General features: G+C 33.2%; 6 protein-coding genes and 1 long non-coding RNA gene across 11 annotated transcripts; 4 read left to right on the top strand and 3 right to left on the bottom strand.

The window, feature by feature from the left end:
• Positions 1-1493: 1493 nt before the first annotated feature.
• On the top strand, positions 1494-7974 carry LOC18587095 (uncharacterized). Its single transcript, XM_007010773.3, has 5 exons — positions 1494-1616; positions 1725-1809; positions 5351-5943; positions 6760-6935; positions 7075-7974. Exons 2-5 carry the CDS (start codon positions 1788-1790, stop codon positions 7526-7528), a joined length of 1245 nt encoding a protein of 414 aa, XP_007010835.2. The 5' UTR covers positions 1494-1616; positions 1725-1787; the 3' UTR covers positions 7529-7974.
• A 454-nt stretch (positions 7975-8428) lies between these two features.
• Positions 8429-15519, bottom strand: RBR1 (retinoblastoma-related 1). 3 transcript variants are annotated; one of them, XM_018129220.2, is made up of 19 exons: positions 15216-15519; positions 14720-14843; positions 14509-14610; positions 14277-14419; positions 14090-14186; positions 13944-13990; positions 12888-13086; positions 12543-12609; positions 12176-12355; positions 11898-12091; positions 10926-11796; positions 10559-10709; positions 10395-10467; positions 9974-10150; positions 9764-9889; positions 9542-9686; positions 9312-9424; positions 8880-8995; positions 8429-8803 (listed from the first exon to the last, which is right to left on the bottom strand). In XM_018129220.2, the coding sequence occupies exons 2-19, from the start codon at positions 14801-14803 to the stop codon at positions 8653-8655; spliced, it is 3036 nt and encodes a 1011-aa protein (XP_017984709.2). In that variant the 5' UTR covers positions 14804-14843; positions 15216-15519; the 3' UTR covers positions 8429-8652. The 3 variants fall into 3 exon arrangements, with proteins under 3 accessions (XP_017984709.2, XP_017984708.2, XP_007010834.3); XM_018129219.2 differs by having other exon boundaries at positions 14720-14839; XM_007010772.3 differs by having other exon boundaries at positions 14720-14820.
• A 782-nt stretch (positions 15520-16301) lies between these two features.
• ABCI17 (non-intrinsic ABC protein 3) lies at positions 16302-17871 on the bottom strand. The gene is made up of 3 exons (XM_018128635.2): positions 17406-17871; positions 16770-16957; positions 16302-16675 (listed from the first exon to the last, which is right to left on the bottom strand). Exons 1-3 carry the CDS (start codon positions 17746-17748, stop codon positions 16421-16423), a joined length of 786 nt encoding a protein of 261 aa, XP_017984124.2. The 5' UTR covers positions 17749-17871; the 3' UTR covers positions 16302-16420.
• Positions 17872-20627: 2756 nt separating this feature from the next.
• On the bottom strand, positions 20628-33339 carry THO1 (nuclear matrix protein-like protein). Its single transcript, XM_018129646.2, has 22 exons — positions 33207-33339; positions 33044-33101; positions 32824-32907; positions 32084-32158; positions 30914-31007; positions 29433-29578; positions 29198-29269; positions 28028-28100; positions 27879-27944; positions 27727-27773; positions 27207-27278; positions 26931-27056; positions 26787-26852; positions 26648-26686; positions 25180-25296; positions 25002-25084; positions 23906-23972; positions 22590-22661; positions 22387-22437; positions 21516-21575; positions 21290-21439; positions 20628-21006 (listed from the first exon to the last, which is right to left on the bottom strand). Exons 2-22 carry the CDS (start codon positions 33047-33049, stop codon positions 20764-20766), a joined length of 1809 nt encoding a protein of 602 aa, XP_017985135.2. The 5' UTR covers positions 33050-33101; positions 33207-33339; the 3' UTR covers positions 20628-20763.
• Positions 33340-35631: 2292 nt separating this feature from the next.
• On the top strand, positions 35632-38229 carry LOC18587091 (uncharacterized). Its single transcript, XR_001929672.2, has 3 exons — positions 35632-36458; positions 36551-36639; positions 38051-38229. It is a non-coding gene; the product is annotated as an uncharacterized LOC18587091 (long non-coding RNA).
• Positions 38230-42124: 3895 nt separating this feature from the next.
• LOC18587090 (RNA polymerase II C-terminal domain phosphatase-like 4) lies at positions 42125-43331 on the top strand. Its single transcript, XM_018128873.2, has one exon. It carries the CDS (start codon positions 42133-42135, stop codon positions 43318-43320), a length of 1188 nt encoding a protein of 395 aa, XP_017984362.2. The 5' UTR covers positions 42125-42132; the 3' UTR covers positions 43321-43331.
• Positions 43332-46173: 2842 nt separating this feature from the next.
• On the top strand, positions 46174-51843 carry LOC18587089 (protein LNK3). 3 transcript variants are annotated; one of them, XM_007010763.3, is made up of 6 exons: positions 46192-46478; positions 47405-47787; positions 48246-48519; positions 50448-50564; positions 50655-50803; positions 51254-51843. In XM_007010763.3, exons 2-6 carry the CDS (start codon positions 47420-47422, stop codon positions 51531-51533), a joined length of 1188 nt encoding a protein of 395 aa, XP_007010825.3. In that variant the 5' UTR covers positions 46192-46478; positions 47405-47419; the 3' UTR covers positions 51534-51843. The 3 variants fall into 3 exon arrangements, with proteins under 3 accessions (XP_017984906.2, XP_007010825.3, XP_017984908.2); XM_018129419.2 differs by having other exon boundaries at positions 46193-46478; positions 48246-48354; XM_018129417.2 differs by lacking the exons at positions 50448-50564; positions 50655-50803; positions 51254-51843 and adding an exon at positions 49268-50441 and having other exon boundaries at positions 46174-46478; positions 48246-48548.
• Positions 51844-52970: the final 1127 nt, after the last annotated feature.

Genomic DNA, 52970 nt, shown 5'->3' with positions numbered 1-52970 from the left:
TGTAACATATGAACTTGTCATTACTATGATAATAATCTATAGTAATCATATGCTTGAAAGGTGAATCTTGAATGATTATAAGCAACATATTGTAAAAGTATCTCTTTTTTTATTTGAGAACGAAGAGCTGCGTAAAATGATAAGTTCATAAATTTAACCATTGTCTTATTGAATTGAAAATCATCACCAAAATAAATTTTGAAAAGTAAATAAAAAAATATGAGAAATTAAACCTACCTTCTCTCTCTCTTACTCCAATTCATCAAAACCACAATGATGATCGTGTCCCGGTCAATAAGGTTATAAGTAATATAATAAATACGATTTACATAACAATTTTTTTTTATGGATATTCTTTTAATGTTAAAATTTTTTACATATAATTTATCATTATGTTATGAATTTTAAAATTTATAAACGAAATTAAAATATTATCACATATTCTTTTATTTTTTTAATTAAACTATTAAATTTCTATGGAGACTATGCCAAATTATTGTCTTCCAAAATATCTATCTTAGGCTCGCAAATACAAAAAAAACTCATAAAATAAAAAAAGCACGAGAAAGATCGACCAATGAAAGTCAACCAAATAAACGGTCAAGATTCTTCCAAACACGATTTTTTTTGTCCAAGGTAACAACAAAAAAATCTGAAACCCCGCGGTCCCCAGTACGTCACTGCCCCTCCATGAGCCACCCCATGCTCAACACGTGTCCTTTTCAACCGTCAAGGGCATTTAGTAAAAACCTTTGTTTCGTAAACTTGGCTATGTGGGACCCACGTTGCCCCAATCCTTTGCTTTCTGTGAACTGACTGAGGAAATGGACACAGACTTTTCTCTTGTTTGTATTTTGGTCCCCAAATAGAAAATGAGTTAATTACACTTACATCCTTCTAATTCTTAGTTTTTTTCCATTTACACCTTATGTTCTTTTTGACACTTAATCCGATAATGTTCTGACAGATTAAATCAAATTTAACCCGATTCGATTAAATAAGATTAATATATCTTTAGTCGAGTTTGAATAGGATTTGAATATTGAAAATGTTATCCATTTGAGCAGTGATTTTAGAATACTCTCTACAGTATCTCATTTTAAATAATAATATTAAATCTTAATTTATTATATTGAATATTATTTATTATTTATACATTAAAAATTTAATAATTTTTTAAAATATGATTTTAAAAATTTATTTTCAATCACTAATATACAAAAATTTATTTTAATTTTATTTTTGATTGAAATTCAAATCTAGTTTTATGACAAGTATGATATTAAATATAATTAAAACTCGAGATTTTTTTTGTAAATATGAATAATCGAGTTTAGGTAGAATATCAAGCATTAGATATGCATGTGCTTTCCAGAGGTTTGCCGGTTCAGTGCGGAGGAAAAAAAGGGTGCATAATCTACAAAAATGTGAAACTATTGGGGTGAAAATAGAATTTTTCCAAAGGATTAAATACAGCGTTTTAAATAAATAAAAACACAAAAATTAGGGAAAAAGCAAAAAAAAAAAAAAAAAAAAGGGAAAAAACAACTTCCCATCTCATTATACATAACTTCCCTTTGTCATTCTCTCTCTTGCTCTCTCTAGCATCACACCAGGTCATTCTCTTCTCTGCACTTTTTGTTTCTCTCTTTTTTATTTTAAATCTCTCTCTATATCCTTTTAGTTTTTTTGGGTTATTTTATTTATTTTACCTTTTTTTGCAGGTGAGGGAAAAAAGGAGGAGGATCTGATGTACTTGCCGGTGGATCTTAATTATAGAAAAGATCATGATGGCCCTTGAAAAAAAAGGTTGGTTTTTTTTTTTTAATTTTTTTGAAGTTTTTTTGGGTGTAAAGTTTTGAACTTTGATGTTCTTTGAGTTATGGGTTTCAGTTTATTTGAGTGATTTTTGTGGTGTTTGGATTGATGGGGTTTTTAAGAATGTGATGTTTTTGCGATTTTCCTCTGATGGGTTTTTGATGATTTTCTTAAAAATGTGTTCTTTTTATTGCTTTATTTTTCCAGTGTTGAGATCACTTTGTTTTAAGATCTTCATCTGGGTTGCTTCAATTGTGAGTGTTGCTTTTTTTTGAATAATTTAATTCGAATTTAGGATCCAGTTGTGGCTGCCTGGTACGGTTTCTATTGCACTCGTTTGAGATATGGTATCTTAAATTTGAGGCCTTTTCAAAAATTCTGATGTGCCATTGAATAGCTAGCTAATGCTATGAAATTTCAAAGTTTATATTAGTATGTAATTTGTATTTTAGAGTACTTCGTATTGGATAAATGAAGAACTATTGATCAGCTTACTTGAGAAAATATGTTACTAAGTTGGATTATTTGATCCAAAGACGGATGTATGAATTGAACCTCTTGTTTATTGGAATGATTGGAAGAGAAGTACGTAAATGTTGTTTTTCATATTTAGTTCTAAGCTGTCTGTTATCAAAACCACATATACTTTATTTAGTTTTAAGCAAGCAGTAACTATGTGGAGAAGCTTTAGGTAGCTTTTTGGATTATTTCTGGAGATTTTGAAATATTTTTAGGCTTTTTGACTTTTTGGTGGTACCTTGTTTTATTGAATGGTCTCATTTTCATGCGCATCTATGACAGTGAACTCACTGTATTTCTGTATCGCAATGAGCTGCCTCTAGGGTTTAGATTCCCAAAAATCCGTTGGAAACTGTTGCTGTCTGGAATAGTCATTGACTTTGGTCTTATTGTTCCTAGTCTCAGCTTAGTTTCAATAGCACTTTGGTGTAAATTTGGGTTTGGATTAACCAGCAGGTAGCTATAGCTTGGTATATGCCCTAGATTCACCTAAGTAATATTTAGTTAAATAATTATCATATATAATTTTATATAATCATGAAAATGTGCCTGTCCGGTAAAATTATTGCATGTTAGCTACAAGATTTAGGGTTGGACAGGCTTCACCCCAAAATTTAAAAATAAAGATATATATAAAATGGATGTTATATTAAACTCGTTTCAGGGAAGTTTGAAAATCATTCTATCTAAACAAGTAGAACTGGATCTATTTGTTTATTAGGCTTATCTCAATATTGTTAGGTCTTCAATCAGCATGGCTAAATGAGGTTGTTAGGGTTTGTGAATGAGATGATAGTCTAGTTTTTTTTTTTGAGCCAGAGAGTTTATGGTCTAGTTGATGTTCTAAAATTTGAGTATTTGTAATGTGCTTACATTACCTCATAGCATCAATTTTAGTAATTTTTTTTAATTGCATATTGGTCCATTTTCTAGCTTTGTATTAACTCCCAGCAAAGGAAAGGTCAAATGTAAGTTTTAAAGATGAGCTAAACGAAAAGTTAGAGAAATAAAGCCTTGGCATCATTCTAGGTGTTTGAGGCTTCATGCATAGAAAAATGCAATACCCGTATTGTGATTCCTTCAGATTGGTAATGATGTTCAGAAATTAGTGGCATATGCTTTAAGTTACTTTGGGGCATAAGTTTATTACACCAGGAGCACAAGAATAACTGAAACGTTCACAAATCTGGCTCAATAAATCTGTAAAATCTAAAAAAGTGAGGTAAAGACACGCTCTGTTATGGCTCTCATTTGTTTGTTTTCATAGGCATGCATGACTCCTTTGATGAAATTCTTTATCTATATGATGATTATACCTAGTTTGGTGAAATGATTGCAGTTTGGAGATTGTCTTCCTTTGTTACCAATGTAAAATTTAGTCTTGTGTAAATATTTGTTATGCTATCATTATCATTTATTTCAAGTAAACTTCATTAGTTTGTGCTCAGTTGATTCATCATTTGGATTCCATTGAAACTTGTCCCCTTTTCACGTCCCTTTGTCCCAACCCTTCCCCTATTTTCTCCTCATTTTCACTTTTCCCTGTTGTGGAAGGTTGAGGAACCATTTACTATAAAAGAGTTAGGAAAATATTTATTGAAGGACCGGTCCTGTTTCACCATCACTATGAGAAGTTGAACAGCTTGAGTACACACTTAGTTGAATTCAGAAGTCTTGCTTGCTTTTGAAGAAACTTTGTTTGAAATTTTTACATTAAAATTACAGATCAATTACCAGTATTCTCCACTACTGTGAAGAATTATGACTTGTGGAGGATTTCTTTGCAACCTATAAAAATAAAAGTTAACAATACACAACAGCAAGTGGTTTCGAGGGTTATTAGTGGCTGATTTGAATTCATGTGTGTTGCTTGCTTTTGAAGAAACTTTGTTTCAAATTTTATGTCAAAATTACAGATCAATTTCGGATATTCTCCACTAATGCGAAGAATTATTGCATGCAGAGGCTTTCTTTGCAATCTATAAACATCAGTACTTTTATTAAATGTTAAAAATACACAACAGCAAGTGGTTTGGAGGCTTATTAGAGGCTGATTTGAACAGAATACTTTCTTGATTATTTTTCATTATCTTTTTGACTAGAATAGCTTGATAATTTGGTCTTCTATCGGCATTTAAGAAGGCAATTTAATTGATGACCTTGAAGAAGAAATGGCAAGTTGAATTTCAGCCTCATTTAGCATTGAAGAAGGCACTTTAATTGATGCATTTTGTAAACAATTGGCAACTTGAATTTCAGCTTTTGGAGATGGATGGAGGGTGTTATAGAGATATTGACTTCGCCCTTTTTAGCTGTGTCTTGCACCTTCAAATTAGAAGTTTGATGGAGGAATATATTGCAAGACTGTGGTATCTTTTATCTTTGAGGATCCTGATTTTAGGGTTTCATATTCTCTCACCCTATTTAGCCCACCAACTATTTTCTTGCTCATGCCTAAAGATAGCTGTTTGAGGCTCCACTACAGAAGTGAAAGGTGAAGGGGCGTAGCTGAAGGCAGTGAGGCATGCTATGCCTATGATCTGATCAAATATATGGTATTCTTTTGTGAAGTATGCTGGTGAGTTAAAGCCTTTTAAGACATGCTACAAGCTCCTCCCTGTTCTTACTGATTTGTCTGTGACTGGTTTGCCCCCCTGCCACCATTGGTTATTGCTTGTTGTTACTATTTCTGAAAGGAACCATAAACATAGATATTTCTTTCTTATGCTTGAGGGTGCCATCAAATGTGTGAGTACCCATTTAATTTTGGGAAGCATTTTTTGGATGTCTGACATTGTTATATTGGACTTGCATTGCAAGTTATCTTGAACTTTCTGTTTATTCAGTATTACATTTTTTTCTTTGTTTTGTGAATTTGCACTTTGTCTTTGTGTGAACAGTTGGCACTAGGTTGTTTTTCTTTGTTTCAGAGGAATTTGTATGGGTCATATTGGGATGCATATATCAAATTTGATATTATACTGATATGATTTTGCTTATTTATTTTATGTAGAAACTATGCAGAACTGCGAGGCAGCCTTAAAATGCCTCCAGACCAAGGGGTTCCCGTACAACCTGCAATGTATGGGGAATTCAATTGAAGGCCTTCCAGAGCTTAAAGATGGAATTGGTGTTCACCCAGGTGGGGATGTTGTAGAACCAGTTTGCTCATTGAGTGGGGAGTTTATGGAACTTCCAAGCGAGTTTTACCACAAACCTACCCTCCAGCATGAGTATGGCTCATGGCCGACCTTCTATCCTGACTCTCATAAGTTGCAGCCATACCCAATGAATGCTTTTGGGAGCCAATTTTACCACTTTCCTGTGGATAACCGATTTCATTATTCCCCATTCAATGTGATCACTCATGGATATCCTTATGAATTCCAGCTCCAAGATTTTCAATACTTTGTGGTCATAGACTTTGAGGCTACCTGTGACAAGGAGAAAAATCCCCATCCACAGGAGATAATTGAGTTTCCATCTGTCATTGTGAGTAGTGTTACTGGCCAGCTGGAAGCATGCTTTCAGACATATGTACGACCAACTTGCAATCAACTCCTGAGTGATTTCTGCAAGGATCTGACTGGCATCCAGCAAATTCAGGTCAGTTCAGAATTCGTTGTCTTTGCCAAGATTTAGAAACTTAACATTCTAGTTGGACAGCATGACTTTGGGCACTATGTAAATGATGTTGCGATGGTGGTAACACAATCACATGCTTATATTTATTGCGAGTTTTTTAGTTCATCATTGGAACTAGGTATATTTATAGTTTAAGACATGGTGGTAAGTTCCTCTGGTATAGTATTTCTCCTGCTAGGCTTTATATAGAAAGATCCTTCTTAGACAAAGTGTATAAATATGTTTGGATGTGGATGTAGTAAGAACTAAGCTAACTTTTCTGTCCCGACTATGTGACATATATGTTGCTGATAAACATGTTTCTTGCAATCTATTCTCCTGGGTTAATTGAAGAAAGGATTGCCAAATATGTTTGTGCCTGGACAGGCTTAAATTTGCTGTAATTGGTTTCTAATTTTTGGTACATATATTGATATGCTTGATAGCCGCTGTACTCTATTTTTGTTCTTTTTTGCTAAAGGATGCAGTAGTAGAAAAATTATGAGAATTATGAGTTAGGAAGCACAACGTTAGTGTTTATATTTTTTTCACTGACTTGGCAATAGCATCAATTGGATTTTATTTGGGGTGGTATGACGGAGTCTGGGTGGTCTTCCTATTTAGGCTTGGTGGTAAATAACGGTTCAAGACTGGGGATTGATCTGTGGCGGGACAACTAAGATTGTGATTATTATCTCTACTGTGTTTGACTTATTGGTTTCTTGCTCTCTTTTCTCTGTAACTTTTTCCACTCTGACTTCTGAGCCTATATTCTTAATATGCTTTTATGTGTTCTAGGTGGATAGAGGTGTTACTCTGAGTGAGGCTCTCCTTAGGCATGATAAATGGCTTGAGAAGAAGGGCATAAAGAACACCAACTTTGCTGTGGTGACATGGTCAAATTGGGATTGTCGCGTAATGCTGGAATCTGAGTGCAGATTCAAGAAGATCCGGAAGCCTCCTTACTTTAACCGGTAAATAATTTTGATATGTGCTTGTTTGCTTATTATTTTTTCATAGTTTACATATTTATTTATAAAAATGATAATAGTGTTGACACCTTTTAAGAAAGCCATTTATATTAAGTTTTTCTTATTATTTTCCATATGGCAGGTGGATCAACTTAAAAGTTCCTTTCAGTGAGGTTTTCGGTGGCGTGAGGTGCAACTTGAAGGAGGCTGTTGAGATGGCAGGCCTGGCATGGCAGGGGCGTGCCCATTGTGGCCTCGATGACGCCAAAAACACGGCACGCTTACTTGCCCTCTTGATGCACAAGGGTTTTAAATTCTCTATCACAAACTCACTGATGTGGCAGACTAGTGATGGTCCATTGACATGGAACCCGATCCCGGAGAACATGGCCTTCTCTCCACATCATCCCCACAAGCCTAAGGATCAGCAAATGCCCCTATTCCAGTACCACCCATACTGTTTCTGTGGGGTGAAAAGTAGCAAAGGAATGGTTCGGAAGCCTGGGCCGAAGCAAGGGAGCGTGTTCTTTGGCTGTGGAAACTGGACTGTCGCCAGAGGTGCCCGCTGCCACTACTTTGAGTGGGCGTCTCCCTGACTTGAATTTGCAAGGGCTTGTCCATCTTTCATGATGGCATCTTAAACCCTTCTTAGATGTCTTGTAAAAAGGAAAAAAAAAAAAAAAAGAGGCTAAAAAGGAGAATGCTAGTGGGTTGTCTCCTTGTTGAAGCATATACACCTTAAGTTGCTTAACTGCTAGGTGAGGCTTCTGCGTGTTAGGAAACACATATTAGCACTTGGCACGGTAGCTCAGGAGCGTGCACAGGTGCAGAAAAACAACGGTCTTCCAAGTAATGGGAGCTTCAACCTGTAAAGCTGACTTGTTGACAGGAGAACAAATCGGGAATGTGAGGATTGGCTAGTTAGGATGATGCATTTACATGCTTAAACATGCTAAGTTATCGTAATAATCTTTATGAGATAGGGACACCGTGGTTTCCTATGCGTTTCTAATGGGAATGAGCACTGTTGCTTTGCACCTTATTTCTTTGTTTTCCTTATCCGTCTGACCAGCAACCACTCCAAACTTACACAAAGGCAAAACCAAACGTAATGCCGAAGTACTTGTAACCATCTGTTCCAGAGATCCAAAACATTTGGAACTACCCAGCAGTTTCCATATTGATATTCCAACTTGTCTGGGAAGGATCAGTATGCAAGTAACTTGGTAATACTAATACTAGGATGATTCTTGACACTCAATGTGACAGTGTCTTACTTAAAGGATTCGTGATTAGTGATATCAAGATTTATTCAAAATTTTACTAATGTGAGTTCCCCACAAGATATTAGAGACAAATACATGTAAACAAAATAAACACAAATCAAGGTAGATCCCTCCCTTGTATAAGTGACTAATCATTGACGGTCAAAATATCACTCGCATGACATGTTACATCATGTGGACTAAAAATAAGTATCATTTTGCTACCAAAGAGGCAAAAAAAAAAGGAGGGGGCACGTTTTATTAAATTTGCTAGGCCAAAAGCTTTGAAGTAGTAGTGTATCGAACATTGGTAAAGCACTTAGGGCAGGTGGCGGCTATCCTACAATAACTCACCGCTCATACAATACCCCATGTGATAAAAGCCTTACATCACGTAGAATAGAAGAAAAATGGGCAAGAGGCAGAATTTACAAGGGAAATACATGGTGCTGAAACTAAGACTCAGGTTGCTCAGATTTTAAAGGTGCCCCTGATGAGGATGCACAGCTCCCATTCTGAAGGTGAAGGCTGCTTGCAACCATAGAATCACTAACCAAGCCAACATCCACATCATCAAAGTTGAGAGCGCCTCTGATCTTCCGGTTACTGAAACCAAAACGGTTCATTTAGCACATCACACAAGAATTTCTATTACCCTGAAGAGAGAAGAAGAGAAGAATACCCATTCAAGTGATTGTTGATGGCAGTTAGGTCCTTTGAAGGGCTCTGAAACGCACGGGTACTCTCTCCAACACAAGCATAATAGCTTCTTGAGCTATGCGAGATTAGAGCATCCATCTGTAGATGAAACAAGGCGCACACTTCTTAACCATGTAGCAACCATAGATTCCAATAAGATACCAAAAAAAGGCCAAAAAGAGGAATAAGGAAAATTTTCCAATACTTCTGTAAATCAAGAAACAAAACCCAGGATTCAACTGTTTCACAAGATTATGAGACTTATATATTGCATTGCAAATTAAAGATTCTTCGTTTTTCTTTTCTGGCCTTTCTTAGGGTGCTGCATTTTTAATTTACGAATCTGGTTTACTAGTAAATGGAAAACTAATCACTCACGTCAACTCAATGGAGAAAAGAGAAAAAGATTAGGTACCTTGGATGTTCGCAATGGAGACACATATACGTTGTGTGTTGCAGATACTTTCTTTGGGGACATATCGGGAAGACTCGGAAAAGGAGCAACTTTAGGTGATCCAGGGCATGGACCTAATTAGCAATGAAGCAAGAAGAAGAAAATTAGAATGGCTTGCAGAGGCAGCAAGGACAGAATATAACATCAAAATCTCCCACATAATAATGGGAAAAAAAAAATGAAAGGTTTACCATGATTACTATTGTTGGCTTCAGGAACCTGGCTTGTACTTATATTTGCTCCAGTAAGACCAACTTCTACCAGCAAAGGCTTTATGGCAGGAATAAATATTTTATTGTAAAATGTAATAATATCAACATGGTCCTGCCCGGTTACCTGTTTTAGGATCATTAAAATTGTTAAAATTCCCTAGAAAAGCAGGCAGCATAGAAAATAGAGATGAGATATCATACCCCATTCCGTTGGGCTGCTAACCGATCAACAAATACGCTGCAGAAAACTTGGGGTTTACATTGTGGTTGCTTCTTATAGTTGCGAATAATTTCTCCAAAAGTAAGAGAACTCTGCAACTGAGAAATCTGCACGCCATTCATTCACAAAGTAAGAGGAAGCAGTGCAGATAAATTGAACAGCAGCTCAAAGATCTCATTAGAAGAGCAGACCTTTGCAACTACATAGAAACAACAAAGGATGATCTGGTCAATATGACGGTTAAAGAACAGAGATGTCCGCTGGCTAAGTACTTGTTGAAAAAGACAATATACACTCTCCCTAATCTGTTGAGACAGTTGTAGCCTCTCAACCATACCATTAATCCTGACAGCAGCCAACTTATTAATCTAGGCAGTGCAAAGCAAACAACATGTTAGACTCGGAGCAGACCTATAACTACAGAAACTGAATCAAATTCAAAACTCAGTGCATGTGAGCAATTTGCCACCAGTAAAATTATATCAAGGGCTATTTACAATGAGCACTAATAGGTTAAATTTTGTAACAATATAAGCATACATAAGGTCTACCATAATTACGTAAGAATTTAAGCAAATGGATGAAAATCTAATTTATCTCATATTTTGATACCTTGCTAAAAAATATATTTATTCCGGTTTCCGCACATGTTTCTCCTCCACCACCTGGGTTAGGACGTGTTGGACTAAAGAACAAATGGCCCAAAAGAAAATGAAGTTAGCCATTGCAAATAGTTCAGGTTTTCTACTTCCCCTAGAACATACACCATACGATACCTGGCAAATGCAGATTGCAAGGGAGCCTTCTTAAGGTTGCTAAATGCCAATAGACGATCCTTCACTGGTGATGTAAAAGAGTTCCGCTCAACCAAAACACTCCTGTAGTCTGTGCATAGTCTCTTTGGAGACCTGACATCCCCATTTTGACCTGAAAAAAGTAACATGACTATGTAAATTAGGTTCAGGATAGAATCAAATTTGACACTTTGAGAACAGATAACTGTAATTAAATCCTATAACACAAGCTACTACATTAAACAGGCAAATCAACATACTGGTGACAGTTTTTGATATCTAAAAAGATAACAAATGGTATGACTAAGCTACCACTGTTGCATTCCTAAGATTGAGCTGCTGACATTACCTGGTGAAGTTTCATGCTTCTGTGAAGAAGGCAATGGAGGCATGCCTCCAGAAAAGTTGATATGCATCGCAATTGCATCCAAAGACGGCATTGGTTCTGCCAATAAGCCAAGACGATCTATTTCAGCAGCCAGGGCAGGTCTTGCAACTATCAAAGAATTGTACATTGAGGAACCATTATCCCAAACCATACTCTCCAAAAGTCTCTCTTCAAGAGAATTCAGATGCCGCCTCAATTCTCTTGGTAGAGAATCCTCATGTCTAATGAAACTCTCTATCACCTTGCTAAGATCAAAGGCCGTAATACCAGTTCTGTCCAGAACTGTGGGAAACAGCATTGTGGCTGTCTTATGTGTTGCTAGCACTAGTTCGGCAGAACAAGCAAGCATACATCTGTGAAATCTCTCATTAGTTAATAAGGAAGTCAAATTAGTTGCATGCAATATTTGGGCCTCTGCAGTACACATAGCTTCCAAAACCCTATAGTATAGCTTAAGTGCTTCCAGTCTTCGATGTTCCATCCATATATCATCCATCAGGTTTGCACCTTGAAGGCTTCCAGTTACACTACGTTCATGATTACTTGGAAATATTGCCTCCAATATTATATGTGCCCTACGTATCACATCATTGGTAACATCTTTATCACAGGATGATAAAAACCGCTGCAACTCTGCAGAGGGTTTCGAAGGAAGTGGACAAATAACAGTACGAAGCCACTTTGCAGTTGTCATTGCAGTGCTGACGGGTGTAGCTGCCACCTTTGCATTTGGCGGTCCAAGGACACCATTTCCATGAGATGCAGGAGAACGATGAGGAGACAGTGGGCTTGAGATTGTCTTTGATGGTGAAGCTATTGAATCAAATTTCCTCTACTCAAAACAGAATAAAAAACATTCTTAGATAAAGTGACTGCTACATAAAGCATAAAGACCAACAAAATTGAATATGCTTTCTCAAATATGAAACACACCTTGATGCCAGTTACATTCCCAGCACCTCCAAACAAGCTACCTGAACCAAGAAAACTATCTTCCTCATTTATAAACACCCTCTCGTCCAATTCACCTTTATTACGAATTGCATCATCATAATCCTTTTCTAAAATATTTAAACTGGATGAAAGAGATTGTTCATCCATTAAACCTTCAAAATAGATCAAGCCATCTGCTTCAAAGAGAATCAGATAATTAGAAGCCGAAGCAAATGAAAGCATGCCCCCAAATTACATTCATGAATTTTATAACTTACCCGTATCAATATTTTCCAGTGTTTCAGTTTTGAACTCCGATGCTGAACAGGGCTTTTTTTTCAATATATCTTCTACTAACTTATTGGCCATCTCCATTGTTTTCCTCAAATCATCTTCTGAAGCATCATACATGTTGCAAAGTGATGCAAGCAAGTCAACACCTTTGCCACCTTTCTTAACTGAACAACCACATGTCAAAGAAATCAACAATGAGTAAAGCCAAAATTTTATCCCCGACAGGAAAAGCAAATAGAAAAAAGTAAAAGGGTAAGGACAAAACACTGGTTAAGAATCTCAAATGCATTCTCCTTATCAGAAAGAAGGATGGTTCTAAAAATTTGACTACCGCAAAGAGCAAATAATTACCAAAGCGTGGGGAGTCACTGATCTTGAAGTTTCTGAAGCGAACAGGAACATGTATAATCAGAATAGCCTGTTAAAAATTACATGCACCAGTAAATGTACAAGGATATATTGCATCTAAGACAACAGCATATTAGAGTTGAATCTTTTGAAGCACATTTAAATGTATCTATCAACTTTTATTTTCCATTTGTTTAATAAATACTTGTTATGTTAATCCATTATCTGTACTAATATAATCAGAACAACATGTTTCATTAGAACAAGATGACATGTTATTCCTTGTTGCAACCAAGTCAGCCTTCTCACAATCAACTATTAAGAAAGCCACAGAAAAGTGTAACTGACCAGAACAGAAACAAAACCATTAGCGCAAGTCACTAGGTCTTTAAAACGGCTGAAAGCATGCACACGGAGAGCCAAAAACAGTAACCACCCAAAACGATGGTACTCCGACACATAATCAGGAGCACTTGTAGCACTTTGCTCCTTGTCAATATTTGCATCACTTGTCAAGAAGAGTTCCCGAAATGCACGCTTGTATGACCTTTTGTACCATCAAATAGCAAGATGCAAATGTTATTTACTTTACAAAATGGAAAATTATATAAAGCAAGCAGAAAATTTGGTTTCAACGATGAAGTTGCTTGGTGAATGATAATAAAAATTCATCATACGGTACAAATTCTGTGAAATAATAACATTATATGATATATTATTGAAACAAAATTATACAATCTGCTAAATGAGAATGTCATAAATTTAATATTGTTATCCATCTGGACAAGATGACAGTCAAACATGCCACATGACTAGCTATTGGTATAATTAGGACACACACACACGCGCGCACATACATATATACATACATACATAAATACATATGTATGTAGGTTTTATTTTTCAAGATCTTTGATATGCAAATGTTGTACACCCTCCCTCTCTCTCTAAATATACATACATACATACATACATACATACATACATACATATATATACATATATATATATATATATGTATATAGACACATATACTTACGTATGTATGTATGGTTTTATTTTTCAACACCTTTGATACGCAAATGTTGTACACCCTCCCTCCCTTCTCTCTAATAGACACTTAATCCAAACACCAAAGTATGTGTGCTTTTGTAAATTTCAGACAAGGTTCAAGACAATATAAACAAGCTTGCTGCAGAATCTACATGCCATTATAGAGTATAAATTGATGAATGAAAAGCAGTATTCCTTATCACTACGGTGCTTTGCATTTAAGAGTAACCAATCAAATTTAGCAAATCATAGTCATACTAACAAATAGATTGAAAATGCTAGTGCTGTCACAAAGTTATGCGCACATAGCATCTTCTAACCTTGAAGAGGATATAAAAGAAGGGCACATACTTGCTTAGAAGGCTCAAGTGCACAAAATTGGCCTGCAACTCCTTCGCCTAATCAATTAAGTACCATAAGTCGAGAGTCAAACAGAAGTCAGACGACCATACAAATTTAGGAAAAAAGAAAGCAAGTTAAACAAAAAAATCTACTACCTCAAGTCTACTCTCCCAATCTTCACCATACATAATATTTAAAACAGGACCAGCTTTTACCACAAACTGAGGCAGCTCTTTAAAGAAATCCACAATACTGCAAGACATAAAAAAAAGCTCACTATCATTAAAACAGACTTCAATCTCAAATACTACCCATGTTTACACAAAATTAACAGCATCATACTTTAGCTTTGTAGCTCTCAATATCTGGCATATTGTAAACCCATTTTCATCAGACCCTTGCTTTACATTTTCTCCACTCTTTTCACTTAGCTGCTTCAGTGAATACAAAACAAACGAAAAGCAAAATCGCTCTGCTTCTTCCAGCTAATCCAGTATAAAGGCAACAAAGTTAGTTCACCTAAAAGCACCTACGTTTAGCGATTCCATATAAAAAGAAGTTCAAATATATCTACCGTCCCACTCCCAATCGAAACATTTGATGATAAAAGGTTTTTGGTTTCTTTGAATAGCTTCATAGCTTCCGTGCAAGTTTTCTCAGCCAAAGATAATTCATTCTGCAAATCATAACATTTAAAAAACCACGTCACTACCCAAAAAAGAAAAGCAAAATTTAAAATAATAATAATAATAAGAAGAAGAAGAAGAAGAAGAACACATCACTACCTTGCACAAGGCAGTGAACCTAGCTTCGATGGCATCACCATCACTGCTGTTGGAAGTTGTAACTGAAGGCTTCCTGTCTTCCATATTTCTTCCAAGTAACCCTAGCAGAAATTAAAGATTCTACCTTTCAAAAAAAGAAATTAAAGATTCTGATTCCCTCCAAAAGTTTTGATAAGAAGCTCATAATCAGCATATTCAAGATTAAGCTAGCTACTAGAGTCACTAATTTAAAAAAAATCACAAACTGTCAACAAAATTCAATTTAAAAAATAAAAAAATCCACAAATTAATCAAAGCAACTTAAATCCCCAAAATAAAAAATTTACACCGAAAATTATTTTTTTTAGCTATTACTAACAAAAGCAAAGTAAAAATTGGAAGAAACAAGCTTTTTTTTTTTTTGTGCTTCTGAACATGGCAAATTTACTTCAACAATGTCAGCCAAACTATTCAAAAATTACAATCAAAATTAAAACAGAATTAAAAGAAAACTTACAAATTTGAACTTGAAATTCGGTTCGGATCTCGGATCTACAGATCCAGTCAAGCAGAAAACCCTAGCTTCAAATCCTCACCCCCCAAAAAAAGAACACAGCGTTTTAACGGATCGAAAAGAAGAAAAATCAATGAGAAAGAAAAAGGATTTTCCTTTTTTATATATTCTAATTAAGAACAAGAAGAACCCTAAAATTTTCCCTCTCTTTTTTTTTCCTTATTTTCTCTCTCTCTCTAACTTTGGGCATCTTTTTGTGGAAACCCTATCAAGGAAGGATCTTTCTCTTAGCGCGGGAAAACTAACCAACATAACATCATGATGACCATGCACATGCGCATGACATGCATGGCTAGCCAATCACATTTTGCCACGTCATGATGTGGATTAGCATTTTACCGCCAAAATTGTTCAACGTCTCGGCCGTTACGAAGATTCCGCTTTGGAACGGTAGGTGAAAAGGGTTTGGTTTTCACCGTTACGGTGAGTTAACGGAGTGTGGCTAGGCTGGGCCGAGCCGTTCGGGCGGCGGGGGGGGATGATCTTCGAGTCTTGGAAATTGAAACGGTGTTTGCCAGGAGACTCGTGTGGGTGTGCGGGCCCACCGAAAAAGAAAGAAAAAGGATCGTCCTTCTTTTTCAGTGTCGTTTAGCGCGAGGAGTTGTGTCGTCTTGTGTGGAGTGGAAATGTTATTATGAGTGCGTCCTCACAAAACTTTTCTGTAGGACCTCCTAATTCTTACCCCATAAATTATTCAACACCATTACAATTAAAAAGAATTATTTTTAATAAAAATCATTTAATGCAATTAAAATTCTCATTTATAGGTTGTAGATTTAAATAAAGTGTACACATTTATTTTTATTTACTTTATTTGTGATATTTATGTTAATTTTTTGAGTTTTGACTAAAAATGAAAATTAAACCAATTACCATTTTAGTTTCATGAATTCGAACTTCATTTTTTGAGAAAAAGATACATACACGTAGTATTGAACTAAGAATTAGGTGCATTAAACCTTTGCAGTTTATGCAAATTCTATTATCAATATTAATGCAATGGGCTTGATTTTGGTCATATTCAGGGCATTAAGATATAAATCAAACATCAGCTTGCAATGTCAAATATTGTTTTACACCAAAGTTAACATCAAAACCCCAAACACAAAGAAAAAGAAAAGGTAATATACAAACACTGACAGAAGTATTTAGCTACTTAGTTGAAGAAACCTTTGTGCCATGGGATGCTTGGCTTCAGATAGCTCACCAGGCTTCAATACCTCAACAATTTCACCATTGACAAGAAGGCAAACTACATCTGCCACCCTTTGGATTTGCTTGATGCTGTGAGAAACCATTACAACAGTCATTCCCTTTTTCTTCTTAAGCTTCACTATCACATCCTCTATGTTCTGTGTCGAAATCGGATCCAATGCACTTGTTGGCTCATCCAGCAGCAAAACCTTTCCAGAGAGAAAAACCAACCAAGAAATTAGCCTGAACCAATGCAAAGTTTTGAATGCAACATATTAGCAGGTGGTATGGGGTATGGAGTACCTCTGGTTCATTTGCTAGTGTCCTAGCCAGTGCAACTCTCTGAGCTTGGCCCACAGATAATTCACCACCAGTCTTACTGAGAAAGGAGGAATCAAGGTCTGCAAGTGTTAGCAACTTGGAAACTTCCTCATCACTTAACTTCTTTCCTCTCAAACGTGGTCCATATCGAATGTTATCTGCCACAGTGCCTGAAAGTGACACTCTTCATTACTAAAAATTTTTCTTAAGAGTTTGGTTTGTCTATATACAAACAGTTGAAATCAAGACATCTATGAACTCGAGTTAGCTTTTCTCTTCACTAAAAATACCAACAAACCAACCAATCAAATAAACAAAATCAATACAAAATCAGCATAGAATTTGATTAAATCCACAAATCCATCCATAGTAGGACTTAAACTTGGAATCTAAAGATTTCTTCTTTACAATTGAGACAAGGTAAGGACTTGAAGTGAAGTAATAAGCTTGAAGCAATCATATTTGCATATGCTAAAATTGTTGCTGAACCTGTCAATGGGTACCTCAGTTTTACAGTACCTGCCATTGATAGACCTGAAAGGACCCATCATACTTCAAAATTTCCCCATTCTTTTTTCAACCGTAATTTACAACTCAATGGAATATCTATAGTCTCACCTTGAAAGAGAACAGGGAGCTGGAAGAGCATGCCCACTTTACGGCGAAGTCCAAGAACATCAAGATCAACAATATCATGACCGTCAAGGAACACCGTGTTCGACTGAGGCTCCCAAAGGCGATTGAGTGCTCGAAGCATCGTCGATTTCCCACTCCCGCTCGGTCCGATGATCCCGACGATCATCCCCTTGGGGATATCGACGCTGATCCCGTTAAGTATAGGAACGCCCGCTTCCGATACTTTCCTCAAACCACGAATCTCGAATTTCATCCCACGATCATGATGATTACTGTGTTGATGATCAGAGTCGTCAACGGTTAACAGCAAATGCTCTGCAGACATTTTCTCTTTGGCTGTTTGCTTTGTTAGTTTAATTTGTTAGTATTTAACGTGACAGGGGAAACGATGGCATTGGGCTGAATACGACCTTCCCCATTAAGCATTTCTTCTCTCTCTCTCTCTCTCTCTCTCTCTCTCTCTATATATATATATATATGTAACCTTCACCACTGGTTGTAATGGATCATCCACACCCACCATTGCCATTGATTAATAAAAAAAAATTTCAACTTGTTTTCCTATCAAATAGGTTAAGAAAAAAAAACATAAATAACCCAAAATAAATAAAAATAAAAAATATTAAAAAGAAAATAATTAATAAAAAATTAATTAAAGGGAAAAAATTAATAGAGACAAGAACAGAATTTTTATGAAAATTAATCATTTATATTTATATTCCCTGAATAAAAAGTTTTTACCATTGAGATATTTTTAAATTAATATTATAATAAATTTTAATTTAATAAATAATTGCTTTTATTTTTATTCATTTATAAATTAAAATTGTTAAATTGTTAAATATTTTTAACTTGATAATAAAAATTAATAGTTGAAAAATATTGATGTAAAGTAGTAAAAATAAACGTAAAAAATTAATTTTTTTTATTTGGAAAAGGGGATCCAAATTCTAGTTTTAAGTAGTAAGATCATATATTAATTAATAAGTCAAATACTGAAGTACAATATAATTAATTTTTAAACATAAAAAATTTTTAAATTTATCCATTTTATTTTAAATATTATTTAATTTTTATTTTTATGCTATATTTTATCTTAAAATATAAGAATATTATCCTTTTAAATATTAAAATTATATCTAACTAATTTAATTCAATTAAACTTGTTATTATAACTTGTTACTTTAAATCTCAAATATTTACATCAATATTTTGATAATATTTGATAATGTTTAGTTCTTACAAGTTTACATCAAAGTTTTTCAATTGCTAATTTTTACTATAATTATTTTTATCTTTTATCATTATTCATTTATTGATTAAAATTCTTAAACCATTAAATAGTTTAAACTTGAGAATATAAATTTAAATGTTTAATTTTTCAAAAAATTTATATTTATTTAACTTAATTAACTTATTAAGTTAAATCTCACACATTTACGTCAATATTTTGATAATACTTGTTCCACTTTTATAATTTTTTACGTTAATACTTTCAAGTTTATGTCAAAGTTTTTCAATTACTAATTTTCACTATAATTACTTTATTCTTACTATTATTCATTTATTGATTAAAATTTATAAATTGTTCAATATTTTAAATTTGAAAATATAAATTTAAATATTTAATTTAAAAAAATTATATTTATTTAACTTAATTGATTTGTTATGTTAAATCTCATACATTTATGTCAATATTTTGACAATACTTGTTTCACTTTTATAATTTTTTACATTAACTTTTATAGGTTTACATCAAAGTTTTTCAATTATTAATTTTTACTATAATTATTTTTATTCTTACCATTATTTATTTATTGATAAAATTCGTAAACTGCTAAATACATTAAATTTGAGAATATAAATTTATATGTTTAATTTTTTAAAAAATTATATTTATTTGACTTAATTGACTTTTAAATTAAATCTTACATATTTATATCAATATTTTGACAATACTTGTTTCATTTTTATAATTTTTTACGTTAAATCTTACAGATTTACGTTAAAATTTTTTAACTGCTAATTTTTATTATAATTATTTTTATTTTTATTCATTTATAGATTAAAATCTATAATCGTGAAATACTTTTAGCTTGATCTTTTCAAAAAAATACTTTTAGTTCAATAAAATAAATTTAAATATTTAATTTTCACAAAATTATATTTATTTTGATTTAATTGTCTTGTTAGGTTAAATCTCACATGTCTACGTTAATTAAGTCAAATAAATATGATTTTTGTCATTTTGTGAAAGTTAAACATTTAAATTTTTATTATCGAGCTAAATGTATTTAACTATTTACAAATTTTAATTTAAAAAGGAACAATAATAAGAAGAAAATTAATTATAATGAAAATTAGTAATTGAAAAATCTTGATGTAAACCTATAAGAAATAAGTTAAAAAAATTATAAATATATAACATGTATTGTTAAAATATTGACATAAATAAGTGAGATTTAACGTAATAAGTCAATTAAATTAAAATAAATATAATTTTTGTGAAAATTAAATATTTACTTTTTTATTATAGAGCTTAAAGTATTTAACGGTTTATAAATTTTAATTTATAGATAAATAATAGTAAAAATAAAAATAATTATAGTTAAAATAATTATTTACTAAACTGATTTTTATTATAATATTTATTTTCAAAATTTCTCAATGGTTAATATTTTTTACTCAAGAATATAAATATAAATGATTAATTTTAATAAAAATTTTGTTATTCTTTGTTAACTTTTCCTTTTAATTAATATTTTTTATTTTTATTTGTTAAGGTTTATTAAAGCTTTTTTCTTAACATGTTTGATAAATAAACAGGTTGTAATTTTTTTCATTGATCAACCTCTAAATCTAAAAACTCTTATTCAATGGCTATATCAATTTTATTGACCTTAATGTAAAATTTGGTTGAAAGGTGTATCTACAGGATTGTAATATTGTTTATTTAGTAATTATTTAATTTATTAATTTTTGTAAATATATTATAATAACAACACATACCAATCTTTCGCTATTAATTTATTAGGTTTATGAAAATTAATATATTAATTAATTATTAAATAAATATATGGCAACTATCTAATTACGCTTGTTAAGATTATTAAACCCCCTTTTTTTTTTATAAAAAGTTAACAAATTAATTAATTGTTAACAGGACGTGTAACAACCATTAATCTGGATTTTGAAATTTAAAAATTTCATCTCAATAAACAAAATAAAATAATAATAATAATAATAATAATAATACATTAATATTATTAGTGATTTTCCATGCTTAAAAATAAAAATTTAACACCTACAGCTGAGAACCATTTCAACCTACATGATCTGACTAAGCCTCTGGATCAGTCTCACCATCTATCCCTGCCTCCACTTCAGCATCTGCTTCTAATTGCCCAGCTTCTTGACCAACATCAGTATCAGGGCTTTGCTTTTGATGTTCATCTGGTGTTGGAGTGCCACCTTGGGAATTATTTCCAGTCCCAGCCGTGACATCGGCATCCATCAGTGCTGCAGACGCCTCCATATCGGCTCTCATTCCCTCGCCATCAACCTCGCTAGCAGGTGTTGCAATCTAGAAAATACCCAAATAAAGGAAAAATATTAGAAACCCGGAAAGACTTGAATAATCTAAGAATATGTTATTTTGGTGTTTCTATACCAGCTTCTCTGACAATGAATTGTAAGCCAAAGAAAAAAAAAAAAAAGATCGAAAGCCATCTTTTACATTCCATACATCTAATCTAATGCAGTTTCCTCTAGATGTACCACCAAGTTGTCAGGAATGCTATGTTAAACGCTGCAGATACCAGAGATGACAAATACAAGGAAAGCCGAAAGTTGCCAGAGAGAGATACCTGACTTTCTTCAACCTGATGCGAAGAGGTCTTCGTCTCCTCCTTTTTAGCACGTTTAGACCTGTCACTAGGTTTACCTTGGAACTTGGATCGCACATCAGGCGGGAGAAGTTCTAAAGGAACTACTCCTTCGATACCATGTTCAGTAAACTGCAACCACGACCATGTAAATTTCATTAGGCTACATGGTTATATGTAAAATATCTTGATATGTAATATAACATACTTTAGAAAACCCTTCCAAGTCTTGCCGCGCAGCAAAACGAAGGCCCTTCCAGCAATAAACCTGCATAAAAAATGGCCAGAATTTCAACATCCATAAATATATCTATATTGACCTCATATTTTTATAGAAAAACTATCAATAATAACATGTTCATGTCAGATTGATTATAGTATTTTCTTTTATCTAATTGTTATATCTACATACATCACAATATTCAGAGCGGTTTGTAAATACCAATAATACAATCATATGCAAGTACAATGCGTGCACATATGCATCTTGTTAATTATTTGATGGCCATTGATCCAATGAAACAACTATATGACAGGCACTGCACAGTTTATGTAAAAACATAAGATAGAGAAGCCCTAAAATTCATTGAAGTTCATAATGAGTTTTTTTTTTTTTTTGAAAATTAAGTTCATAATGAGTTAATGACGGCTTTTCCATAGTTCAATAACTTTCTTAAGCATGTCAAAAGAACTTCAGCATCATTAATAAAAACCAACCCAGCATACACACATGTATGCTTGTATGCATGTATATTAAGAGAAGACCTGTCCACGGACTGGGCCTTGGATAGGATTTGAAGGCCCTAGCCGACTTGGCCTGAGAACATATTATATAATAAATAACATTTTTAATTAAATTTTAATTCTAAAATATATTTAAAAATTATTAAGATATATATATGAAAATATTTTTTAATATTTTAATAATTATAAATAACTTAAATGAGTAGGCCTGGCCGAATCTTACGACGTTAACTGGGCCTAGACTGGCCCACAGACAACTCTAATTAAGAGTATATGCATACATATATGTGGGTGTGGGTCTGGATGTGCATTAAGTCCAAAACACCAAAACTCACCCTGTTATTTTTGTGGTGATATTCAGCTTCTATTCCTGCAGATTCATCCATCTGCAAATTTAAGAGATTAATTTATTTTAAAAGCTCACGTGCTGGAAACTATTACAGCAAAAGAGAGGAACGCTGAAAGATTCATAAAGACTCAAAAGACAGTTAAAAACAAAGTATCAGCATCAACTTTAAAGAACCACAAGGGTACTTACATCTTCAGCCAAGGGTTTCCAGTAATCTGTGATGGCAGGAGTTCGAACACGTTGAGGGTCAGTCAAAGCATTCTGGACATGTCAAAATAGATTTTACACATTTAGAAGTATATACAACTAATGCCCCCTGACATGAAATAACTCAAAAAGTTCAAAAATAAACTTAACATTATGGGGAATATAAGAAAAAAATGCCATTGATGCTCTTTTGACTCCAATCATACAGATCTAACCCTATTTTGTTAGTCAACTTGAAGAATCTCTGATACAAAGTTTGGTTAGATACTTTGATTTGGGGGTAGTGCAATGAAATGCTCAATGCCAATGCCATTTAAACCTTGTTAGTGCAGTAATGACATGCGAGACAGGTAAAGTAACAATAAGAAAATTTAAGCACCAAAAACTAGCAGGACAAAAAATTTTCCAAGAATAAGGTATAATAAATAATTTGGCTTCTAATTAAAAATGTAAGCACTCTTTGAAGAACCTATGACAGTTGGATGTTGTTAAGAATTAATGCATGACCACATCTCTTGTTCTCTTATCACTTTTGATAAAACCTCTTAAATTTTGATGCTATCGACACAGCAGACATATCTTTAATCTCTTGAGCATAGTCCAGCAAGTTTTCCAGAGCTGACTTGGTGGCTTAAAGAGTTTAAGATGTCATGATGGATCCTTGCCAATAGTTAATTATTTCACGAGGAACATGTTTTGCTCCTTTTGAATGGAAAGAAAGACACTATAACCCATAAAGATGACTCTAGATATTAATGGGACAAGTCCTATACACGTTTCATACTCTTAAACAATGACTATCATATCCATTTCTGTGAATTTCCATAGTATGATGATTCCCACACATTTCATACTGTTTTTAATCATCGATATCATATTGCATTAATAAAAAATATTGTTGCTGACAGCTTTTAAGCTTGCCAAGAACTAGTTGAGAAAAAGCTTTTGTGTATTAATAAAGCCCCCTCCCACCACACATCAATAATAGTAGTATATTAGCAGTAAGTAATAATAATACCAATAATAAAAGGGCAAGAATTATTAAAGCCATAAACTTTGTGAGTTACCAGGAATTTTCAGAAATATTTGAAGATAAACAAAAGAAACAACCAAAAAATAAAATTTCAAATCGTGCAACAAAGTCAACCTTGGATCTAAATTCAGTGCACAACATTGCTAAGAAAATTGTCTAACATACGGTTAACGTTGTCTCATTAAAAAGGTGCGGTATAAGAACTAGTTTATTCCACTCTTATTGTCTAAAAAAATTTCAAAGGAATGAGTTGATAAGCACACACCGGATTCTGATCTGCCCACTTCCACAACTGAGAGAGTTCTTTATTTCCCAATCTCCACCTTGGCCGACTGCAAGATTGGAAAACATATATATTTTGTAAGACAATGTAGATAGGGACAACAAACATCAAAACTAATGAGCAAAAATAGGATTAGCACCAAATGTAGAGAAGGAAAAAAGGAGGATACGACGCAGAAAAGTTGAGCATGAGGTGCCAGAGCATGATAGAGAGATGCATAAAGCAGTAGTACTGGACAAACAATACAGTATGAGCAAAGATTTCAAATCTGTTATTATTTAGCAAATTGTAAAAAAAAAAAGTGATAGCACTGTTGTTTGATTAACTGAAAAAATTGAAAATTGAAAATTGAAATATTAAGTACTGAATTTTTATTCTGAAAAAATTTACTGAATCTAAACTGTAAAAATCAATAGTAATTTAGTGAAAATTAAATACTAAATAGATGTTTTATTGATATTTTAAAGTATTTTACATTAATAAAAGTTAAATGGAAAACTAAATAATTAAAAAAGGAAGAATAAAAAGTTAATGTAATTAAATGACAAATTTTTCCTTAAATAAAAATGATTGAATACATTACGTAGCTTTTATCTACTTAAGATTTTCAACATGTTTCACTGAAAATCTTCCATGTAAGTGGTTTTTAAAATGAGTTATCAAATGCATTTAATATATTAAACTATTGAAATTTTCAATGGTTTATCAAACACAACTCCTAGTAAAAAAAGTGGAAAAAGTGAAGTGATAAACCGACATTTAAATAGGTAGAAGTATTACAGAGAAAATATTGATTTCTTTCTATAGAGGTTTATGAAAATATGGCTTTAAAAAGGGTGGGAACAAAGATTCATCTAGGAAACTAACTACTTATAATTTAGGTCTCAGTCATCATCAGTACATATTTAGTAATAAAAAACATGACAACCCCTTGCATTGACTGCCTGAGCATGGAAGTGGAATCTTAGAAAGGATGTATTTCTTCCCACCCTCTAGGCTTAAATACTCTTCCTCCAGACACATAAAAGTTTGAGGAAATTTAGTGTTGAGAAGTAAACTTCAAGATTAACTTGCATACCGTTTTTTAGCTCCATTTTGAACTGGTTTTTTCTCTATTGGTTGCTTTTCAAATGGTGGACAACCATCACGTTTCCACCAGACCTAGGAGCAAAAAGATTCAGAATAAGTAACTGAACTACCAACTACCCTCATGATGCCAAGAATATGAGAGAGAAACATAAAGAGCTCAGGCTTACCCAATTCTTTTCACGTTCCAAGATATGCTCAATACTACAAAGAAAATCTTTCCCCTTCGGAGGAGTCACTTCAAGTAGTTTCTTTACTCTATCTTCACAAGACTTAATTTCTTCTTTCTGGAATGTAAATTTAAGAAAAGAAAATTAGTGATTTTATATTCTTTATTACTGGTAAATGTACGCATTGCTCCATTTCTACATGAATATACATTTCTAATTTGCAACTAAGGTACAAAAATCTTAACAACTGTCACTGTTATGCTGTAAAAGTTCGCTGGTAATGAACTAAAGATATATTTTCTACTTTTCTTTGAACCAGAGGTGATGATTTTTTATGAAGAGACAAGGCAGTTGAAGATATCACAAAGGTCGAAAGGTCACAGAAACAATTAAGATATGATGGATTGCCAGCAAAATTAAGAATTTGGAACCCAACACTTATCCATACAAGATCCAAAAAAGAAAGCTACTACTGTGCAAGGATTTGTCCTATTTTAGGGAAATATCTAGAAAATTAGGATTGCAGGCTTCAATAGACATGGTGTTATGATTTTCCTTGGCACTTAGGCCCTAGTGTTACCAAGTTTAAGATATGCAGTAAAACAGTATAGGATGTCTATGTTGAACTCTACTTTGATCAGTACATGGTGAGATATAAGTAGGATTAGTCAGATTGCTACTTGCAGCCCTTGAACGCATACTGGTGTAGTGGTGTTTACTGGAGTCATTTTGATAGATACAAATGGAGGAAAAGAGATACTAATACTTACTTTAAGAAAGAGATAGATAAATATCAATAGTTTATCTTTTATTCTTGTACAAGAATATCATTACGAACAAATCTCCATTTCTAAGGTTCTTTAAGCTTAATTCTCCTTTCCTTTGATTTACTAGAGCATGTTTTAAGTTGCCAACTTTGACAACATGAGATGCAAATGCACCATGATCTGAGACATGCAATCTAGATTTTAGATCCATAAGGTGGTCACAAATTAGATGACGTCGATTCATTCATACCCCTTCAATATAAGCTTCTCTAAGTAAGCAACCTCAAACTTCTCACATTTTTCCAGCCATTTAGCCAATTTTAATCCAGTGTCAATAATAACTCAACAACCTCTAGTAGGAAATAGCAGGGATTTCTAGCCTGATTCATCCATGGAATCACCGACATTTGGATATTTCCAATGCCTAAACCAGCACATCTAGAGGAAACAAAAATAATACATGCATGGGGATTCAATACTTTTAATTTTCAGCTGAAAATACATCAGAATTTTGAAGACCAAGTGGTTTTTTAAATTTGGCCATCAGTTTTGACGTATTTCTGTATTTAGAAGGGACTAATTGCCCAAAGCAATAGAACCATTTTATAAAAGTTTTTTCTGTCTATTTACATTAAAAAAAAGAAAAGCAGAGGGAAATTAGCAGATTGCATTAAACACAACATAATAAATAAAGTACTAACCATGCTTTCAGATGAATCCTTATCATTCTTTCCTGGGGCCTAGCAGAAAAGAAGAATAATTTATCTATTATTACAACGGAAGGAAGAAAGAAAGACAAAACATTAAGTGCATAAACATTTTAAATATATCAGTTATTACCTTCAGATAATCAAATAATATGAGGCACTGCAAAAGAATGTGGCGCCGAAAACTTGGATCTTTTAACTGGTTCCAAAGGGGAAAAAGATTAAATAAATTACGTTCTCCATAAATAAATTCTCTTATCTTCTCAATGTCACTCACCTCTAAACCCATCAATTTACTGCTTGTAAGATATTTTATGTTGAAAGTGGTTGCCTCTTCCTCTAAATTGTTATCAGCTCCCTCTTCCTCACTCAAAGGTTGAGCTTCAAATGTATTCAACACAACCTGCACACCTCAAAATTAAGAAAAAGAAATGATGGCTAAGTTAAAATCATTATTTCTGGATAGCTGAACAAAATTAATGACTAACCAATAAGTGAAATTGAATTTCAAACAAAAAGAAAAAAACTTATTCACAGCTAATAAAGGGCATACCATCAAACTAGATGTAAATTTCTGCCACTTGACAGGAGCAGTGGAAAGGGAAGCAGGGTTACAAAAGTAATCCTGAAAAACCAATAAAAGTAAACTCATTAAGAAGTTCAGCTTAAGAATGAGGAAATCTTTATAATTGTGTTTTTGTTCACGATGCATGTTCGATGTCTGGTGTAATACCATTTTAGAACTGAGATTATTTCTATACACAAAAATCAAGGGAACTATAAAACCATGCATTGGGGGTGAATCAATTGAATATCCCACTCAAGTTACAAGTGTAACATGTACAGAAAGGCGCATATCTTCATACTCGTGTTAAAAATACAACAATTGGAATTTCACCTGCACCAGACAGGTACACTACCTAACGACAACATCACCTCCATCAGCGGCTCCAAAAATATTTTAAGTTATATCAGGGAGGAATAATCTTAAGCCTATTGCAACCAATAAATATTCTAGGAGACACAGAGAAATTGAACATCCACTTCCAAAAGTTCAAAGTGGCACAACTAACCTGTAAACTCCAGAAGGTTTTATAAAAGTTGAAATCAACAGAAATGCCTGAAAAAGCATGTAAATTAAATTGGTGCTGACCAGAAAAATACAAGCATTTCACAAGTAAATGCAAACCAGAAACGTAGGAAAATGGAGTTAACTAAAATTCACCTTCAGGTGGGTCTTTCTCATATTTTGTCTCATTTGATGTGTTAAAAACTCCCTTTATATTCACAGCTGCAAAGCATTATTTGAAATCAATAAGCAAGGGGAAACAATAACAATCAAAAAGCAGAGTGAGGCTGAATAGAAACAACTACCTGAACGTTCAGACAATGGAAAGAAATGTGCCAGAAACATTAGGATTCGCCCACAAAATACCACATCATTTGCCTATAGAGTCAAGTTCAATGAATTAGAAAAACAGATAAAATCTATATTTCAGGATAGGCATATCCAAATCAATTGAAATCCTGCATAATGCCAATAATTACATCAATAATTAGCATTAAAAAATATTTTCACGAATTATAGAAAAATTATGTAATTATCATAATTAATGCAATACCAAGAACAACAAATTTTCAAATTATACTTGTAAATCTTTATAAAACATCATTCAACCCCAAATGCTGACAACTGTTAGTATGGATTGCTTCTGCATACTTCTAGAAACAAAGAGATCAATATTATGCAGATACCAAGAGATAGAAAACCTTACAACATGAAAAAACAAAGGCATCAAGCAGTTTTTTTCCACCCCTAAATCCATCAAATGACTTCACATCTTTCTTCAACTATCAATGCCATTAGAAATCAATCCCAAAAAATTGGTTGAAGTAAAAGTAAGAAAGGATGGGGGATGTGGCATCTAATTAGCCCATTAAGATTTGATAATTTAAAGTGGTCAGAACGCAAAGGATGCCACTCTTTCGTCATCATTACCTCACTGCTTTAGTTTTTTTTCTTTCTTCAGATTTTCATTTTAACAACTGTGTATTTTTACACTTGACCAGGAACAAAGAAGGCTAGAGAAAAAGAGATCATTTTCCAGACAATCTAACACCTAAGAGACACCAACAAGGTTGGCAGAACTGATACAAATTCTGCTGAGCTGGGTGTCCGTACAAGTCTGCACATGTATGCTATAATAGATAAGGACTTCCTAAGATGATGGTGGTTTTAATTTATTAGTTAAATGAAAATTAGGTTAATCTGCCTACAAGAAATCAGCAAGCAAATAGTACCTAATACCACAAGATTTGAACAATATCTAAAAGCAATTTAAACAAGGGTGTTGAAAATAGATGCCACATTCCTTAAAAGAAAGGGATAGGGGAACAAGTTCTCCAAATTCTAATGTAGAAAGTGCATCACTACTAAGTCACAAGCATAACATACAGAAAAGAGAGCACTGATGATTAAGGAAGTTTTTATCACTACTAAAAATTTGTCAAAAGAACGCATGTAAGAGGAAAGAAATTAACTACCTTGGACAGTCGGCGCAGAAGTTGATTGCATGTTCTCAACATCACAAGTTTGCCACGAGCAAAAAGCTCTTGCTGTATAAAATGCAGCCATCAAGTTCTTGAAAGAATATTGACCATGGCATAATATGAACACATGCATCAGAGAGTCTAGTGAAACCATAGAGGAATACAGTCTTCCATAATTTAATTGACATACATATACAGCAAAAAACCTGAATCCATTTTAAGAACACACCTTCCCCAGGATGTCTTGCTTACTCTCTATATATCGAAAAATGTCTTTGCAATTTCTCATTGTAGACATCTCGTTCAAGTCCTCTAAAAGCTGAAATATCATACCACCTTCAACATGTTCTTTCTCACAAAGATAGAGCACAAAATCTAACCAAATGAAAAACGTAGATTGAGTAACTGAGTAAAGTCGTAATCAAGCAATCACAAGTTTATCATCAGCATATCAATTCAAAAAGTCAAGCTTTCTGTCTAACGACTAATGTGGATGTAAGTTGAGATGAAACTGCCCATCACTGAAACAATAGAACATGTTAGAAACAAGGAAAGGATGGAGAGAGAAACTGCGCTTTCAAGTATCTGCAACAGATTCTTTTCAATTCTAAATTATTCAAGAAAAAGTATCCGACCAAGATATCATAGCAACAGGAAGGAATTAAAAATGCATTCCAAATATACTCATTGCCAGTGTCCAGCATAACTTGTCAAAATTTTCAATTATTCAGAACACTTGGGCTCAACCTCAAAAGTCTCCAGAAGATAAAATTTATGTACGGAGTTACACTATATGTCCTATTTTCTTCTTTTCTTGTAACATGCTATTCCTTGGTTTTCTTGGAGCATTGAAATAAAGGAAAAGAAAAAAAAAATGGCAAGGACAATATGTAAAAGCAAGCAAGCATCCAAAGTGACAATGCACAACGATCAAGTTAGGTAGCCAATAAACATATATATATATATATATATATATATATCTATGTGTGGTATCTTAAATACAAGACACAAGTACTGTAAGATGTAGACTGAGTGCAACATAGAATACATCATACAATCACATTAAAGAAGTAAATGATATGAGATTTTATTGCATCATTGAGAAAAAAAAGGACAATTTCTTAAAATCTAGTACTTAATAATGAACCAAGTTGACAACCAAAATGAGATGTAGAACAAGTAGGGGGAAAGATAGAAAATAGACATCTAAAGAAAAATCAGTGATAGACAGAATCAATTAGGTAGAAGACAGGAAATAGGGAGGGAAATAAAAGAACTAGAGAAGAACACCAAAAAGAATTAGCAAAGGGAGAAAATCTCAAAGATTCATCATCCAAAATCTAATCAAAACTCAAATAGCTTAGTATTTATAAGCTATACTCCAAACCCTAATCAAGCAAATACCAAACACAACCCTGATTAACATAACCCTAATAAAATAAAAGCCTAAGTGATTCTCCATCAAAATGATAAATAAAGTACTAAGGTACTTTGCATTATGGTTGTCATTTCTGCAATCAACACTCTTACGTAACATGCAGTGAACAAAGAGTATTGGATTTTTATAAGGTAAAATGGAGGAAAATGCTTTCCATAGCATATAAACTAAAACTCACTTTAGTTGGATACCAAGCAATAGTTTCCACCAATGCTAGGGTGTAAATGAACCGAGTCATGACAAAACTTTATCAGGTAAATATATTCACAAACCTAGAAGTCGTGGAATTACACCCTGTGTATCGCTCTCATCATCAATTGACTTCCCATACTGCATTATCTCCTCCCCTGATGGTACTGAAGATGACTGCAAACGAGAGAAAGTAAGAACATCCAGGTTAGTGAACAAACAAACTCAAGCTAATTAACAGGAAAGCGAACTTCTATGCCAATTGAAAGTGGAATTTATCATCAAAGGTGGTGAACAAATGTATCTTAGTCAACTTCTTCTACTCGCAATGAGTAAATGTCATTTCCATCATCCCATATTTGATGCCTTAGGTACATTCCAAAATGGTATCCAGTTCCAATTGAGTAGATTCTTAGTATTTTTACATTAATCATTCCCTACTTTCCTAACTAAAATACTATAATCTATATTTAAATACTAATTTCTTTTGAATATTTATCAAGAAGAACTGCCACTGGTCATCTGATGTACTTTCTAAATTTTGAAAATGGAGATAAGGTAGATGGTGGCCCATAATTTTACATATTTTAGGATACAAATGGAAGAGAAAGATAAAGGAATGATTCTAGTTGTAACAAAAGGTTTGCATCATTTATAACTAAGACAAGGTATCTACTGCCGAAAAAGATATTTAAAAGTAACATAATTCATGTTCAAGTAGCACATGACCTAAAACGACAGCTCCAATTCCATGGAACCAACATGGAGTTACAAGTTTTAAGTTTCTGAACAAGCTACTGAAACACAGAAACAGCCTTCATGTCATATTTATTGGGAAAAGCAAGAAAATTGAAATAAAGATTTGGCATGGAAGAAAGTTAAAAAGAAAAGCTCAAGGAATAGCTCGTAAGGAGTTGCCCAATGCCCCAAGACAGCATAACGTAGAAATGTCACAGGAAACTAAAGCCCACACATCCATGTGTTATAATTGCTTACTGAAGCTTCTAGATTACAGCAGATGCTTATTTTTCTTACATACCATAATTTTTAGGAAAAGAAAGTAAACAAAGTGGATACCCAACCTAGAAGAAAGTCAAAAAGAATAGCTGAGAAATACTCCAATAGGAGTAGCATGTAAAACAGGATTCCATAATGTAGGCATGCTAAAGACCAAGACTATGTACACATAAAAAGAAAAAAAAAATTGAAAAAAAAAACACTGTTTACATGAAGTACCAGATATGGTCACATACCACCAATTCCTGAAGCAAGGTCCGAAGCATGTTCTCTAGCAATTGATTTTCATCCTGAGCTAATTTTGTTTGCTTCTGTCGAAAATAAAAAAAACCAATTCACCAACTAAGAAATGCCCAATAACCTAATTCCTGAAATTTAAGCATGCCAACCACAAAAGAGAAAAAAATAGAGACAAAAGAACAGCATCATCAGCAATATATGTACTTTATCTGCAATGTCACTGACTCCATGCCATCAGGACTCAGTCTGAGGATCAATTACAGGCAACATTCAAACCTTAATGAAACATCTAGACACCAAACCTCTCTAAAACTCACAGAATATTTGCCTACCACTGAACTTGGTTGTTGCATGCACGAGAAGATAACAATTTATAGATGTTAACAAACTGTGAAGCATATAATCACAAAGAGAATCCCGATAAGTCATGGGTCTAATATTTTTCCTGATTCATAGCTTCAAATCTCTTCCAAAAAGAAGATCCCAACTCACACCTCCTCTACCCACCACAAGATTTTCTTTCATAAATCATTATGTACAAATGTGAAATATAGTGTCAAACATAAGACACGCTAATGTACATATACAAATATGAAATTTTCCAAAGCCATAATAACAAATGCACAAACCACAGAATTGCAAGGAAGCTTCATACATAGCAATGGTGTTGAATAAGCAAAAGAACTTCATTAAATTCATCAAACTTCCGATATCAAAAGATAAGAATTCCAAATACCTGAGGTTTTATAACCTCTTGAACTATCTTGAGAGCAAAAGTTTCCGGCGGGCCAGGCTGCAATATGGCCCTCCTAAATGCTTCCTAATAATCATAATAATAACAATAACAACCATAAGAAACAAAGCTCATTTACCACATATAATTACAAAACTAGAAATCCAAGAGAAAAAATGAAGTGAACTATAAACTAAATCATGATACAAGAGGTACCACTTACCATCATATGGAAAACTCAGCAACAAATTCCTATTTCCTAGCAAGAGCAATCTGGAAATCTGAATATCATATATAATAATAAATAATAAGTATATAAAAGAATACCCATTTGTCGATTTTGTTGAGAAAATTTAAGCTCCGGGGTTGAGAGAAGAAAAGCTTACCTCGGGCGGTGGGGGCGCTTCGATGGTGGGCGACTGAGTGGGGACGTGAGAGTGTTTTTAAGGTTTTGAATCCGACCCGATACAACAACAAGAGTCGACCCAGTTATCAAGCAATCGACAACGATAGACCCGTTGTTTTGGAAATCGGAACAGTTCGAAGGATCAAGCCGGAGTCCAACCGGTTGAATTATCCATTGGATGAAGCCTGACCCAAGGTTTATGGATCAGGCCTTGCCCACGTCGTAATATGAAAAGCCTCACCCAATATGAAACTAGCCCTGCCCCTGCCATCGGCCCATGCCAAGACAGGAGCACCATCTGCTTGATCTTCAAAATGAGATTGGAACTGTTAGTTCATGGAGGTAAATTCTTCAATAAGATCATCATTTTTTACTTTATTGTAAGGTCAAATAATAAGAACCATTTAATTTATAAGATTAAATTGCAACCATAGATTTAAAGCCAATAATGAAACCTATTAACAGATTCAACCGGTTCATAAAAAGTAGAATTAAAAAATGTTTTTATTTAATGACTGAAATTTAATCGTATGAATAGAATTGTCATTATAATAAATCAAATGGTCAAAATTAAAAATGTATAATAACAAAAATAAAAACACATGTAATTTAGAGTTGTCATGGAAAAGCCTTAACTTAAAGTTGTTGAAAATTACTCATGAAAATCTTAACGTAAAGTTGTAAAAATTAACGTAAAAATTTATAATGATAGAACAAACAAATTTAAAATCTTAATATAAATATGTAAGAATTAACATAACAAGTCAACTAAAAATAATTAATTTTAATTAAAAAATTAATTAAATTTATATTTTTTAGCTAAAAGTATTTACCTATATCTAAATTTTAATTTTAAAATAAAAAATAATAAAGATAAAAATAATTATAATTAAAAGTTACCATTGAAAAACCTTGACGTAAAATTATAAGAGTTGATGTAAAAACTCATAAAAGTGAAGCAAATAAATTTAAAATCTTATGTGTGAGAAATAACGTAATAAGTCAATTAAGTCAGAAAATTCTAATTTTAATAAAATCAAATATTTAAATTTATATTCTTTAGCTAAAATTATTTAACAATATACAAATTTTAATTTTAAAAAAATAATAAGAAAAAAGGAAATATAGGTAAAAGTTATTATTAAAAAGTCTTGACGTAAAGTTGTAAGAATTGACGTAAAAATATATAAAAGTAGAACAAGCAAATTTAAAATCCTAACGTAAATATGTAAGAGTTATCATAACAAGTCAATTAAGTAAAAAAATACTGTTAATAAAAAACAAACACCTAAATTTATATTTTCATACTAAAAGTATTTAATGATATAAAAATTTTAATTTTAAAATAAAAATAATAGGAAAAAAAATAATTATAGTTCATGTAATTTAAAGTTGCCGTTGAAAAGCCTTAACCTAATATTTTTAAAAGTTACTATTGAAAAGTTTTGATGTAAAGTTGCAAAAATTGAAGTAAAAACTTATAAAAGTAGAATAAGCAATATTAAAATTTTAACGTAAATATATGAGAGTTAACACAACGGGTCAATTAAAGTAAAAAAATCTAATTTTAAAGAAAAAATATTTAAATTTATATTTTCAAATTAAAAGTATTTAATGATATATAAATTTTAATTTTAAATTAAAAAATAATAAAGATAAAAATAATTATGATTAAAAGTTACAATTGAAAAGTCTTCATATAAAACTATAAGAATTGACATAAAAACTTATAAAGGTCGAATAAACAAATTTAAAATCTTAACGTAAATATATGAGAATTAATGTAATAAATCAATTAAGTAAAAGAAATATAATTTTAATGAAAAATAAAAATTTAAATTTATATTCTCAAAGTTTAAGGTATTTAACGGATGATAAATTTTAATCTATAAATGAATAATAGTAAAAATAAAAATAATTATGATACAAATTTGCAATTGATAAATTTTAATGTAAACCTATAAGAATTAATATAAAAAATTATAAAGTTGGAACAATTATTGTCGAAATATTGATGTAAATATTTAAGATTTAAAATAACCAGTCATAATAATCTTAATTGAATTAAATTAGTTAAATAATGTTAATATTGAAATTTCAAAACAATATTCTTATATTTTAAGATAAAAATAAAAATAAAATTAAAATAAATAACATTTAAAATAAAATGGATAAATTTAAACATTACCTACATTGTTACCCTAAAATAAATAAGTTTAAAAATTATATATGTTTTTATACAAGTTTTTATTTTTTAAAAAATTAAATTAATTAACCTTACAGTAAGATTAAACTTACTGTAGCCGTGACCCTTCAGGGAAGGATGTCATGTAAGAAATTAGGTTTCCTGTTTTCCATTTTTCTTTTCATTACCCTCTTCGTTTTTGCATGGATATCTGCTAGTTGACATTGCCAAATCACTGTAAATAGGTTTACAAAGCATTATAAGACCAAAGATGTGTATTAATTATTCGAATGATACGATGTCCCTGATGAATTGGTTGAAAGCTCTTCTCAAGACCAGGAAGAAGCACCTAGGACAGGAGTCCTCCTAATGGTCAAGTAGAAGAAATTAAGCAAAGATAACAATATTAACACTAGCTCTATTGCTCAGCCTGTTTTTGGGTTATTGAATCTAAGAATTAATTGGTAGTTTTTTTTTCACTAGAGATGATGATTTTTATGCAAGACATATATAATCATCTCCAGGTTTGGTTTGTGATTGTATAGCAAGTCAATCAACTTGTTTATTAGATTTCAGATGGCATATGCATGCACCCTTAGTGGTTGTAATCTTATCTTACCTATATTGATTCCTACGTACAGAGTATTCTACATGCAACACCTATTCATAGTATTTTATCATATTTAGAGGGCATTTTGAACATTTCATTTCCTTTCTTCCCTTTCCCCTTCTGTGAATCTTTGTTACCTCTCCATCATCATCACCTCCCCAAGTCAACTCTTGCCGAAGACATTACGACCAAGATCATCAGCAAGTTCATCACCCTTTTTAACCTGGACTCAGATTTGCGATTCCTGCAACATGCTTTCTGGGCAGCAAAGGATTGCTGAAGCGACAACGAGATTTGGGTCAAGGGACGGGGTTTGGACCCGAGTCCAACCAAATCTATTTAAGGCCTTTCAGCGAGCGACGTTTCAAGTGTGGTTGATAAGAGAGATGAAGGGAAAGAATTCGGGCAACAAAATAAATTCCGAGCTCGATAAACCGGTGAGTAGATGCTGAGATCCTTTTTTTTTTTTTTTTGTTTTTAAATGTAGGACTGAAATCTAAGTTGTTCGTTTGTCATTGTGTTTTTTTAGAGTTAACTACACAGAAAAAGCGATTTACAATTTAGTTTGCTCCATTCCCACTACCGAAGCGAGAGGGCATTTGGGAGGTGCCCAGAAAGGTGAATCTTCTTTTTTTGGCAATTACTCCATTTTTCTAATCTTAAAAATGCTTTAATTTGAAAGTCTTATTCTTTGATTTCATATAGGTAAGATTACAAATGTCAAAACAATATTTAATATTTTCTCTAATTTTATAGTCAACGGATTATTTATTTTAAAGTTATTTAAAAATGTGATTTTTATTCTATTGTAAGTATCTCTTGGAACTAATTTCAATCATTTTCATTTGTTTAAATATTTCAAATTTCGGCTAGCAAATGATTTGAAACAAAACTTTTACGGTCTTAGGATGTTCTTTGGGGAATTGAAAAGCATACCTGAAATCCACAAATAGCTAAAGAGAATGAGTATTGTAATTGTGAGTGCTTCTTTTATTGTCTCTGTCTTGGCCTTTTTGTGCATGTCAATAATGTGATTGCTTTGATATTTCTCATAGGTTGTGAAATTTCAGAAATTGAAGTATATTTTCAGTGGATGTTCTGTTTCCATGTACTGAACTGAGAATTTGATTTACTTAAATTTGAATTTGAAACTCTCCAACACTCTTGATCTGTATCGAAGCTTAACTAATGGAGGGAAGCAAGTAATAGGACTAGATATACCCTTTTAAATTTGGCAATGGCTATTTTGTATGTTACTGCATGGCAATGTGCTCTCAGAATTTAATAAACTTTCGTTTTTGAGCTTTGGACTTGCGTAAAATCTGCGAAATTAGGCTTGCTTTTTCTGAAATTTGAATAGGATACAAATAATCCTCGATTTTCTAAATTGGTTTGAGAGTATCTGGAATTGCCATGGTTGCTTTGATTACCTGCATCATGTTCCTGTAGTGAGATTAACCCATTCCTATTTTTTCATATGAGTTGTACAGAACATCGTCAATCATACTTTCATCGCTGTAGTTATTCTTCTCTAGCTTGCCTTTTCTGTTGCTTGTGGGAACGTGAGAGGAATTATATAATGCAGTTAAAAGCTTAGCCCAAAAAGAATGTAATTTCCTTCATTCTTTTTTGCTTTACAGAGCAAAAAAAAAAAAAAAATTAAAAAGAAAGTTTATGTCTGCTGAATTTATTTTTTACCCTTGGCTTGCTTATTTATTTGTTTTAGGACTATAACTACATGCCAATATACTTAACTTATTAACTTACCCATCTATTCGCAAAAGGAAAAGTGAATAAATAGTTTACATATAAATTCTGCATCCACATTTTAAATCATCCCATTTATTCTTTTTTTATTTACTGTTGCCTTCACACGGGTTTTAGTAGAATGATAAAAATTTTAAATAACATCTTTTCGCTAATCATAAACTTATATACCTTTATTTCAATTTTCTTTGGCTGTAACTCACTAAATTATAGGATCATTTTTCTGCATACTCTAACGACAATTATTTAATATTTGTTCCAGTGCTGGATGAGGAGGAGACAAATGTCGTTGAAGATCTAAAATCACTGTTGTGAGACCACTTTTTGTTGTTTGATAACTATCATCTTGCTTCTGCAATGTTGTCCAAAAAATTGACAAAATTGAACTTTGTTCTGTTTTTTGGATAACATAGTGTCAGCTGTTCATTGCTGAACGTAAAATGACTTTTTGTACATTTTGTGATGAATTATCTTTGTACATGCAAAAAATATTAACTGCTAGGATGATATGCAATGACAGAAGTTTGCAGCAAAGTCTTACACAACATGTTACCTAGCTAGTTCATAATCAAAAGCTTTTATTTGCAGAAGACAACTTGGTTCTTTTCATCTTCTTCACTTTAATTATTTTTCTATTTCGATCAATTGACCTAAACTACTATTAAAATCCTGCGGATGATAGAAATATGTTTCGATATTATTTGTAGTTACTGTTATTTTTATCCATGCATTGTTGTTAACAAGTACTTTATTATTCAATTCATAGATGAAATATACTATCAGATTATTTAACTATTCAAAATGATTTCCAAACTATACGTCAATTAATAACTCCTGTAGTGTAGTGCTGGTCGGCAATTAGTATATTTCTAAGGAGAAGAGACAGGGGACTGAGGAGTCATAAAAGTGACAAACTGTATATTTTTGTGCAAAAACAGGTGGTTGTAAGTAAAAAAGATAACATGTTTGGTTGCTGCATGAGGCTTGCTTCATTGTCATTGCGTTACCACTTACACACAAATCTAAGCCTTGGCATGTCAAATGAATGTTATGCAGAGGGAGAAACCTTGCCAATTTTGGATCTTTGCATAGGATGAAGCAGGGATTCTGGCACTTGTATGGGTCTTTGTTGTGAGTTCCTGATGTATACCTATAGGTCTTTGATTTGGATTTTGTGCCATGAGTTTGGGAATTAACCTCTGTAGGCATTGATGTCAAATTCAAGAACTCTTTTTGTTTGAATTCTTATGGGTGCAGTTTTAATGAAATAGTACCTTTCAAAAAAAAATCCATGCTCAATGTGATGGAAGGAACATTATTTGTTAAGCTGCAACTTGCAGGCTCTTGCCCCTTCTCTTCCTTGTAATTTGTTCTTTAACTCTTTCTAGTTGTACAATATCTAATAAAAAAGCATGTGTTTCTAGGAACATGAAGACGGGACTTGAACTCCTTAACATTAAATTGCTCAGCCAGCCAATGACTGATGGCTGATGGCTTTATAACTCCTTAACATTAATCGTGATTACACACTAATTAACTTGAGTAACTATCAGCTGTGTTAGTCAATTCAAGTTGTCTGATGGCTTCGATAGTACCATAGATGCCATCCCATATTCCTTCCCTGATAGATGTCACCTGTAATATTGAAAAAGAAAGTTTTCTCATATCCTAGATCCCATAATAACTTGTCACAATAAACATGCTAGCAGATAGGAATCCATAAAACAAACTTTGAAAAGCCAATGCAGTCATTGGCACACTGAAGGTGCTAAAACCATTGTACCACCTCAACTACTCAACCACAAAAGCATGCTACAACTGTCTTCTTTTTCTGCAATGCATCAAGCAAAAACTACTGCTCACAGGGTTCAAGAACAATGCTTTCGTATTCAGAATAATTATCAGCTGTGTTGATCAATTCAAGTTGTCTGACAAACAACCAGAGGAATTCTGTGACTGTCACATTTGAATGTCTCAACCCAAGGAACATTTTTTCTGTATCAAGCTCTATTGATATATCACATTTGAATTCAGAGCTCTGCAAGTTGCAGCTCAACACATAAAGCGAGAGAACGAGCTGCTGTTTGCAGCGAGTGCGCTCCTTTATCAATGGGTTTACGATAATGTATGGAAAATTATTCAAATTTTACAAGTTTTTCTTTCTTTTGTTGTTTATTTTTACCCGCCATCGATTCTATAAGGAGTGCTTTAATGATTATATATAATCATGGGTTATGGCTTATTAATATATGTGGTTAATTAGTTTGTGTTCTTTCGTTGAATTGACAATAGTGTATAGAAAATGTTAGAAAAATAAGATTGTCATTATATTTCATAAGAAACAAGAAAAATAAATACTAACAGTCGCTTCTTAAAAATAAAAAAATAATTAAATAAAATTTAAAAGACAATATTTATACCAAAAGATAAAATTAACATTTATCCTCAAAAATCAAAGTTATCGAAATTTAAATTCAATTGATGGTTGGACCCAAATGTGAGGAGGAGGTAAATCCGTTTGCTGAGCTTTCCGTCGATAATATTTTTCCACTTTTCCATCTTTCATGTTGAAAACACCATTATCTCAAGGGCCAAGTGGCTAATAACCGGTAAAAATGAAATGATCATTTGTGAAATTTATAGAATTAGGTTGGCTTTCAGGAAAATCCAAAGCTGAAATAGCTCAAGTCTGATTATCACCCACAAACACTACATCTCCATCTATATTTTTGACCTTTTTTTCCTCTAACAATTTAGCACTTTGATCATCCAAAACCAACTTGAAAACCTTGAAACTCTTAGTAAAATAAGAGTAATCACGAGAGTCCTCAAATTCGATTTTCTTTTTAATAGAGAATAGATCTCCTTTAGATGATTCAACAAGATATGCTCAATGAACATAATCCTCTATCCTTTGATATGGCCACCTGATTGTCGTCACTTTTGGTGATTTCAAATTATAGTTAAGACTATCATTAACATAAAAAGATATTACCAAACTCTGAGTTCCAATGGCATATGTCAAATTTTTATAAAAAATAACATCAGTGAAAGTCGTCAAATTCTTATCTAGATATATCCAACTTTTTTGTGTGGGCTTGTAGAAGGCTAATCTGACTCTATTGCTGTAAATAACCACAACTACATAATTATCTAGATGCGATTAAGGATCGGTTGACAAGATAACCTTATGAACGTTAAATTGGTAACCTACTGATGTTCGATCTAATAGAAGTTTAATCTCAGGAAGATCAATTGTGATCCCATCCTTAAAAGGATTTATGAGGATTATAACCATATTGTTATCCACAGCCGCTAACCAACCATAAGAAGAACCACAAAATCTCTTAAAATGAGATTTTGATAATTCAATGTTGCAGAATTTTGTTTTGACTTGTAGGCTACATAATTGTCGAACTCTGTTGCTCATTCTTGTTGGAATCAACAACATGGGAACTAGATTAGGTGATGATTACCTTTTCAAGTCAACAAAATTATTGAAGGCTGAATGCCAATGCTTACAAACTGCACCAAATCGAACTAGATTGCTATTGGCATCTAATTTGTTAAGAACTAAAAAGAAACAGAGCGTGGGAAGATTTTCCCAATTTGCTTCAACTTTCTCCATGCTATTGCTAATGAAACAATTTGAAAAAGTAGAAAAATATTAAGGAAAACGTGAAGAAAAGAAATAGAAAAGAGTATTAGCTAACTTTATACTTGATATGTTTTACTTCTTTGTGAATTGCAAGTAATGGTAATTAAATATACAAAAATTAAGGTTTTATATTCTTGACATCCCGAATCCAATTTAAATTAGAAGTTAATTTCAAGTGTTATAATACAACTGAAAAATAAAAAGAATCAATCCAATTCAAATTAGGAATAGATATGAAGTTTTGTAATACAATAGGAAAATAAATAAATTTGAACAATTCAATTCCACCGTATTCATTGGCTGGATTAATTCAGGAGTTTGTTCAAATACCAATAATCCAGCAAATTTTATTGTACATTAATTGAAATACTGGGAAGCATATGCTGATTGAGACAAGGAAAGAACATCTTGCAGTATTCATTAGTTGGGGTTAATTCAGGACTTTTTGTTAATTCCTTATTTCTTCTAATTTTTATTTATACTTATAACTCCTATAGGAAAAAGGGTCCTTTTGTAAGGCAATAAAAAGAAATAAAAAAAAAAAATTGCCCTGGCTTGGTTTTTTTTCTTTCTCCAATTCTTGATAGGAAAACGAGACATCAACCGACTTACTCTTGTGTATACATAAAGCAAAGGTTTTGAGGACGTTAAACTCATACTAGTTATTCATGATGAAGGTTGATCCCATGACTGTTGAAGATGTCGCTGCCAATCTTGAGCCGGTTTTGAGCTTCAAAGAAGGAGGGGTCCGTGAACTCATCCAGCGACTGCAATGCTCCTCCAAACGTGGACATGGAGTCTTACCCGACAATACCCTAGTTTTGGAGAGATCATGCGAGCACCCCGCAGTTGTCAATGGAGTTTGTAATGATTGCTGTCAAACGATTGAAGAAGATGGTAATTACGGCCTGGATTTCAGCTACTTACACATGGGGTTGAGGCTTAGCCGTGGCGAAATCGATCGCTTGCGTTGCCTGGAGACTGAGAGATTGTTTTCTCAGAAAAAGCTTCACCTGGTTTTGGATATTGATAACACGTTGATTCATTCCTTTCGATCGGAAGCCTTTTCAAAACTTGGTGTCCCCAAATATGATATGCAGGAAGTTGATGGGATCTTCGTGAAGTTGAGACCCCTTGTTTCTGACTTTTTAGAGAGGGCCAGCACCATGTTTGAGATGCATCTCTACACCCTTGGCTCTCGCTCATATGCGAAGAAGATGGCTAAAATCCTTGATCCCCAAGACAAGTATTTCGATCACAGAATAATCTCTCGCGACGAGAGCCCTGGTTTGGTAAAAACGCTTGATTTAGTGTTGGGGATGGAATCTTCTATTCTCATCCTTGATGATAATGACGAAGTATGGCCAAATCATGAGCGGAATTTGATCTTGATGAAAGAGTTCTTGTTTACAGGGAAGAAAACAGACGAAAACGAGATGAATACTCCATTGAATGACATTCTTAAAGCTCTGTCTGCAATTCATACAGCCTTCTTCGATGACAATATTCAAGCCACGTTTCGTGACAGAGATGTTAGGGAGTTGGCATCATCAGTTCGTTCTACCGTGCTTAAAGGATGTAATTTATACGTGAGCAACGTCAAGTATTCTGGAATATTGCGGTTGATCGCCAAGGAATTGGGAGCCACATGCAGCAAAGAACTCAATCATTCGGTGACTCATTTGGTGTCTTGTTATAAAGGAACCGAGGATTTCAATAGGGCCGTGAGAGAGGAGAAATACTTGGTACGTCCACGATGGGTAAAGGATGCTTACTTCTTATGGAAGAGGCCAGCAGAAGAGAATTTTCCCATTAAAAAGAGCAGCAAGGCTATTTTGAAAGCAATTATAGCATGTACTGTTTTTTTTTCTTAATGAAACCAATGCTCACTTGTACATTTCTCTAGTTGCTTGAATGTGTTACCTTTAATGTTGATTTACTACTAGTTAAAGCCAAAATGTTTAGAAGCTAGGGAATAGTGCCAAGGTACGACTTGTCAGCCCAAATTATAGCCTGTCTTTGAGGCACATAAGCCCAACTGTTCCAGAAATATAACTTCTTGTTGTTTTATACCAAAATGAGATCACTAAACTTGGAAGTGGTAATACCAGCAATGCCTGCATTGAAGACTTGTTGATTAGATTCTTCAGAGTACCACAGGTTGAACACACATATCTACTGGAAATATTATATCTAATCCAAGCATCAATTATCAACTTATTAACTACATTCCTATAAAGCACTAGGATGATGATACTAAGACAGAACAATCGAAGCGAAGCTCAAGTCAGTCACACATCCATTACTTCCCATCATCCGTCACACCAGCTGATTCTGAAGTTCCTTTCCTTGTTCATAAACACTCCCCAATGAGAATGGGTGGAACTGGTGCTAAGAACAAGGTTTGGAAGTTTCTACAGCAGCAAAGTGGGTATGAACAGATCATAACAGATGATCAGAAGAATGATGGCAAGAAAGTGGAAAGGGAAATATTCATAAAAATATTATATGTTTGTTTTGCAAGAAAATCCTTTTAGGTCTGTTCCAATCTTTGTAATTAATATTGACATGTTCTCTTAAATACTTTCCTAATCAAACTTTAGAAAATGACAAATGTATCATAAAATCCAGTGACTCCATATTTAATATTTCAATAACCTTATGTTATTGAATGTCCATAGACATTACTAAACAAGCACATACAATTACCAAATATTATAAGTAATTATTTACGTAAAATAATAATGAATGTATTTTGAAGTTATTGATTTTAGTGACCAAGGTTGTGAAGGGTTCAATTTCTTCCTCAAAATCTCTCCCCTCCAGATTCAGCCTGTTCTTCCACTGGAATCCGAGAGCCACAAGAGTGACCCATCATACTCGTTTCTCCCATGGTTTCAGGCACTACAATGGGGCTTGTGACCAGATCCAAACTCGTTCACCTATTTTCAGCTTGTGGGTCTACTCCCAGTGTGTGGTTACAATCCTCACCAGTTAGCAGCCCAAACTTGTCAGCCTCCATAAGCCCTTTGTTGCCTCTTGTCAAGCTATTGAGGTCCACATGGCTTGCGGCCATTGCAGCTTCGCTAAAACATTCCGAGCCCACATATTCGAACCCCACATCTACGTCTACAATCAACAACAATACAGTGTTCAAGTCGGTTACTTCCACATCCACATGCCCAATACAGGTCTTCTTATCCTTATTTTCATACGGTTGGTCTGCCACCGATGGGTTTTGATTTCTATTTCTCCTATTAGGGCATTTAGGTAGCTTTTGGACCTTTTTCGCTCGGCATTACCTACGTTCTCTGACCCCGTTGCCTTCCCATTGTTTGAAAGTGAAGAGAGGCTTGATGTCACGGTCCTGCGGACGTTACGAATCTTGATGGAAGACGTCATGGTATCTGACAAGAGTTTTATAAATCTCATATTGATTATATATTAAAATTAAATTAAATATTTAAAAATTTATATTATTTTTAATTTGTGAGTTTTTTTATGAAGACAAAATCATAAACTTAACGGATCAAAAATAGATAATATGACGTGTATCATGACAGTAGATTTCAAAATTTTAAAAAGTCTTTATTGAAGTGGGGAAGATATCATAATCTCATAGAAAAATTATAAATCTCACATCTATTGTGTATTAGAATAAGATTAGATATATAACAATTTACCCCGTCTATAACTTGTGAGTCTCTTTTTGTAGAGACAAAACCTTTAGATCGAAACAAATAATAATTTATAGGTTGATGTATATCACGCCAGTTAGTATCAAAGTCTCAATGAATTTTTGTTGGAATGGGGAGAATGTTTTAATCTCACAAGGAAACTATAAATCTCACATTGATCATATATTAAAATGAAATTAAGAATTTAAAAATTTACATCATCTTTAATTTATTATAAATGGGTGTCGATGTGTATTAAAGTAAGATTAAGCATTTAAAAATTTACACAATTTTTAATTTTTTATAAGTTGGTGTGGATCATACAAGGAAATCATGAATCTCATATAAATTAGATTCAAATTATTTTAAATCTGTTATACATTGATGTGGATCATGACACTTAAGACATTAGCTTCTCTTTTCTTTCCTGTGTCACTTACATTGCCAGGAATGTGAGCAACTTTCCCCTTAAAGCAATTTCCCACGGTCAATAAACTCCCAGTAAATGGTTTGTTAGTGGCTGTTACCATTAGATAACTTAATACTGCATAATTGTTGAACTAGGGATAGATTCTCTTCCTATAGTTTAGAGTCAAGAAAAGTATATAGCCTTATACCATCTCTTTGGGACCGAACACTTGTACCACTCAAACTCAGATCAATCAAACCTCAACTTTTCTTTCAAATTCGCATTGTTGCCCTTAATCTGGGTTTGTTCTTCCCTCATCCCTCATTTTCCTGCAACGTGTCCTACACCCCATGTGATCGCATGCCACGTGTCTCCTGTTCCGCAATCTATGCAACTCCTCGGTACGTAATGCGTCCTTGCCCACGAGCAAAGTAGGTACGTGTCAATAAAGTAAAATAAACAAACCCAGACTGGGTGTTGTTGAAGGTGAGTAGAAGGTATAGGTTCTTCACACGTGGGCCAATGACAATGGCGTTTTAGATGGTGGACTCTCAACCACTAATCTATTCCGATAATTGTCAGCCACAAGTTTGAAAAATGTAAACAACACTCAAAATCTTTTCTTTGCTTTCTGTCAATCCACATTTCTCTTTCATTGCAACTTGCTTACTAAAAATTAAAATTAAAAAAAAAAATGAAATGAAAAGGCTGCAAATACCACAGCCGCCTTTGTTTTCTGACAGCTGAAAAAGAAAAAAATAAAACGAGAAATCGATGCTCTTAGGCTTAGCTTCTTAATCCAACTAGAACCCGTCAGAGCTTCTTAATCCAACTAGAACCCGTCAGAGTTTTCAATCATTTCTGTCTGTTTTCTGCATCTAGACTGCTTTGTTTTTGTGATTCAGGAACTGGGTTGTCTTCATTTGCTCAGCTAGCTCCCTACAAGGTTTGGTTCCATTAAATTTCTTCTTCTTTTTCTTTTGTTGGCTGTTATGTTTCTAACTATGTTAGTAATAAGTTTGATGGGGAAAAAAGAATTTTTTTTGGAAGGGGAAAGATGTGAAATCTTTTATAGCGTATGTAATCTACAAAAGAACTTTGGTTAACCTTTGTTGGAACTTTTTAAGTTTATTTAATTAAAAATAAGAACTTTGGTTTTTCTTGAAAATTCTTTTAGAGGGTATGTGTTCAAATAAGGACTTTAGTTCATCTTTGTTGGAAAATTGTGAACTTTTTCAAGAGTTATGTGTTATAAGGATTTTCAGTTCTGCTTTGTTGGAAAATTTTGAACTTTTTAGGGAGTATGTATCAAAAAATAAGGGCTTGAGTTCATCTTAATCATTTTTTGTTATTTTTTATTCACTATTTTGTTTGGCTGGTGCCAAAAAAAAGGTAGGAAAAGTGTGATTATATAATTAAGCTTATATATTTTTTTATTTTCAGTGAAATATTTTATTGTGGATAGTTTCAAAGCTGATGTTAAACTGAGAAAATTGAACTTTTGGTCTAGTTGAAGTAAGTTGTGCAGGCTTTAAAAAACAATTTGTTTCTAAGTTGAAAATGTTGAAGGATTTACTTATTTAGCAATAATTAAGGCTCCCGTTTTACTAGGATATAGTGTTCTAGTAGGTGAAATGAGTCTTCAAATTGTTATTAATATATTTCTGGGAGTAGGGGTTGATTTTTTATTTTGAGTTTAGCTCATAGAGCACCTACTTATAGATGGATCACTCATTTTTTCATTTTAGAATATACTGATTAGAGAGTTCAGGGAAAGGAACTAAACGATGAAATTTAAGACATTTTCTGACTTTCTTTTCTGGATTTCTCTTTGTTTTCTACCGCTTTGTAACATCTTGTTCTTTTGTTCAGATCAAAGCACAGCACATGGACTGGTGTTTTGGTAATGGTATTGAGGATCTTGTTGTCCCCATGGATCAAGAATTAGCAGATAGGCTTCCTTCACCTGAAAGTTGGTCAAAATGGGGATACTATGCTCCAGGAAATTTTGAGTCATCTAACAAATGCTTCGTTGTGGATGAAAACTTGACTTGTGAAGAACTAAAGTTCAATGGTAGATTTTGCAATGGCACTGAATTCGAAACATCAGCTGATGCTAAGGATCCATCTAGCTTTCCAAGTGTATGTGGAGGATTGTCAGAGGAGTCTCTCAATCAGGCTCCACTTTCATATCCCCAGCCAGATTACGAGCTTGATGATTTTGGCAGATTCCAGCAGATGGATGACATATTCTTGTACGAGCGTAACTTCTGGGATTAAGATACTTGGTTTTTTGCCTGTAGGAAATTAAGTAGTTTTGAGAATGCTTTAGGCTGTAATGTCAAATAACAGCATTCTCAGACATCCCATGGAAATTGAAGGGTTCAAAAGTATTGGTCAATTGTTCTATAAGAACTATTTGTTCATCATAGAAATTGGTAGCCGCCATCATCAGTGGTTATAACAAAGATATGAGATTCTCTCTTCTAGGTGATCTTGAGGGATCACTTGTGGTGGTGTTGCCTGTTTTCTTTGATGTGGACCTCTTTTATGCTACTTTTGTACATTAAAGTGTTTTATAACATAATTTAGCCATTCAGTATTCCATGGGATGATAAAATTTGCCCTGTCATTTTGATGTTTAACCTTTCAGCTGAAATGGTAGTATTTTCTTGTTCTAGTCTTCACTTCTTCTGGTTTCTACATGTTGCAGGAGTTCCTTACTGGAAGATCTGCTTGGGAGTGAAGATCTTCAGAAATCAGTTTGCTTTTCTCCTGAAGATCAATGTGGGAGAGTGCCAGCTGATTATCTTCTGACAGATGTAAGTTTGGATTCTCAAACTATTTCAAAAAATGAACATGGTATGGGAAGCGCTAAGTATCTCAAAACTCATGCATTTTCCCCATCGATGACTTTGGAGAAAGAAATACCTGCTTTACGTTTTAAACCACTCAAGTCAGGGCTCAAGAATAGCCCATCTGTAAAGGTGAGATTTTCCACCTGTCGCTTTATTGGGTAAGGAAACATGTCTTTAACACTAGCATGCTGCCAAATTTGTATTAGAGTACTTGGCTCTCCAGCTCAAGTTTTGGAACCATTCCTGCATGATGCACATGTCATGTATGATCATTTCTATTTACATTCTTGCAAGTATGCATTTTTTACTAGGGGCATTTTTCAGACAACTATTTTTGCAAAAGTTATGCTTAAGTTAGTGACATGAAGACATAGGGTGGAAGATTGCCCTGCCTCTATACGGATCATGCATAGAGAAAGAGTATTAGCATTTAAAATTTGGGGAAAGCAACAAAGGGAAGGGTGAAAGGAAATATCTGAAATGGAAAAATATACTGTGAATATAAGATTATTAATTTTTCTGTAACTGTTGAATGAACAATATTTCCTTTTCTCCATTCCTTTTTTGATAAAGTGAATGGAGGCACTTTTTTGCTTTTAGGATGGCTTGTGTCTTATGTTTTAACAGCTTTTACAAACTTTACTGCTGTTCACCATTCTAGAGATGACAAGGAAATGATATATATTTACTTTTTATTCTAATATAGATTGAGAAGCACCATGTTATGATTTCAACTCTCAACCAATTTTTTAAGAGCCAATCTGAAGCTGAATATTTTCTGGAAAAATATATGTATTTCCAATAGTATTTGCAAATATTCTAAATGGAGAGCTGTCCTTGTTTCGTTTACTGAGCTGGTGCCTTCAAACTGACGCAGAAAGAATAAGTTCCAGAAATTCTTCACAAGTGATGAAACTTCTTTTGTAGCCTACAAATCTCTGCTACGAAGTCCTGTTCCGGCCACCCACTTAGCAAATATATGGCATAAAAACCAGACCAGTTCAAAGCCTTGCCAAATTTATCACCATAGGAGACTCTTCAGTTGCCAATCATTCTTTAAAGAATCCTTCATAAGAATCAGTTACGTAAGCATTCTATCATTACTTTTTGGTGCAGGCATTAGTGCTTCAAACTTGCTAACTTTTCTTATTGGTGATAATTAGAATATTACCTGTGTGCAACACACGGGACCTCTTTGCACCCCCTCTCTTTGCTAATTTGCTTCAACATCTTTTTCTCTTTCTCTCTATTTGCCCTTCACGCGGTTAACTCTGACCCCTTTGCACCCCTCTCTTTCTCTCTCTTTGCTTCAGCATTTTTTCCCTTTCACTCTCTCTGCCCTCCACGTGGTTAACTCTGGAAGCCCACTGGGGCTTCCTTTTAAGTATGTTATAGATGTTAACCCCATTGATGGTAGCATTCATTCTCCAGGATGCAGAAAGCCTAAAGATGTAACAGTCATATCTAAAGGAAGCTCTTGTCAATTGCTAGTGTCATTTTTACTGACTTTCAAACTTTTTAGTCTTAGCTTTAAGAATTTCTTACCTTCAGCTGTCACTAGGAACAGAACTGGGGACATATTTCTCAGTGAGCTTGTTTCTGACAACAGTAGCATATATTTATCTAAGTCTTTTGTTCCTACAACCTCTTTTCTTTTATATTATTGTAGATGTTTCAGCCATTTTTATACAAAGCAGTCCTAGGCCACAAAAGGTGGACTCATTATCTGCTAAACATTATTAGGTTCATTTTTGTAATTCAAGAAGACTGCATACAACCCAACTGCTCATTATCAGATTGTTGTATTCCTTCATCATGGGATATACTTTCTAAGCTCAATGTTGGTTTTTGATTCTTTGTTTTTGGAAGTGCTTTTGTCAATTAAAGTCTCAAAAGGAATCCCATGCAGCTTTGAAAAATCAGTGGAAATGCTTGGCTTCTAAGCTCATCCGAGCCTATCTGCCATACATACATTGCATCAGCCTATGCTTATATTTAAAAATTTAATGTAGCTTCTGAGGTTATAAGATTAACTAATCAATGTAATTTTTGTATAGGCACCACTTGCCAAAATCTTGGTCCCTCCTGAACGGAACAGTGAAACTGGATTTGTATCTGAGGGAATATCACTTGAAGAATCTGTTTTGCAGGAGCTTGAAACGGTGACAGTTCAGGTGAACAACTAAATAAATATGTACATTGTGTCATCAGTGAATAGCATAAGAGCATTTGCTTACTGAAATTCTGTATTTCAATTTGTTCAGTTGTCTAATAAGACTCGAATTTGCTTTCGAGATGCATTCTACCGTCTTGCCAAGAACTCAAAACAGAATCCTGTAGTAATAAACCAACATGGAAACGTCTGTGTGAGAACTCATGCGCCGATGTGGATAGTCTCTGAGGAGAAAATGAGGTTAAAGTTTACTACAATTTGCAGCATTTTTACTCTATGTATTTTTCTTATATTTGAATCACTTCTATTGTTTTCTAGTTTCTTTCCTACAAATTAAAGCAAAATGCTTGGGAGCAAGGTAATAAAGTGCCAAAGATACTTCTTTTAAGGCCAAAGTAGCCTGCCTTTGGGGCACTTTCATCCAGAAAATTGCATTGTCTGCAGAAAATCTGTTTCCAGAAACAGCTCTTATAATTTTCTTTATGGTTTTCGTAACATCTGAAGAGTCTGATACCAGAAACAATCTAGAAGTTCAGACTGCTTTCTATTTAGAGAAAATATCTTGTAGCCTTTTCTTGTAAACTACATGAATCTGTTTTAGATTTATGTTACACATTCAAATGTGTAACTGTGCCATGTCCTTGTCCATGTTTTAATCTTTCTTGATCAGAAGATAATTTTGATATCCAGGTCTGGAAGAAAAGAAACAACCGAATCAGAGACCAACTCCATTGATCGAGCTATTGCTAACCTCACCTTCAATAATATGGAAACTAATGTTCGAGATTTTCCTATTGCCACACCAGCCAAGTCTAAGCAACATGCCATCAGAGTGACAGGACAGAAAAACAATAGCTCAAATCAATCCGGGATCCATTATTTCCCACGATCTTCTGTTGCCTCAACCGATGCTGAGGTTCCTTTCCTTGTTCATAAACGCTCCCAAATGAGAATGGCTGGACATGAATAGGCCTCAAGGAACTGATTCTGAGAACAAGGGTGTAGAAGTTCTTATAGCATCAAAATCGGTACGAACAGATAACAGGATTGCTGGAAATCACTGGTTAGAAGAATGATGATGGTAAGGGGAAGTGGGAAAAGGAAAGATAGATAAAGTTATTTATGTTTGTTAAGCAAAGAAGATTCTTTTAGGTGTGTTCCAATCTTTGAATGTATATAATAGCAGTTCAAAGCACTGGTGGCTTTGTACCCTCCACTTGATACAATACTGTTTATGTTCAGCTCAGTTTTGATTAGCATTTCATAGACATTGATTCAAATTTCCAGCTGACACGTTCATCTGCATTCTTCCTTTGCCATGCAAATCTCTTTGATGCAATTGTCATGCTAGGTTTTGCAAAAGTAGAACCATACATAAGTAATATGGTTCAATAATTATTAAAATAATCACGTAATAATTAAAGTGTTCAAGGATCGAGTTTCTTGTTTAGGTTTACGAGTCTGATCATATTGGTTAAATTATTATATATTTTTATTTAATTTTAAGTCTAAAATATAGTTAAAAAATATAATTTTATTACTATAAAAATATTTTTATTTATTTTATAATAAAATAATAACTAAATGGATAAGTCAAGTCGATTGTGAACTTGACTTTTAAAAAGGAAAGCCCGATAAGGGCGACAGGATTGTATAACCCTACTTGTGTTGTGGAGTTAGTGCATAAAAATAATAAATTTACAAAATAATTATTTTTTTATTAATATAAAAAAAAATTCTTTTTCTCATTTCTCACATTTGACTTTAAAAATTAATTTAAATTTTGTGAACCGATTAAATATTATTCCAGTGCTTTTAAAAATATTTTTAATAGCAACTTGATGGGAAGTCAAATTTCATATAAGTGCATTCCACAATATTTTTGATAGGAGTATCTTTTTATTATTATTATTATTATTATTATTAGAAAATTATTCAAGATAATCTTAAAAAAAAAGAAAATTATTCAAGATAACAAGAAATTAAGAAAAAAAGGGAAATATAATTCAATTAAAAAGAAATAAATTAGGGAATTATTTAATTATTGAAAAAAAAATCATTGTCACAAAAAATTAATATTTTAATATACAATTGAATATGTACAAAGTCAAATATCTAAGCCATGGTCTTAGTCGTTGATTAAGTTGACCATCTTACTCTTATTAATTAAACAAAAAGTCTTTGACACGATGGACGGCTGTAATTGTCCCAAACAAGGAATTCCAGTTTAAGGAAACATCAAGCAAGTAATTCAGAATTTTTATCATATAGATACTTCCAAGCACGTTGGACAGTACAAAACTGATTACTATTTGTTTAAATTTTTATCTTCCAATTAAATTAACAATTAATTTAAGTATTAAGAATTTTGATATAAAAAGTTTCATTTCGGAATAGTTCGTTTTTG

The sequence above is a fragment of the Theobroma cacao genome, chromosome 10 (genome assembly GCF_053813885.1).
Source record: "Theobroma cacao isolate CCN51 chromosome 10, ASM5381388v1, whole genome shotgun sequence".
In the NCBI taxonomy this organism is placed as follows: domain Eukaryota; kingdom Viridiplantae; phylum Streptophyta; class Magnoliopsida; order Malvales; family Malvaceae; genus Theobroma; species Theobroma cacao.
Note: the sequence above shows the minus strand (reverse complement) of the source record. Positions and strands in the feature narration are given on the sequence as shown.

Coding starts and splice junctions, on each gene's coding strand:
- LOC18587095 (XM_007010773.3), top strand. CDS start 1,788: ATGATGGCCCTTGAAAAAAAAG. Junction 1,810..5,350: donor GATGGCCCTTGAAAAAAAAG/GTTGGTTTTTTT, acceptor TATTTTATGTAG/AAACTATGCAGAACTGCGAG. Junction 6,936..7,074: donor AAGCCTCCTTACTTTAACCG/GTAAATAATTTT, acceptor TCCATATGGCAG/GTGGATCAACTTAAAAGTTC.
- RBR1 (XM_018129220.2), bottom strand. CDS start 14,803: ATGGAAGACAGGAAGCCTTCAGTTACAACTTCCAACAGCAGTGATGGT. Junction 12,092..12,175: donor ACTGGAAAATATTGATACGG/GTAAGTTATAAA, acceptor TCTTTGAAGCAG/ATGGCTTGATCTATTTTGAA. Junction 9,687..9,763: donor TAGCAGCCCAACGGAATGGG/GTATGATATCTC, acceptor ATCCTAAAACAG/GTAACCGGGCAGGACCATGT.
- ABCI17 (XM_018128635.2), bottom strand. CDS start 17,748: ATGTCTGCAGAGCATTTGCTGTTAACCGTTGACGACTCTGATCATCAA. Junction 16,958..17,405: donor GCTCCCTGTTCTCTTTCAAG/GTGAGACTATAG, acceptor TGTCACTTTCAG/GCACTGTGGCAGATAACATT. Junction 16,676..16,769: donor CACTAGCAAATGAACCAGAG/GTACTCCATACC, acceptor CTCTCTGGAAAG/GTTTTGCTGCTGGATGAGCC.
- THO1 (XM_018129646.2), bottom strand. Junction 21,440..21,515: donor ACTTGGAAGGGTTTTCTAAA/GTATGTTATATT, acceptor TCGTGGTTGCAG/TTTACTGAACATGGTATCGA. Junction 21,007..21,289: donor ATCAGGTTGAAGAAAGTCAG/GTATCTCTCTCT, acceptor GGTATTTTCTAG/ATTGCAACACCTGCTAGCGA.
- LOC18587090 (XM_018128873.2), top strand. CDS start 42,133: ATGACTGTTGAAGATGTCGCTGCCAATCTTGAGCCGGTTTTGAGCTTC.
- LOC18587089 (XM_007010763.3), top strand. CDS start 47,420: ATGGACTGGTGTTTTGGTAATGGTATTGAGGATCTTGTTGTCCCCATG. Junction 47,788..48,245: donor CAGATGGATGACATATTCTT/GTACGAGCGTAA, acceptor TACATGTTGCAG/GAGTTCCTTACTGGAAGATC. Junction 50,565..50,654: donor TTGAAACGGTGACAGTTCAG/GTGAACAACTAA, acceptor CAATTTGTTCAG/TTGTCTAATAAGACTCGAAT.